At 38.3% G+C, this 72,089-nt stretch overlaps 4 protein-coding genes, 1 long non-coding RNA gene and 2 other non-coding genes across 19 annotated transcripts; 3 read left to right on the top strand and 4 right to left on the bottom strand.

The window, feature by feature from the left end:
* The first annotated feature begins 14,169 nt into the window (after positions 1 to 14,169).
* LOC141587845 (putative F-box protein At5g47300) lies at positions 14,170 to 15,114 on the top strand. The gene has a single exon (XM_074409313.1). The coding sequence runs from the start codon at positions 14,170 to 14,172 to the stop codon at positions 15,112 to 15,114; it is 945 nt and encodes a 314-aa protein (XP_074265414.1).
* Positions 15,115 to 16,474: 1,360 nt separating this feature from the next.
* LOC141587846 (F-box/kelch-repeat protein At3g23880-like) lies at positions 16,475 to 17,710 on the top strand. Its single transcript, XM_074409314.1, has one exon. The coding sequence runs from the start codon at positions 16,475 to 16,477 to the stop codon at positions 17,708 to 17,710; it is 1,236 nt and encodes a 411-aa protein (XP_074265415.1).
* Positions 17,711 to 36,425: 18,715 nt separating this feature from the next.
* On the bottom strand, positions 36,426 to 36,532 carry LOC141589455 (small nucleolar RNA R71). The gene has a single exon (XR_012520392.1). It is a non-coding gene; the product is annotated as a small nucleolar RNA R71 (small nucleolar RNA).
* Positions 36,533 to 37,690: 1,158 nt separating this feature from the next.
* LOC141658667 (uncharacterized) lies at positions 37,691 to 39,031 on the bottom strand. The gene is made up of 3 exons (XR_012549341.1): positions 38,531 to 39,031; positions 38,379 to 38,448; positions 37,691 to 37,845 (listed from the first exon to the last, which is right to left on the bottom strand). It is a non-coding gene; the product is annotated as an uncharacterized LOC141658667 (long non-coding RNA).
* A 4,850-nt stretch (positions 39,032 to 43,881) lies between these two features.
* On the bottom strand, positions 43,882 to 43,988 carry LOC141588981 (small nucleolar RNA R71). Its single transcript, XR_012519944.1, has one exon. It is a non-coding gene; the product is annotated as a small nucleolar RNA R71 (small nucleolar RNA).
* Positions 43,989 to 56,091: 12,103 nt separating this feature from the next.
* On the top strand, positions 56,092 to 68,446 carry LOC141586550 (uncharacterized). Of its 13 annotated transcripts, none has more exons than XR_012519569.1 (11): positions 56,092 to 56,420; positions 56,656 to 56,741; positions 57,205 to 57,271; positions 57,458 to 57,505; positions 58,461 to 58,712; positions 59,942 to 60,522; positions 61,242 to 62,976; positions 64,432 to 64,625; positions 64,779 to 64,941; positions 66,248 to 66,626; positions 67,998 to 68,446. XR_012519569.1 is itself a non-coding variant. In XM_074407819.1 (10 exons), the coding sequence occupies exons 8-10, from the start codon at positions 62,849 to 62,851 to the stop codon at positions 64,883 to 64,885; spliced, it is 429 nt and encodes a 142-aa protein (XP_074263920.1). In that variant the 5' UTR covers positions 56,092 to 56,420; positions 56,656 to 56,741; positions 57,205 to 57,271; positions 57,458 to 57,505; positions 58,461 to 58,712; positions 59,942 to 60,296; positions 60,425 to 60,522; positions 61,242 to 62,848; the 3' UTR covers positions 64,886 to 65,981. The 13 variants fall into 13 exon arrangements, 10 of the variants coding, with proteins under 10 accessions (XP_074263920.1, XP_074263921.1, XP_074263917.1 ...); XR_012519570.1 differs by having other exon boundaries at positions 66,565 to 66,626; XR_012519571.1 differs by lacking the exon at positions 66,248 to 66,626.
* Positions 57,813 to 58,868, bottom strand: LOC141587847 (putative xyloglucan endotransglucosylase/hydrolase protein 23). Its single transcript, XM_074409315.1, has 3 exons — positions 58,553 to 58,868; positions 58,160 to 58,260; positions 57,813 to 58,010 (listed from the first exon to the last, which is right to left on the bottom strand). The coding sequence occupies exons 1-3, from the start codon at positions 58,866 to 58,868 to the stop codon at positions 57,813 to 57,815; spliced, it is 615 nt and encodes a 204-aa protein (XP_074265416.1).
* Positions 68,447 to 72,089: the final 3,643 nt, after the last annotated feature.

Genomic DNA, 72,089 nt, shown 5'->3' on the forward strand with positions numbered 1-72,089 from the left:
TTCTGTCAATAGCAAACTATTGTTGTACTGAATTTGCAGTAACAATGAAATAAAGAGATAAGAAAATATAACCGATTTGCAGCGACGAGGTAAGAATGCATCTGCCTTGAAAACTATTTCGGCACGACCGTGGTGGCGATCAGCAAATACCGATAGTTCCCCAAGGTTTGACACTGCAGCACCCAGACTCGCCCACTCGAGGCCATGAGTTTGGGAACGCGAGCAAAAACTTTACCCAGAATTACAGAAGAGAGAAAAAGATGAGAAGATTTCTGATTGTTGTTGTGTGTTTACTGTGACGATAGGGCTCTTATTTATAGCAAAAATAAGAGCAGTTAAGGAGCCTAAACAGCTTCCTAAAACCGAGCAGTCAAGGACTGAAAGTGGGGAGAGAAAATCGCACCCACTAACAGTCACAAAGACTGATTAAAACCGCACATGCCAATTGAACTTAGACAGTTCAGAAACACACAAAACCAAAAAGAAAGGACAAAAGGGGGCCTTTGGTCCGCACCACATGTGCTCTACCCAAACCCGAGCCCGAGCTCGAGCTCGAGCCGGTGCGTGCGCGTGTGTGTTTTTGGACCCAAATCCACAGGCCCAAGTCACACAACAAAAGCCTCCTTGGTCCACTCACTTAACCATACAAGAGAGGGAGGATAAATAAAGGTAAGAAACTTGTTGTTTCCCACCGATGTGGGACAACAAAACAAGTTGCCTTCTTCTTCTCAAGGCATTAATTCCAACAATCCCCCACTAATGGCTAAGAGAAAATAAACAGAAGGAAAGAAAACTGGGTAAAGGAAGGATTGGATACTTAGGTATCAATATCTTTCGATTTGAATTGACACTTTAGTGAAATGAGGAAACAACTTACTTACAGCGAGAGAATATCTTGCGATTTGAATTCCTAACTGAGCTTCGGTTGATACCCCCCACAACACATATCATACCTTCAAAAATTAATCGTTCCGCGATTTCAAAGTGCAACGCGCCCTTTAAAGCCTTGCGTTTACCTTGGTTCTAATAGGTGTATTCACAAGACTTCTCATAGTCTTATGATTATTACACCTACGTAGGTGGCTCAAGTGCTTCTTAATAGCACTTCTTACACGAGCCATTAAGGACATACGTCCAACCTGGTGTATAATTCATCAAGCGCGTCTCAAAAGTACTACCGTTTAAGGCTATGAATCATACAACGCCATAGGAATGGAAGCTTGTGACCTAGTCACTCTTGACTTAAGGACTTAAGCCCCATTCCCCTCGACGTTTCGATGACTAATCTCCTAGTCAACCCTTTAGTAAAGGGGTCACCCAAATTGCTTTCGGACTTCACATAGTCCAAAGCGATTACTCCATTATCAAGGAGTTGTTTAACTGCAGCGTGCCTGATTCGAATGTGTCGTTTCTTCGCATTATAGACACTATTCTTAGCAACACCAATAGCTGCTTGTGAGTCATAATGTAGGGAGACCGGTGTTTGTCGACCTCCCCACACTGGTACATCTGCCAATAGGTTTTTGAACCAATCAGCCTCTTGTCCTGCCAACTCAAGAGCTATGAACTCCGACTCCATGGTAGAGCGTGCAATACAAGTCTGTTTACTAGACTTCCACGATATAGCACCTCCACCCATGGTGAAGACATAACCATTAGTAGAACAGATCTCATCGTTACCTGAAACCCAATTTGCATCACAGTATCCTTCTAACACAGCAGGAAATCTAATATAATGCAAACAAAGGTCAACTGTTCCTTTTAGGTATTTTAGTAAACGACGAAAAGCATTCCAATGTTCACTACTAGGGTTATGTGTATAACGACTCAGTCTACTAACTGCATATGCAATATCGGGTCGAGTACAGTTCATAAGAAACATCACACTACCAAGGATTTTAGCATACTCTTCTTGGGATACACTCTTACCCAAGTTTTTACATAAATGTATGCCGGCATCGTATGGTGTCCTAGCAGGCACATCGTCAAAGCAGTTAAACTTTTTCAACACTTTTTCCACATAATGAGATTGACTTAAAGAAATTCCTTTAGAGTTTCGAATAATCTTGACTCCTAGGATTACATCAGCTTCTCCTAAGTCTTTCATCTCAAATTGTCATGACAAAAATTCTTTGGTTTTAATTATTACCTCCAAATTATTACCAAGTATTAACATGTCATCAACATAAAGGCATATAAGCACACAATCAGATTCTATTACTTTTGAATAAACACATGAATCAGAATTGTTAACCATATAGCCATTACTTACCAAAGTGTTGTTAAATTTCTCATACCACTGTTTAGGTGCTTGTTTTAGACCATATAGTGATTTATTCAGTTTACACACCTTATTCTCTTGACCCTTTACCACAAACCCTTCAGGTTGCGACATATAAATCTCTTCCCTTAGCTCACCATTCAAAAAGGCAGTTTTGACATCCATCTGATGTATAAAAGGTTATGAATAGCAGCTACGACGACAAGAGTTCTAATAGTCGAAATTTTGGTCACAGGTGAATAAGTATCAAAATAATCAATATCTTTCTTTTGTGTAAAACCTCTAACCACAAGTCTAGCTTTGAACCTTTCTATTGTACCGCCAAGTCTCATTTTCTTTTTAAAGATCCATTTACTCGTAATGGGTTTACTACCTTTAGGTAAATCAGTCAACTCCCAAGTCTGATTAGACACAATAGAATCAAGTTCACTTTTAATAGCATCTTTCCAAAAGTTAGCATCAATGGATTTCATTGCCTCACTATATGTTTTTGGGTCATCTTTTATTAAAAAAAGCTGAAACAAATTCATCACTAGCACAAACAGTGTATCCATGTTCAGACAGCAAAGTTGAAACAAAATCAGCTCCAAAGTTCTTTGGACATCTAGGTCTCTTAGTCCTTCTAGGTTCAGCAATATGATCAATAGAAGTGCTACTACTAGCATGTGAAGAGATATCATTAGATGTGACAGGTAAACTAGGAGGTGAATCAACATTCTTCTATAATGGAAAAACATGCTCAAAAAACACAACATCCCTAGCCTCAGATATAGAACGATCACTCAAAGACATAAATCTACAAGCATAGCTATTTTGAGCATAACCTATAAAAACACAATCATAGGTCTTTGGTTCAACGGTAGGTCTCCTAAAGTTAGGTAAACCGACTTTAGCCAAACACCCCCATACCCTAAGGTAACTCAGGTTAGGAGGATAGCCCTTCCAAATCTCGTAGGGTGTCTTGTCAATTTTCTTATGAGGTACACGATTAAGAATGTGACAAGCAGAAAGTATAGCTTCCCCCCACATGTCGTCAGACAGGCCAGAACTTAAAAGCATAGCATTCATCATCTCTTTTAAGGTTCTATTTTTACGTTCAGCTACACCGTTAGACTGAGGTAAGTAAAGTGGACTAGTCTCATGTATTAGACCGTTAGAAGCACAAAAGTTGGCTAGATAACTAGACTTATACTCACCACCTCTGTCAGACCTTACCCTTTTAATTTTTCTGTCGAGTTGATTTTCGACTTCATTTTTAAAGTTTATAAACGATTGTTCTGCTTCATCTTTAGACTTAAGCAAATAAACACGGGTGTACCTTGAACAGTCGTCTATAAAAGTAACATAATAATTTTTTCCACCTCTACTTGCAACATTTTTGAAGTCAGCTAGGTCGGTGTGAATTAACTCAAGAAGACTCGTATTCCTAGTTGTGACAGGTTTACTAGGTTTCTTTGTAAATTTAGCCTCAACACAGCTAGCACATTTAGACAATTCATGACTCGATAAACTTGGAATTAAACTCATAGTTCTAAGTTTTTTAATATAGTCAACATTCACATGACCTAATCTACCATGCCAAACATCAATAGACTCATCGATATAAGCAGAAGTAGATGCAATATTATTAAAAACTGAATCAGTGTTCAATACAAAAAGACCCCCAGAAAGATAACCCTTGCCCACAAATTCCCCATTACGCGGCATTACAACCTTGTCAGCCTCAAAAACAAGTTTCAAACCAGCTTTGTTCAATAAGGCACCAGACACGAGGTTTCGACGCAATGAGGGTACAAATAAAACATTGGTGAGAGCAAGTGTTTTCTCCGAGGTGAGTTTGAGAAAGATCTTGCCTTTGCCTGTGATCATTGCAGATGAAGAATTACCCATGTAGACGCATTCCCCATCAGCTACCTCCTCGAACTCAGCAAATAATCCCTTATCAGCACAGAGATGTATGGAAGCGCCAGATCAAGACCCATTCAAAGAACATTACCCACCAGATTAGCTTCCACAACCACAGCAGCAATGACGTCATCATCCACAACAACATTGGCTTCAGCAGTTTTCTTTTCGAGGCATCGGTAGGCTTTGTGACCAGTTTTCCCACGACATAGCAAACAATGGGACCCTTTGGTTTCTGAATCTTAGCAACAGGTTTGGTATGCTTCCCTGGACCATTCTTCTTAGCAGGACCCTGGTTCTTACCCTGACCAACCTTGGCCTTACCCTTACCCTTGAACTTCTCAGCATTGGACGGACCACCAGACTCAACCAGATTAACTTTAACAGCAGCAGTAGAGGCATTCACAGAAAGATTAACAGGTTGGTCTTTAAGGCGATTTGCCTCTTCGGTCCTCATGTGTCCTACTAGTTCTTAGAGAGACAGGTCTTTTTTCTTATGCTTATGGTGGTTCTCTAGTAGTACATTAGCCACGAAAGTGTCATCTAATTTCATACCCTCATTAACGACATCAGCACATAAATTCTCATAGACATGCACTTGTTCCATAATAGGTTTCCCTTCAGCCATCTGAAATTCCAGCCACTTTCCCACAACATATTTCTTTTTCCCCACATCATCAGCCCCATACTTAGCCTCTAAGGATTCCCATATCAGTTTGGAAGACTTATGAACTATAAACAGGTCAAACAGGGTGTCAGTCATGTTGTTTAGGAGTTGGCATCTAACAGTCTTATTGTCCTTATCAAATTTTTTGATATCCTCTTCGTTTAACTTAACAACTGACTTAGTAGGGGGTGTTCTCTACAGTCTCAGTAGCACCCGCCTCTTTAACAGGAGCAGACGGATCACTAAACAACACATAATCAATTTCTAGTTGTTCGAAAAACATCAGCAGTTTCTGTGACCAACGCTTATAGTTATGACCGTCTAGTTTTTCCAGTTTAGTCAAATCAGGAAGAGTTTTGGACAGAACAAACGACATTGTTACAGCAAGACAAATAGTTTTCAAATTGTTGTACTGAATTTGCAGTAACAATGAAAGAAAGAGATAAGAAAATAGAACTGATTTGCAGCGACGAGGTAAGAAGGCCTCTACCTTGAAAACTATTTCAGCACTACCGTGGTGGCGATCAGCAAATACCGGTAGTTCCCCAAGGTTTGACACTGCAGCACCCAGACTCGCCACTCGAGGCCAGTAGCTTTGGAACGAGAGCAAAAACTTTACCCAGAATTACAGAAGAGAGAAAAAGATGAGAAGATTTCTTATTGTTGTTGTGTGTTTACTGTGACGATAGGGCTCTTATTTATAGCAAAAATAAGAGCAGTTAAGGAGCCTAAACAACTTCCTAAAACCGAGCCCGCACATGCTGTAACACCCCCATACTCCAAGTGCCTTACCAGGACCACTCAGGTATGAAGACATTACCATCTCGGTTGCCCGAGGTATGATAATCAAACAACAATGAAGAAACAACGTTTATTATAAATACTTAGCGAATAGATACAATCCTCAAAACCAAACCAAAAGTACGATACATGTTCTCAAATGACTGTTCTAACTGAAATGTAAATGACTACTAAGCTACAGCGGAAGACTCCTATCATCATGTCGTGGCATCCCAGCTATCCCAGTACTCATCTCAATACCTGCTCAATATCTGCTCACCATCCCCGAATGGATCACCGCAGTTTACAAAACAACACCGGGGTCAGTACTAATCACACAATCCAATATATATATAAGCAATAAGATAAACAGACAGCTTAACTGTCACATACACACAATCATGCCAAACCAACCGCTCAGATCATCGATCGTCCACTGACCAGCCCGCCGCTGGGGGACCGGCAGCCTGCACCCACCAAATCCCCGCTCCACATAGTGAGCGATAACCCCGTCCATTAATGTGCACATCCTTCGTGGCGGGTTCCATGTAAGGCGAAACTAGGGCGTGAAGCCACTCCCGCAAGTGACCCCACTCAGCCGAGGCCACGCCTCGCGAACCATCAACAACGATCACAACCACAAACACAATACAATTATATATCAAACAACCAAACACAATACATCAACCAATCATCCCATTATGGGATTAATACTGAGTAGGAAATCCTACCTGGTATGCACACAATCAGACGGTCTCTACAGCTGAGTCAAAAAGCCTCTTCTATGAACCCTCCTCCTATCATACAACACATAGAGACTACCAATCACATACTACACATAAAACCCCCAATCTCTAAATTAGGGTTTAACCAAATAGAAGGAAATACCATAAAAAGGGTACATAGATCTTACCCTCGACGCAAGGAACTCAACGGTATGAACAACGACAAGAACTGACCGTCTGAACTCCGGAAATTGCTAAGAATGCGATTAGGAAGATGAACTTGTTTGCTTTCTCTCTTAAACAGGAATTTAGGTTTTGTAAAAGTGATTTAGAATAATGTCGACGGAGCTTAAATACCTTAATCGCATAATTAACAAAACCCGAGAAAATTCCCCGATAAACCGGCTACTCGATCGAGTACCCAAGGATACTCGATCGAGTACCCCCCTACTCGATCGAGTGCCCCAGCTACTCGATCGAGTACCCAACAGGTCAGAAACTATTTTATTTCGCAACTTACCCTTACTCGACAGAGTAAGAGCTACCCGATAGAGTACCCCAAGACTTATAAATACGGAGTATTACAGTCTTCCCTCCTTAAAAGGAACTTCGTCCCCGAAGTTCAAACCACCACTAAACAAAGGTACTCCCACAACATTCCCGACTCAACAATCAAACAAAATTCAACATAAAACATGATACTAACCCAACTCATCCCGACAAACATACCGACACAACATATAAACGGGGTATAAAACTCTTAAAAACTGCTCGCGATCATCTCCTACCCCCTTAAAAGAAACAAGGTTACGTCCCCGTAACCATACATACCTGATCAAAAAGGAAAGGGTAACTCTCTTTCATGATATCCTCTGCCTCCCATGTGGCCTCCTCAGTCTCGTGATTAGACCAAAGGATCTTGAGCAGAACTGTCTCACCACTCCTAGTCTTTCTAACTTTTCGGTCTAGAATCTGCTTAGGTACCTCAAGATATGATAAGGACTCATCTAGCTCTAAGCTCTCTGCCTCTAACACATGTGACGGATCACTCACATACTTCCGCAGCTGCGATACATGAAACACATTATGCACTCTCTCTAACGCGGCAGGTAAAGCTAGACGATAAGCAACCTCTCCAACTCGCTCTAAGATCTCATAAGGACCGATGAACTTTTGACTCAGCTTGCCCTTCTTCCCAAATCTCATAACCCCACGCATACGAGACACTTTCAAAAGAACCTTGTCCCCAACCTGAAACTCGATATCCCGGCGATGTAGATCTGCATAACTCTTTTGCCTATCCTGAGCCGCTCTCATCCGTTCCCTGATCATCTTAATCTGTTCAACCATCTCATGCACCATCTCTGGTCCTAAAACCACTGCCTCAGCACTATCGTCCCAACAGATTGGACTCCTACATCTCCTCCCATACAAAGCCTCAAACGGTGCCATACCAATACTTGTGTGATAGCTGTTGTTGTACGAAAACTCTATCAAATCCAACCTCTGTTCCCAGCTACCACCAAAATCCATCACACAAGCTCGCAACATATCCTCAAGAGTCTTGATTGTTCTCTCAGTCTGCCCGTCTGTCGCAGGATGAAAAGCTGTACTCATCTTCAAAGTTGTTCCCAAAGATTCCTGCAACTCTTTCCAAAACCTCGATATAAACCTCGCATCTCTGTCAGACATTATGTCCTTAGGGACTCCATGTAACTTAAGCACGTTCTTTCGATAGGCCATAGCCAATTGTGCCTTAGTCCATGTATCTTTCATTGGAACAAAGTGAGCTGACTTGGTCAAGCGATCCACTATCACCCAAATCATGTTGTTATTCTGTTGACTCTTTGGCAAACCCACAATGAAATCCATGGAAATGGATTCCCACTTCCACTCAGGTACCTCTAAAGACAGAATCTTACCTTGTGGTCGTCATTTTGTTCCCCTTTCACTCTCTCGGCATGTCAAACAACGGGACACAAACTCACTGTCTCTTTCTTCATCCCAGTGCCACCAAAACGTTTTCTTCAAATCTTTATATAGCTTGTCTCCACCTGGATGAACGAACCGTGTACAATGTGCCTCTGTCATGATAGTCTTTTTCAACTCCTCATCATTAGGAACACACCACCTACCATCAAACCTCAAACTACCATCTGTATGAATAGAAAACCGGGACACTGTCCCTTTCTCTACTCCAGCTCTCCACTCCACTATCTTAGGATCCAAAGCCCGCTTACCTCGAATATCATCATAAAACTCAAGATGTCTTTGTCATATCACCCATGGCATCTCCTTTTCGCATCATATGTATCCCAAAGCTCGCTACCTCATCCTCGGCCTCATCAAAGATAGAGCTGTACACAGAGAATGTACACTCTTCCTACTCAAAGCATCGGCTACAACATTGGCCTTCCCTTCATGGTAGATGATTTCCATGTCATAATCGCCAATCAACTCCATCCACCTCCTCTGTCTCATGTCTCATGTTCAACTCCTTTTGAGTGAAGATGTACTTGAGACTCTTGTGATCGAAAAATACCTTAAAGGTCGCTCCATAAAGGTAATGTCTCCAAATCTTGAGAGCAAACACCACTGCACCCAACTCCAGATCATGAGTAGGGTAGTTCTCCTCATAAGGCTTCAATTGCCTAGAAGCATAGGCAATCACTTTACCATTCTGCATCAACACACATCCCAACCCATTCTTCGAGGCATCTGTATAAACCTCAAAGTTCTCGCTCCCTTCAGACAATGCTAAGACAGGAGCTGTGGTCAAACGCTACTTTAATGTTTGGAACGCTGTCTCACAACCCTCATCCCAACGGAACCTGTTCTCTTTCCTCGTCAACGCTGTCATAGGTCTAGCTATCTTGGAGAAATCTTTCACGAACCGTCTGTAATATCCAGCTAAACCTAAGAAACTCCTAACCTCAGCAACATTCTTTGGTGCTTCCCACTTTGTCACTGCCTCAATTTTCGCCGGATCCACAGCTACCCCATCTTTAGAGATTACATGCCCCAGAAAAGCAACTTTCTCTAACCAGAACTCACACTTGGACAGCTTAGCATACAACTCATGATCCCTCAAAGTTTGCAACACTATCCTCAGATGCTCCTCATGCTCCTCCTTAGTCTTAGAGTAGACTAAGATATCATCGATAAACACCACCACAAACTGGTCCAAGAACTTTCTAAAGATTCTATTCATCAAATCCATAAACACTGCCGGTGCATTAGACAACCTAAACGGCATCACCACGTACTCATAATGGCCATACCTCGACGTGAAAGCTGTCTTTGGTATGTCCACCTCTCTAATCTTCACCTGATGGTACCCCGACCTCAAATCAATCTTAGAAAAGACTGATGCACCACTCAACTGATCAAACAGGTCATCTATCCTTGGCAAAGGATACTTATTCTTTATCGTCACTCGGTTCAGCTCCCTGTAATCTATGCATAACCTCAAAGTTCCATCCTTCTTCTTCACAAAAAGAACTGGTGCTCCCCACGGCGATACACTTGGTCTAATGTATCCCTTCTCTATCAAATCATCCAACTGTTTCCTAAGCTCCTCCATCTCCTTAGGACCCATACGATACGGTGCCTTAGAGATTGGCCCCGTCCCTGGTTTCAACTCCACGGTGAAATCTATCTCCCTCCTCGGTGGTAACCCCGGAATCTCATCAGGAAAAACGTCAGCAAACTCTCCCACCACTGGTATCTCATCAACTGTCGGACTCTCTATCCAGTCATCTCTCACATGGCATAAGATCAAAGGACACCCCTTCCTCAGGTAAGACTTCAAGGTGACAGCTGCAATCAACTTGACTTTGGGTTTGACTAGAAACCCACGATAAGATACACTAACACCCTTAGGACCTCTCAAAGACACTTTCTTTTGATGACAGTCTATCTTAGCTTTATACTTTCCTAACCAATCCATCCCAACTATCACCTCAAAACCGTCAAAAGGAAACTCTAGCAAGTCTACAGGTAGATCAACTTGCCCCACTATCATAGATACATCTCTAAACAATCTCCCACAAGATACAGACTCACCAGAAGGTATAAAAACTCGCTCACTAACAGACTCATATACCCTCAAACCCAACTGTTTAACATGACTCGAAGACACAAACGACTGAGAAGCCCCCGAATCAAACAAAACAAAGGTAGGAATACCATTAACAAGGAATGTACCGGTGATAACGTGCGCATCTTCCTCAGCTGCTTTCTTCTCCATCGTGAATAGCTTTCCACTGGTTTTCTGTCCACCTCCCTGGACAGTACTGGCTGATGCGGTCGGCTTAGCACCCGACCCTTGATTGTTGTTGTTGTTCGTCGGTGTTTTCTGATAAGAATTTCCGCCGTTGCGGTAGCCTCCACTCTGGTAACTCGACTTCCCGGTTTGGCCATGATCCCGCGGTTTGTTGCTCGCAAAGCTCGCGCAGGTCTCGGAAAGATCCGGTGCACTTGTGCACTCATGTCTTGTGGCCTACACCACCACAACCATAGCAGGTCACTCCCCAACTATTACTCACACTTCCACGGCCACGCCCAAAGGAAGCCCCAAAGATCGAACCCGACCCTTAAGAAAACCCTTTGATCGATTGTGGTTGCCTTTCTTGTAGTTAGATTGGCCACCACCCTCGCTCTCAGACTTCCTCTTCTCACCACCAGACCTCTCCTGAGCCATCTCCACCAACCTCTCAGCTCTCCCGGCCCTCTCATAAGCTTCCTTAACATCGGTAAGGATTCCCACGGGTAACTTATCCATAATCTTGGTAGTCAACCCTCTCTCAAACCTCAATGCCAGGTTCTCCTCACTCAAACCCATATCCTCAGCATACCTGGACTTCTCATTGAACTGTCTGTAGTACTCGGCTACAGACATCTCAGCGGTCATCTTAAAACTATCAAACTCTTCCCTCAACTTACTCCTCACATGCTCCGGTACGAATTCCTTCCTCACAGCCCTACGAAACTCCTCCCAAGGTATAGCAGGTAAGCCTTGGTTTGTATATATCTCCTTGGCACTCACTTTCACTGAATCCCACCACTTGCCAGCTGCCTCCCTCAGATAGAATGCAGCCTGCTCCACTCTCATATCATCAGGACAGTGAACCAAATCTAATATGTTCTCCATCTCTCTTAGCCAACTATCAAGAAGGTTAGGCTCCCCAACCCCCTTGTATTCTTTCGGGTTAAACCTCGCTATGTAGAGGCTGATTTTAGAATGATCAACCTCCTTCTCCTTATCATTGTCCTTATCCTCATTCACTTTCTTTAGGGTCTCTGTAAGAGCATCTTGGTGCTCCAACATCTTAACAATGTCATCCATGGTCATAAGCTCAGCTCTCGCATACAAAGCAGTCTTCTTGGGCGGCATCTTGAAACTATATATATATAAGAAAGGGTAGATATAAACACACGTACTAAACCTCGAAACACGAAAACACGCTGCCCAGACCCTACTCGATCGAGTGCCCAAACCTACTCGATCGAGTAACGGGCTACTCGATCGAGTGCCCATCCATACTCGATCGAGTACCCAAACATCAGACCCAAACAGACCTTCTGATCTCTAACATACTCGACCGAGTAGCTAGGCTACTCGATCGAGTGACACCCTACTCGATCGAGTACCCCTAGTTACTCGATCGAGTACCCGAAAACGTGATTCTGAACCCAAAATCATCCAAAACCTACCCGCATGCTACGAGATATGCTAACATGCTAAACTTTATAAACCACATTACATCATAATAAATATGTTACGCATCTTTTCTACTATCTACGAGATCAATTCATCATGTTATTAAATGCCACGTTGTAAAACATTCAACATGCTATCATTTCATCAACAAGTTTCTATATGCCATCACTTCTCTTTCACATTCTCAACTTTCAACTTCGAAATTCCAACAATCACACACACTTCATCACATTCTTACACAAGTTAACCAAACACACATATGACTCGACAAACACTTTCCCATGTGACCGGTTCAAAGTTGTAGGGCGACCCCCGCGACTTTAGGACGTCTCCCAAGCCTTTGCACTAGCTCCTACAACTTTTACCCCGGGTTCATTTTAATTGACTCCCTATGTTCATTAGGTTCATTAGTTACAGGTTTCAGGATCGTCGCTCTGATACCATTTGTAACACCCTCATACTCCAAGTGCCTTACCAGGACCACTCAGGTATGAAGACATTACCATCTCGGTTGCCCGAGGTATGATAATCAAACAACAATGAAGAAACAACGTTTATTATAAATACTTAGCGAATAGATACAATCCTCAAAACCAAACCAAAAGTACGATACATGTTCTCAAATGACTGTTCTAACTGAAATGTAAATGACTACTAAGCTACAGCGGAAGACTCCTATCATCATGTCGTGGCATCCCGCCTATCCCAAAGACTCATCTCAATACCGCTCAATATCCGCTCACCATCCCCGAATGGATCACCGCAGGTTTACAAAACAACACCGGGTCGACTAATCACACAATCCAATATATATATAAGCAATAAGATAAAATGATGCGACTTAATCATCACATACACACAATCATGCCAAACCAACCGTCAGATCACCGATCGTCCACTGACCTGCCCAAAGTGGGGACCGCACTGCACCCACCAAATCCCCGCTCCACATAGTGAGCGATAACCCTGTCCATTAATGTGCACATCCCTTCGGTGGCGGGTTCCACGTATAGGCGAAACTAGGGCGTGAAGCCACTCCCGCAAGTGACCCCACTCGCCGAGGCCACGCCTCGCGAACCATCAACAACGATCACAACCACAAACACAATACAATTATATATCAAACAACCAAACACAATACATCAACCAATCATCCCATTATGGGATTAATACTGAGTAGGAAATCCTACCTGGTATGCACACAATCGACGGTCTCTCTGGTGAGTCAAAAAGCCTCTTCTATGAACCCTCCTCCTATCATACAACACATAGAGACTACCAATCACATACTACACATAAAACCCCCAATCTCTAAATTAGGTTTAACCAAATAGAAGGAAATACCATAAAAGGGTACATAGATCTTACCCTCGACGCAAGGAACTCAACGGTATAAACAACGACAAGAACCGACCGTCTCGAACTCGGAAATTGCTAAGAATGCGATTAGGAAGATGAACTTGTTTGCTTTCTCTCTTAAACAGGAATTTAGGTTTTGTAAAAGTGATTTAGAATAATGTCGACGAAGCTTAAATACCTTAATCGCATAATTAACAAAACCCGAGAAAATTCCCGATAAACCAGGCTACTCGATCGAGTACCCAAGGATACTCGATCGAGTACCCCCTACTCGATCGAGTGCCCCAGCTACTCGATCGAGTACCCAACAGGTCAGAAACTATTTTATTTCGCAACTTACCCTTACTCGACAGAGTAAGGGCTACTCGATAGAGTACCCCAAGACTTATAAATACGGAGTATTACACATGCCAATTGAACTTACACAGTTCAGAAACACACAAAACCAAAAAGAAAGAACAAAAGGGGGCCTTTGGCCTGCACCGAAAGTGCTCTACCCGAGCCCGCACTCGGGTTGAAAAGGCGCGCGCGCATGTGTTTTTGGACCCAAACCCACAGGCCCAAGTCACACAACAAAAGCCTCCTTGGTCCACTCACTTAACCATACAAGAGAGGGAGGATAAATAAAGGTAAGAAACTTGTTGTTTCCCACCGATGTGGGACACCAAAACAAGTTGCCTTTCAAGTTGCCTTCTTCTTCTCAAGGCATTAATTCCAACAACTATTACTAATGCTCGAGGGGTCGGGTCGGTATGGGAAGAAAGGATGTTCGTTGGCAGTTCGTCACGCTGACGCTCTTCGAAAAACCCATCACATTTTGAAGAGTACAGAAAGGTATTATCTACTAGGGAGCTGTAATGAGTTGTTGTTAACTTTAGACCATATTGATACTCGTTATCGACAAAATTTGATGCTATGGAACCCTTGTATTAGAAAGTGGTTGCGAATTCCTCCTTCTCCAATGTCCTTTCGTGCAGTTGTCTATTTATTTGGTTTTGCGTCTTGTAGTAAGGATTATAAAGTCATTGAGACATCGTTTGGACAAGATGGTGGAAGTATGAGCATTGCGGTTTATACTCTCAGTGATCAACAATGGTCTCTCAGAAATAATGGCCTCAATATGTCTTTTTCGTACTATAAGCGTTTGTTTTGGCAAAACTGTAGTCCCAAAACGGGTTTTATCTTTCAAGGAGCAGCACATTGGATCAGTGATTACCCGAATGGGGATGGTAACCCTGCTGGTAGTTCAACTCATTTAGTGTCTCTTGACTTTGACTTGGAAAAATTCACTTACTTGGAACTGCCATTTGCTTCGGACGATATTGGAGCTGTAAGGTTTCCTTTTCGTCTTAGGGAGTCACTAGCGGTTTTCTGTATTTCTTCTGTAAAATCCAGCATATGGGAGCTGAAAGAGGTGTGGACCCAACGGTTTTCAGGTCTTTCTAGTGGTGACGGTTTTAGTTTATTCAGCTCTAGTCCTCGTTTGCCGTTATTCTTCTATGAGAGTGATGATGGTGGTTGTTTTGTTTATGGGAAGAAGTCATATAACATTGTTAGCTGTCAAGTGCATGAGCTTGGAAAATCTGTAAGTCGCTATGTGGATATGCAAATGTATAGAGAGGGCTTGGTGTTGTGCAAAGGATACGGAGCTAAAGATCTAGAGTCATGCTCTTGAACAAGAGAATACTACCAATGTGGATATGTAAGTTGTTGGTCTTCTTAATTAATGCTGGAAACATTCAATGTGGATATGTAAGTTGTTGCTCTTCTTCTGCCTGCCTTGTGCCTAGTTAGTAAGCCTCAACAACCAATTGCGCCTAAAAATGATATTCTCGATCTTGTTTAATATTTAGTGTTCTCAATCTTGTTGATACGGACCTGAATTGTTCTTAAATGTGGGATATTGTTACTAAAGAAAAGGTGATTGTTATTAAGATCCGTGGTTATGCAGTTTGTGATAGACTGATATTTAGTAGTCTTATGCCTTTTCGTTTGTTCCGATACGCTGTATAACCTTCTTCCTACTGTTGATCACACTTGTAAATGATTTCTGAGGTTATGAACTATGATTGACCAGGAAACTGTAAAATGCGCTAGTGAATGATCAAACTGTTACGAATGTTTTATTTTCAATAACGAATCCAGTTATTCGAATTTGAATCAAATTATTACTTGTCGTCTTTAATTTTCCGGATCAATTATTATTCCAGTCTTGCTGAGCAACTTCGTGCCTTAAATACCTTCCAAGTTAGAGTTAACAAACTATAATACCACCTGATAAAACGACACAAACCCGACACAAAATTGACGGGTTTGGGTTGAGATTTAATGACCTATTCCTATTGATGTAACTAGGTTAACATGAACACGACACAAAATTTAATTTCGTTAAGTTGAACCTTTATTATAAAATACTTATATAATTGAGTCAACATGAACACAATAGAGAATTTTACAAGTAACCCAATTGCCACCTCTGCATATTATAACTTTCTACCAATCTAATGGATCATACAACCAGTTGTACCCAGTTGTATGCTCTAGAACCCGAGCTATATAATAAATTTTTCGAGTTTTGTTTTAAAGAAATCGAGCTATACTAAAAAATTTATGAACTCACTCACTAAAACATAAAAAAAATTAACTTTAAGAAAGCTCAAAAAAATTACACATAAGCTCGATAAGATATAACTTGGTTGTATAATTCTATTATACCACTGGAGGTATGATGTTATTTGTGAACATAGATCCATAATAATAAGTTTTAATTATTTGGATTTTGGACTAAAGATATTAAGATAATCACATTCGAGATGGGCTTGTTTTGTTGGCAAACAATATCTCATCGTCCAATCTCAAATTCAACTGCCCATTTCCGGACCAAACCTATATTTGATCACCTCAAACTTAAAGCTAGTCGGATATGATTCATCGGATCAACCATAGAACCCTCGTTTCACACATCATCAATTTCTTTCGGCAGTCACAAGAAAAAAAAAACAAATTCTTCCGAAGAAAATTAAAAGCACGGGCAGATGAAGCTTAGAAAGAAGGCCAAATCATCATCATCAAATTCATTCTGTTTCTCCGAATCCATGTACATACCACTCGAATTACTGACGCAAATTCTCGCATATTTGCCCGTGAAAAGCCTAGTAAGATTCAGGAGCGTATGCAAATCTTGGTGCTCGATTATTGATCACCCTGATTTCGTTCACATGCAACTTCTACTTTGCAGAAGTAACAACAACAACAAATATGATTCGGGTAAATTATTATCCCTCGAGTGTTCGGGATACCCTGATTATGATGGATGTTGGATGGCACTTCGTAAGGTTCACACTCTTCGAAAAGTTTGTCATGTATTTAAGCGTTCTGAAGGATACGATATCAAGGGAATATGTAAGTCGTTGGTTTTAATCTGTTCTCAACAATTCAGGCCAAATGGACTGAGAATTTGTAACCCAAGTATTAGAAAATCATTGCTACTTCCGCCTTGCCCTCTTCTTCCTTCACAAGTGTACATGACTGCGTTTGTATTTGGATTTGTGCCTCGCTCTAAAGATTTTAAAGTCATAGCAATTTTATATAAATATTTTTGTTGTGCGAGGCGTCCAGAACTGCCTGTTGCAGTTTATACACTTAGTGATCAACAATGGACTGTGAGGAAGAATGGGTTGAATATGGATGTTCTAACTTTTAGTGGTATGTTTAAGTCCCATTATTTTTTACCAAATCCATATTATTATGACGGAGCAGTTTACTGGCTTGGAAATGATCCAAGTGTGGATAGTAGTGATGACTTGTGTAGTGAACCAACTCATCTTGTTTCCCTTGATTTGGACACGGAAAATTTCGAGTTTTTGGAACTACCAATAATTGCAATAGATGAAACACAAACAACAAGCCTTGTGTTTCTTTTAGGGGAGTCGCTGGCGGTTTTCAGTATTTCTTCTGTACGTTCTGCAATCTGGGTACTGAAGCGAGAGAACAACAAGAGGGAGTGGAGTCAATGGTTTTCAGGACCTTCAAGTGTTGATGGTTGCAATTTATTCGGCCAAAAAGGTTCAAGAGAAATAGCAAGGCTATTGTATTACGAGGGTGATGGCGGTTATTTTGTTTATGGAAACGAGTCCTATAATATTGCCACTTGCAAAGTAGGAAAGCGTAGAAAATTTTTGAGTCATGGTGCAGAATTGGAAACGTATTCAGAGAGTTTGGTATTATGCAAAGGATATGGAGCTGAGGATATGGCATCTTCTCCATTTTGATTCAATAAATAACCGATCAAAGAGCAAAAGTGTAAACTATTTAATATGACGACGAAGATTATTTTGGGAAAATCTTTATTGACTTGAAAACTAGGTTAATTAAAGGTGATGAACTGGTGATGTTAAGATTAATATTTGGATTAAGCTCCTAGTTTGTTAATTAGCAAATTATTATTAACATTTGTTAACTTGACTCCTTCGTCTCAATCAATAGTGACATAGATTAATAGTTTAATAAACAACTAGGTCAAGGTAACACGTTCATGTCAGCCCGCGACCAAGCAAAGGACAACTCGGCTCCAATTTCATCGGGCACTAAAGAATCAATGACAACGTCATGTGCCATGAGGTTAAAACGTCATCGGGCCTTAGAAATTACACCTTAGATGTGTTGGATAGTAAAAGTGGAGGGAAATGGAGGGGAGGGAGAGAAGGGAAGGGGAGGTGGAATGGGTTGTGGGTGTTTGGATACAATTTCTTTCCAAATTTTGTCTATTGTTGAGAGATTTTGATTAGGCTTGAAGGAGGGAAATTTGATCTCCATTTCCCTCCACACCCATTTGCTAGTCAAACAAAGTATTTTAAATCCGTTACTCTCCCTTCCTTTCTTTTCACTCTAATTCCTTCAATCTAAACACACTTTTAGGGGTTTTCTCGAAAAAACCCGAGGCTAGATTTGTTACTTATATACATGTTCATGGATTGACAAGAGCTTACATCTAGGCCGGACCAATAGTAATATACTCCGTAGTATATACAGAGTAGATTTTATAAGATGAAGATTCGTTTATTTAAAAACTAGGAATCTTCCATTTTACAATTAAAAACATTTAAGAAGTAATGGAATTCAAAGACATGTCAATAAGTCATAGAATCAACTCTTATCTGAGCACACAATATAATGCTTGCTACAACAATTAACTAATCATTTTTACAACTTCTTCAACTTTACTGCAATACGAAGTACAATTACAATTACAACTAGATAATATACTTTTGAAAAGTTAAGCAAACAATTTTATTGATCACTTAAATATTTAATAGCCCATATATGGATCGCCAACATTGAGGCGCGTAATTCCTTTGGATCTTCGACAATCTTCAACTTCTTCGCCATCTTTTGTTTTTCATGTTCTTCAACTCCATGGCACCTCTTAGGGGGCGTTTGGTTCAATAACATGGAATGGAATGGATTGGAATATTGTTCGAAGCCAACGCAGCAACTAGGAGATCTCACCAACGGCTCCTTCATATCCAAGCATGGCAATAATCTTGTTTGCCTTATTTACTATTCTAGCTGTTGGAAAAGATTGTTTTCCTTATTTTACAATGTATAGTTTATTATAAATAGCAAACGATATCTTGTAATACACACAGTTTGAATATCATTCATCAATAAGAAGTATTTTATTATATCAATCATAGCAAATATCTATTATAATATGGTATCAGTATACTAGGTTATTATTTTTTCTCTGCCTCTCTTCTTTGCAGAATTACAATTACCATGGCCAACGACATTATCATTCCTCCGAATAACACCCCACCACAAACTCCGCAATTTACGTATGTCCAGGTTGAAAATCCTGGTGCTGATATCACACAAACCATCTTTAACGGTAATAACTATGATGCCTGGTCTCGAGCATTCCATCTTGCATTGACAGCCAAAGGCAAGGAGGGGCTTATCGACGGAACAATCACGAAACCACCAGATGGCAATCTCGGGTCATGGCGGTCCCAAAATGCTCTTGTGACGGCTTGGATTTTTAACTCCATTGATCCGTCCTTACGCAACTCAATTTCGCATCGACCCGAAGCGAAACAGGTATGGATCGATATTCGCTCTCGTTTTCATCAAAACAATGATGCGCGTATTTATCGACTACAAGCCGATCTTATGGCTTGCAAACAGGAATCAAACGAATCCTTAATGACTTATTATGGTCGTCTTATTAAACTTTGGGACGATTTATTTGAGGCTGACCCTCTACCACCCTGCCCGTGTAATCCATGTACTTGTACATGGGTTTCCATTGTCGATGACCGTCGGGAAAGACAAAGGGTTCGGGAATTTCTCATGGGCTTAGACGATAAATATGATAATGCTCGTTCCCAACTCCTCGCTATTTCCCCTTTACCTAACCTTAATGTTATATATAATCGATTATTGCAAGAAGAAAGTATGAGGGCTTTTACCACCAAAACTGTAGTTCAACCCGAAACAATGGCCTATGCTGCACGGGTAAACCACAACCAACGAAAACAGGGGGGCGTGAAAACAGAGGCTCTAGACAACCTAATCCGAATGACCCCCGTCCTTGGTGTATTGCTTGTCTTCGTCATGGTCATTTATATACTAGTTGCTTTCGCTACACTGGGAAATGGCCGGATTATTAGGGTGATAGACCAAGGGATCGAATTTATATAAATGAAAAGGATATGAGTCGTACTGTGGTTCCCGATGTTGAGGGTCGTGCTCGCTATGAAAAATTGAAGAACGGAGGTACTGGTTCTCCTCAAAACAGCGGACCTCGGGTAAACATGGTTGCTGGACCATCAAATGATTCTTGTAGTTCAGGGCATTTGGATAACCTTGATCTCAACAACCTGTCTCCAAATGCACTAAAGGACGTCCAGCAGCTTCTTCATGCTCGAAAGTCCCATGATTCCATTGAGCATTTGAACGGTACTTCTCTTTTCAACTTTACTTGGATTATTGATACCGGTGCATCCCACCACATGTCGGGATGTCGTAATTGCTTTATAAATTTACATACTATACCCCCACTATCGGTGGGATTACCTAACGGTGATCTCACAATCGCCTCTCATATGGGTGATGTTCCTTTATCTCCTTCTTTAATTTTACGTAATGTTTACTATGCGGATAAATTGAATTGTAATCTTATTTCCGTCTCACAATTATTAGCCGATGAATCTATTATAATTCAATTTGCCCATACCATGTGTTTAATACAGGACCGTTCCTCGAAGATGACGATTGGGTCGGTGAGCAAGCACATGGATTATACTACCTCACTGGTGTTCGTCACTCAACACCTCGGGTAAATACAATAGGAACATCGTCCCCACATGAGCTTTGGCATAGGAGGTTGGGGCATCCCTCTTCTCCCGTTTTGAATTTTTTACCGTTTTTTAATAAATGTGCTAAAACTACTTTTTCTAGCACCAAGTGTGATATTTGTTTGACGGCTAAACAAACTCGTTCTCCTTTCAATTCCAGTTTAAATAATGCGGACAATATTTTTGATTTAATTCATTGCGACCTATGGGGTCCGTACTCTACTAATGCTTCTTGCAGTTCCCAATATTTTTTAACAATAGTGGACGATTTTTCCCGCTCCACTTGGGTTTTTCTTTTAAAACGTAAAAGTGACACACAACAAACACTTTTGCATTTTTTTCCATGGTAGAACGTCAATTTAACAAGAAAATTAAAATTTTACGCAGTGACAACGGTACGGAATTTACAAGTTTAGCCACTTTCTTTTTTGACAACGGTATCCTTTTCCAAACTTCTCAAGTCGACACACCACAACAAAACGGTCGAGTTGAACGAAAACACCGTCACATACTAAATTTGGCGCGTGCTCTTCTTTTTCAAGCTTTTTTACCTCTCTCATTTTGGGGGGAGTGTGTTTTAACCGCGGTCTATCTCATTAATCGTACTCCAACAACTAAACACAATCGCAAAACTCCTTATGAAATGCTCTATAAGAAACCACCACCTATGACCCACCTACGTGTATTTGGATGCCTATGCTATGCACGTAACATCAATCGGTCCAAAGACAAATTCGCACCCCGTAGCACCAAGTGTATTTTCGTAGGATACCCATTTGGTAAAAAGGGATGGCGGGTATATGACATCAAAACCAAAACATACTTCTCCTCTAGGGACGTTGTGTTTATCGAAAATGAATTTCCGTTCCATGCTTTATCAATACCAAACACAACACCCACAGTGGACCCTACCTTAGAAACTCCTCTTGACTCTATTCCTATCCCCGTAGCTCCCTCAACTCAAACTACTACCCACTCAGCCAACAAAACCCCAACATCACCTACCCATACTCAATCAGACACGGCCCACAACACTAACCAACCCAGCCCAACTACTACCATCAGCCCACCAGACACGCCTCATTCTCCAACAGACATCACCAAAACTATACATCCCAGCCCAGCTAGCACCATCAGCTCACCAGACAATGATCCAGCTAGTACCATCAGCCCACAAGACAACAACCCAGCCCACCCGCATACCATGCCCAGCCAAGACTCCCACGACACACCTCTTCTCGATAACCTCACATCACCTCATCTAGGAAAAGGACACCGTGTAAAACAACCCAACTCACGCCTCTCCGACTACCACCTTCCACCACGTAATCCATCCACTCACATGCTTACCGCCCCATCGTCATCCAGAACAAGGTACCCTCTTTCTCATTATATATCTTATGACAAGTTTTCTACTAAACACAAATGTTTTTTAGCGGCCGTGACTAACAATCACGAGCCTAGCAACTTTCGTGATGCTATGCAGATTCCCCAATGGTGAGATGCTATGAAATTGGAAATTGACGCTCTCGAACGTAATTGTACTTGGACTCTAGAAGATCTTCCACCAACCAAGAAAGCAATTGGATCTAAATGGGTTTATCGCATCAAATACAATGCCGATGGAACTATTGAGCGCTACAAAGCTTGTCTTGTTGTTATGGGTAATCGCCAGGTTGAAGGAATTGATTTCAATGAAACATTCGCCCCCACAGCAAAAATCGTTACCGTTCGCACATTACTTGCCATAGCTGCTGCAAAAGGCTGGGCTCTTCATCAAATGGATGTTCACAACGCCTTTCTTCATGGCGATCTCGACGAGGAAGTATACATGAAACCTCCTCCTGGTTTTTCTGATGATACCAAAGGCAAAGTATGTCGACCTCGTAAATCCCTCTATGGTCTTAAACAAGCACCTCGTTGCTGGTATGCTAAGCTTGCTTCCGCCCTTAAAACTTATGGCTTTACTCAATGCCCATATGACCACTCTCTCTTTTCCTTCACCAAAACCGACCATGAATTGCATGTGCTAATATATGTTGACGACTTAGTAATTTGTGGGAACAACTCTACTCATATCACAAAATTCAAGGCTTATTTAAGTAAGTGTTTTCACATGAAAGATCTGGGTCCTCTTAAATATTTTCTAGGTTTAGAAATTGCTCGAAGTAAAGATGGGTTATTTATCTCCCAACGAAAATATGCATTAGATATTCTTGATGAAACCGGGCTCATTGGGTCCAAACCAGCCGCGGTTCCCATGGAACCCAATCACCGCCTTAGCCTCTCCAACTCTCGCCTCCTCACTGATCCGCAGCCCTATCGTAGGTTAGTGGGCCGTCTTGTCTACCTATGTACTACCCGTCCCGAACTCACCTACGCTGTTCACATATTAGCACAATTTATGCAAAGCCCTCGCATAGACCATTGGAATGCCGCTCTACAAGTAGTACGCTACATAAAGAATAAACCCGGACAGGGGCTACTATACTCAACTGATAATATTTTAACCCTAAATGGATATTGTGATGCGGACTACGCGAGTTGCCCGCTAAGTCGAAGATCATTGTCCGCATACATAATGTTTCTCGGTAATGCACCAATCACTTGGAAAACAAAGAAACAACCAACAGTATCCAAGTCCTCCGCCGAGTCCGAATATCGCGCCATCTCCTATGCAGTTTCAGAATTAAAATGGCTCAAGGGGTTGCTTCTATTTTTGAAAATTGCTCATCCACAACCTATCGACCTACTATGTGACAATCAATCCGCGCTTCATCTTGCTCAAAATCCGGTATTTCACGAACGTACTAAACATATCGAAATTGATTGCCATTTCATTCGAGATAAAATTCGTCGCGGGACCATTAAACCGAGCTACGTCCACACCAAAGCACAACTAGCCGACATTTTTACTAAGGCTCTTGGTCGACTTCCGTTCACTGAATTACTCTCCAAGTTGGGCGTTTCGAGTCTCCACGCGCCACCTTGAGGGGGGATGTTCGAAGCCAACGCAGCAACTAGGAGATCTCACCAACGGCTCCTTCATATCCAAGCATGGCAATAATCTTGTTTGCCTTATTTACTATTCTAGCTGTTGGAAAAGATTGTTTTCCTTATTTTACAATGTATAGTTTATTATAAATAGCAAACGATATCTTGTAATACACACAGTTTGAATATCATTCATCAATAAGATGTATTTTATTATATCAATCATAGCAAATATCTATTATAATAAATATGAATCCATAATGGTATGGGGTTCTAAATCCATTCCCTCATAAACTTGTTTGGTTCATCTTAAAATTGTAAAAGGGTGGAATGGAGTTTGATACCAAGGGTGGAAGTTGGGTATGAGATTCTAGGGGGATGGAATGGAGTTAGAATCCATTGGGTATCTAACTCCATTCCAAAAGACTCCAAGCAAATATTGGAATGGAGTAAATCCATTCCAATCCATACCAAGAGAGCCAACCAAACACCCCCTTAATTCCTGCCATTATTGTGATTCCCTAGCTTATCTTAAATTAGGGATTTTTTTTAAGATGAAATTTGTGGTAATTAAGAGAAATAATGGTGGGTGTTACTCCATGTTGTAGGAATGATTTGGTATGTATATAGTGATAAGGTTATGTGACTATGTCGGTAGTAGGGATGCTAACGAGTCGAGCCGAGTCCGAGCTTGCCTTGCTCGGCTTGTGCTCAAGAACAAAACTCGATCTCGAGTCGATTTCGAGCTTACCCGAGCTTGTAAAAAACGTGCTCGCTATCAAGCTTGCGAGCCAAACTGGAGCTCAAATCGAGCCTATATATAATGGCTAATTTTTTTTGATTTTTTTTCTTGCGATATTTTCAATAACAAGGCTCAAAGGTTAAATGTAAAATATTTGGCAAATCGGTAAGACATTTGATACATGTGATACAAAATATATTCATAATAAAATATTTGTATAAAATATGAGCAATATCTTATATAATCACACAAGTTCGAGCTGATCACGAGCTTTTTGAGCCGAACCAACGTTTGCTCGGCTTGACTCTTTAAGCTCTCGAGCCGAGTCCGAGCTCAAGTCAATCTCGCACGAGCCGAGATTTGACCGAGCTTTGACCGAGCCGATCCCGAGTTGCTCGTGAGCTATCTCGTCTCATTAACACCCCTAGTCGGTAGTCGGTACTTGGAGTTTCTGTAAAAGTTTCCTAAAAACGAAACTTATGGAATACGCGTCTACTTGTTTTGGTGTTTAAACTCTTTTTAATCCCAATTGTGATAGGTAAGGATACTTAATAATTTACGAAATTTGGATACCGTAACTTTGCACCATGGTGGTAAATTGTAGGACCTAGTATAAGATTATTATATCCGTGGTCCGTCTCATGTTTACAACCATCTTAAATATGAAGTATTATGAACATCTATTATATTGGGATGTAAAGAGATAAGAGTTTAAAAAATCCCTCTCTCTAAAAACAAGTCTTCCATTTCTCTCTCAAAAAACCCCCAAAAACAAAAACCAAATTTACTTTAAGCCGCCGCCGCCTCCATTCACACTCTTGCCTCCCACCTGCTGTCACCCTTTCACCGGAGATTGGGTCTTCCTTTGGCCCATCTCCGGCGATCGCTCATCTCATCGCCTTTCGTCCTTCTTTCACTGATCCTGCGTTTGCGTCTCTCGGTTACCTCGGCTAATCATCGGGTTTTTCTTGTTCCGGGGTTGTTCTTGGGTGTGTTTTGGTGTTGTCTGGGGTGGTTGCTCGATGTTCCGTCTATTCCCCAACGATCTCCTTTTCCTTGCTTTCTCCGGGCTTGCATGCGGCTTCGGGGTGTGTTCCCTGACCCCTAGGGTTTTCCCCCGCCACCGGTAAAGTGGTTTCCCTTGATTTTTTGTTTTTTCGGTCTTTGGGTTGAGTCTTCCCCTTCGGGTTAGGTCTTAGTTCACTGTCGTCCCCGCCCTTGCGTCACCTTGTCCTGTCACCATCGTTGTCGGTTCCACCCCAGGGGTGATCCTCCCACTCCGCCACCCCTGGGCTGGCTGTCTTTTTCTGCTTTTCTGTATTGGTCGATGAGATTTTATAGCTCTTCCGTTGCCTCTCTATTGCTCGTAAAGGGTGTGTTTTGGGTCTGTTTTGGTGATCCCCCCACTTTTCGGTCCCTTTTCATTCTCCTTTTGTGTCTGTCTGTGTTTTTTTTTTTTGGGTCTGGTTGGTTGTTTGACGATGGTCCTGGGAGGTGTAGTTTGGTGAAACGGGTCTCGTTAGTGTCTTTTATTCCTTTTGCGTGGTTTAGGTCTTGGTTTCTTTGAGAGGTTGATGGGGTTGCATGTAAGCCTTTTTGGTGCTTTTGTCGGGTTTTTGTCTGGGGTTCTCTGGTCATCGTTTGGTGTTTGTGTTTCTTTGGCGTTGTCGGGTTGCATTTTGTCTGCCCTGGATGTTGTGATGATTTCGCTGTGGTCTTGACTGGTGCGGGTCAGGGTTGGCGTTGGAGTCGTTTTGAGATGAGTTCGGGTTGGACTAAGGTCGGTTGGCCGAGGCGTTGAATTGGATGGCTTCGGTGGTCTTTGTCTCTTTTCTCGTGTTGTTGTTTTTTTATATGCTTTTGTTTATAATAATAAAATCCTGTGGGTTATGGGTGTCCTGTCCCTTAATCTTTGGGGTAGCTCGTAGTGTCCTGGCTCTCTTCTCTAATAGGGTTATGGTTTATTCGCACCCGAATTTGAGCATGGGTGTCTTGTCCCCTTGGGTTCGTGGTCGAGTTGGGAAATGCATGTCGTATTTCTTGGTCTGTTGGTCCTACGATCAAAGGGTTCAATCTCTAAGGTGTAGGAGTTTTATCTCCATCGGTGGCGGACTTCGTCGTCTTGCTTAGCACATTGTCTTTCTACGATCTTTTCGCAAGAACGTAAGTACACCTTGCTATTGTCGCTATGCGGCTCGTATGTATCGGCGGTATTTGGAGGTCTTTCGTGTGTTTGAAGCTCGTTCTATGGCCCGTGGCTCTTTCGCTTGCAATCATCATTAGACCCTTCATGCTCTTCTAGCTGTTGTTATCGTTATTTATGTTTATGTTTTACTTAGGATTGGCTTGGTAGCAATAGATTTGGTGGTCTTATTTCTGGTGCTACCTAGTCGAATAGCTTACATTGTAACATTTGAAATAATGTAAGGTATTCATTGCTTGTTGTCAAAAAAAAATATATGAACATCTATTATATTATAATTAAACCATACTAGTTTTCAACCCGTGCAAAATTGCACGATATATTTTTATAAATATTATTGTAAATAATTAACAGTTAAAAAATATTAACCAATATTTCTCTTATAATGATAATAGGTTAAATCGGTGTTAAAATATGGTATATAGTATATTATATACAATGTATATAAAACAATATGCATGTCATATAGAAAAATTATATATGACTGAATATATTTATGAGATAAAAGCTTGTTTTTTTATTTTTTTAAAAATGAAATTCTAGTATGTTGTTTTTTAATTTCTTACTCCATTTACGGTTAATTTAAACTTAAACTTAGTATTTATTATTTTTGTAACAATATTGATTATAAAAGTTGATGTATTTTTTCGTACTTTATTTTAATTATTATTGTAATTTATTATTGTAATAAAAATTTGGATTGAATTTTTAACCGTTGGTGCAATTTATTGTAATTTTTTAGTAAATTTTTTAGGGCTGAACTATTTAGTTTAAAATTATTTATTATTCGTTATTATTCACTAATATTTACGTGTAAAAATATAAACGTAAACATTTACGTCTAAAACTTAAACACAGAGGTTTTTCAACAATTAATTCCAGTTTTCTTTTCGGTGGATCCCGGCCACATTTCTTTAAAAAAAATAAAAAATAAAAAATAAAATTTGATGACGTGGCTTAAGGAGAAGGCTTGAAATATTTTTGGTTTTATATAGATAAGATATGAATTATATACTAGCTTTTGAACCCGTGCCCGCACGGGCGATTTTTAAAACTGCATTATAAGTAATATCAAACTAGTTATGAACAATTGTGACATAATTACATAGTACTTTCAATAAGTAGATCGATTAAAACTTTACATTGCCCAACCAACCCGTTTTATCAAGGTCTGAACCCGTACAACTTGATCCGCAACTCATAGCTCGAAACAGCTCAAAGTCACAGTGATTTAGTAATATAGATTTAGTAATATAATAAAGTCGACCATCACAATCTGGTATCACTTCGAAGATAAATTTATATGAAAATATAACGACATACATATATATTGTTTCTTAGTTACATTGTACTTTCTTGACCTCATCACATTTATGTGAAGGAGCTCGAAAACTTTACAACAAAATTCATAAATTTTATAACAAATCTAAGTTTTTTTATTTAAAAAGCTTAATACATAAAATCGAGTACAACTGCTTATACAATCCATTTACGGAAAATATGAAAGTAAGTGGAGGAAAGAAAAATGTTGACCAGAATACCCTTATTTGCTTATCAACTCATAATCAATCTATTACCATCTATAACATCTACCCGACCCCACCCTACTCCGATCCAACCCTCACCGATCCTCATTGTACTGCCACCTTCGACCTCCACCATTACTCCATGATGCCACATTTGACCTCCACCTTTCCTGCATGACACTCCTCTTCTGCAGTGGACCTCATAACTTCCCCACCCCATTAAAAAAACCCTCACCCACTCTCAAATTCACCATAAACTCACCCGAAAAATCTTGAAATAGCCTAATTTGTGTAACCCATTTGAAGTTTCAATAAGTGAATTTGTTTTTCTTTTAGAAGACAACAATAAAGTAAAGATCAAAGTATTAGACCACCATATCAAACAAACTCATAGTAGTTTTTTTGCTGTTATCAAAAAGATTACTTATTGACTATCCTGTGTTCTGTGTTTTATTTCTTCTATAGGGATTAGTTTTACTTAGGGACGACAATTGTACATGTGCTTGCTAAATACATATCCATCGAATTAAATGGAAAAGATATATAACAGAAAAACATATAAAAATATAAAAATGGATGAAAAGTTGGTATAAATTGATGGTGAGTCAAGTGAAGCTGCATTACCCATCATTCGTTAAGCACCTAGTTCGATCCCTTAAAAAAAAACTAATTACAGGTTATTACTACTCCATAATAAAATAATCGACATTTCAAACCAAATATTTATTTGAAATACTCACTAACCATGTATCCGAAATTATCTCACTTTATATATTAAAATTCTGTATTTTTGTTGGACTTTAACGGTGCTCCCTCTATTTATTTCATTTTCATACATTTATTAAATATATGCGAGTAGTATTTTAATCAAACGTACTAAAACGATAAAAATAGATGAATAAGTAATTGATAAATAATTCACTTTTCAGATGATCCTTTTATTTTGTTTCATTGGTGATGAATGGATGTGTTGCAAGTTACAATTTGCACATATCAAGATTTACCTTAAGAATGATAAAAAATGGTTTTACAATTATAAACCTATTGGAAGGCCAATTATAAATTGTGGAAAAATGGTAAAAAAAAAAAAGAAAAGAAAAAAAAAAGGATACATACGTATATACTATTAATTAACGGGGTACTAACAAAATTTGTTATAATATACTGATAAAACAGGTACAATCGTTATGGAAATATATACCAAATAAAATAGACATTTTGAGTCACAATTACTATGAAAGGGCTACGAAAATTACATAAAGGGATACGACAAAATAATCTCTCAATAAGTCAATAACTTAGTAAGAAACCGTCTCTTCAAAGTTTTTGAATTGGTTTTATTATGACAGTGAGTGTATGCCAAGGAAACCCATATAACTATATACTCCACGATGAATGAGATTGGCAAGATTGTGAGTTTGAAATGCGTTCTTTTTTTTGGGAAGAGATTGAAACTTATTGTTCTTTAACAATAGAAAATGAGATTATCTTGACTGGAAAAAAGAAGAATGAGAAAGAAGGTTTGAATGCATAAATTTCTTGTAGAAAATGAGATTATCTTATTGGCAAGTTACTCGAATAAAGTTGTTTTAATGCATAAATTTAAAAAATGGCTGTAATAATATGCAACATTTATTTTTTCTTATTAAAGAAGTTATCATAATATTCTATTTCCCTAAAACTACAATAGATCGAGGTCTTATATAGGCCAAAATCTCGGCGTATTAAGTTTGTTTCTAAATTGAAAATTCAAAATCTCAGCATATTAGGTTTGTTTCAATTGTCGTTCTTCCCGAAAATATAATCGAAGAAATGTTAAAATATTGCGCCAAAATTCATTCCTTCTGAACATTTTATATGTATTGCTTTTAAAAAGTTGCTAAATTTAAGTTGACTTATTAAAATATTATACCGAAAAATATTTCCTAAAATTGCGCCCAAATCAACTTAAAATTACAACTTTCCCCCTTTTTTTTAGGTTTATGTTTACGTGATTGCACATTTTTCCCTTTTTTTTTAATTATAGAGTATGACACGTGGCGATTGAATATGTTGTGACACGTGGCGTACAATGGGGTAGCCGGTTGTTACTTTAATATAATATATGATATGATTTTTCTTTTTTTTAATTATAGAGTATGACACGTGGCGATTGAATATGTTGTGACACGTGGCGTACAATGGGGTAGCCGGTTGTTGCTTTAATATAATATATGATATATGATGACTTTACTGTTAATTATAATTAAATATAATTATGCAACTAAGTTCCTAATGTACCATTTCTCTATTAATTAGTTTAAAATTCAATTTTTTTGAGGGGAGACAAAAATACCTTCATAATTTACTATAATAACACGAGTGGCGCCGAATTTAAGTACCACCAAGTGGCGACCTCACGCCATCTCATTTTTTCAACTAATTATGTTTAGACAACTTTTTTTGAAAGAACCCCGTAAGGGCGAAAAAGCTACGGTTACACTCGGTGTATAGAATCTTCTATACACTGCGAGTACCATATTGACATGTGTCAATGGTGGGGTATAACTTTATAAGATAGAATCTTTTTTAAGTATAATTTTGTCATATTTTAGAACCTAAAATATAAACAAATCAAATTTTAAAAGTTTTCCTAAAATATTAATTATTTCATTATACCATAATTTTTTTATATTTGATAAGATATTGTAATCTAATCTTCCATCTTTTACGTGTTTTCCCTTACTGCCAATCCCTACGTACCACCACACCACAACTATGGTTGCTTTCCCGGTCAATTAACTCAGTTGCCGGTGCAGGCAAACCTCTCACGGCGGCGAACGAGTCTGACTCCATCGTGAACTCATCACCCCCATTGGCGCACCAACCTCCTCACCTCAAACCACCTCTTCGTCTTCCCCATGAAATCGATTTAACGTACACCACCACCAAGTTGCTGCGACCACCATGTAAAACTTATACACCATCACTTCACGCCGTCAACTACCTCTTCGTCCTCCTTGTGCGCCCCTCCGGCCGTGCCAACCACTACCCAAACGGTCATCCCTCCAATAACCTAATCAAGTAATTGGTTCGTATGTAACAAAATCAAATCGAGTCATGAACGTTAATAATATCGGTGTGCCTAATTCATAAACTACTTTTTGTATGTAAAAAATTTTACTTTAAGAATTAGACTTTTTGTGATAAATTGTCATTTTAGAAAATTTTAGGGTTTTTTTTAGGGACATGCTAAATCCCGCACACAATTTTGCTTAATCCCGCACAGTTTTCCCCCTTATTCCAAATTTACCCTTCTCATTTCCCCCACCCCAACCAAGAGAGAGACAAAAAAAAAAACTTCCTCATCCCATCGTCTTCTTCCCGACTACCCCATCCCCCCTCCCTACCACCACCACTCCCCCGCCCTCTCCCAGCGGCGACAACACCTTCTCGCGCCCCTCCCGACACCAACCACCATAAGTCATCTCCCTCACCCAGTCGAAGGACGACGCCCTACACCAATAGTTAGATCTGGCGGCTACTGTGCCTGACTCCCGACGCCAACCACCGCATGTCCTCTCCCTCACTTCACTTCTCCGCCGACCACCCTACTCCGGCCAAACTGACCACCAACAACCAAACTCCTCGACAACAAAAAAGCAAAACCCTAATTGAAAAACTTTTTTTCAAAAAAAATACTCAATCGATATAAAGACATGTGTATTGAATAAAATTGTTGATAAGGAGGCTAAATTACTTGTGATGTGCGAAATTAAGATCTATGGTTGTCGATTTATTAACAAATTATTTAGGTTTTGAGAGATAGAGAAAGGAGAAGACGTTTTTCAATTTTGGTAAGATGAAGGGTAGAATTGGAATAATGAGGCAAAGTGTGTAGGATTTAGTAAAATGGTGTGCGAGATTTAGCAAATACGTTTTTTTATCCAAGTAACAGTATAAAAATTTTATGATAAATTGTAGTTTAGAAAATTTTACAAGATATGATGTGATTATGTTAAGATACATAATGTTTAATTATGGAAAATATAATTATTAGTTATAATTCTAAAATTAACAAATTTCCATAATAATAGATTCCTCCATATGTCGAAATTCGATTGGTATTGTACAAAAGATTCTATACACTAAGTGTTACCGTAGCATCTTCCCCGTAAGGGTACTAATGCATTAATAAACGATCAATGAAGTTTTTTGTTGTTTTAGTCATGCTTGGAAATGACTAATTAATGAAGTTTGCATTTAACAGTCCAGCTAGTTTCGTGACCCGTGAAATGCACGGGTTTTATCAAGGCGTTTCCTTAAAACTTTGTTCTGATACGAAAATTTAATGAAGGTGAAGGAAAATGGAGACCAATTTTTTTCAACGATAAATAAAAGATTTTAAGATAAAATGTAAATGGTTGACACATGTTGTGAAATAATCCATGTTGTGGTAAGATTTACAATAGGGAAGAATTTAGTTTGAGAAGTAGGTAGTTAATACAGAGTATAATTCTTCTTAAAACTTATTGATGCATATGTTTTTTCAAAGTTGGTTGCGAAGTCGAAATGTACTTTTTTGTTAGTAAGTCGACGTGTACTTAATGTGATGACATTATAAACAAAGAAGAAAAACATAGTTTTATTTATGTGGAAATTCTTATGTTAATGACAAAGTATGCAAACTTAAATTCATTTGGGTGGACTATCTTGTGAATTTGAGTTGTGTTACAGTTATAATCTACATAACATTCTAAACATAATAATGTAATTTGTTGCCTCAAGTCATATGCATAATCATTTTTCATTGTATTTAATTACTTTGTAGGGTAACAACCGAATATTCTACATCACGTTTCAAACCAAACAATTGTTGTGACTAATCACATACTGCAAATCTGTCGGAATCTTGAAATAGGACAAATTTGTCTTAGCAATGTAAATCAAACTACTTAATGAATGCACAACATCTTCCATATTGGCTTGTTCAATTACATAATCTATACCTACTACATGCATGTCAACAAAAAAATACATGTAAGCAAATGAATCACCTTATAAGCAATGATAAATAGTATTTTAGTCACTTTTTACCCCGCATTTATATCTTATTACGACTCGATTTTGCGTGCTTAATGGTCTAACTAGCTCATTTAATTACTAATTTATAATAATTATTAATCGTATTAGTTATATTTAATAATTAGTCGGATTTACACAATATTAGTATTATTAGTATTATTTTATTATTATATTAATTTATTATTATATTATTTTAATGTGTAGGCGAAACGGGAAAGCAAGGCGGAATAATGGGACGGAAATTAAGATGCAAGTCGGGTTGAAAAGGGAACCCGAGCTCAAGACGGATATCAAACATAGAAGCTTGAAGTCAAGATTGACTTTGTCAACTTGTTGACCCGTCTTCACCATTTTCCTCCATCTGCATCATCAGTCATCATTTTCATGAACAATCGCCATTTTCGAACACCACCCGAGCTCATCACCAACATCTCGACATTCAACACCATTTTCATCCACCTCCATCACCACCGTTAATCCGAACTCCTTCACCATTGTCAGTCACCTCACCTGCAAGGCACAGAGCAGCCGTACACCACCACAAACCCAATTACCACCATTAACCCGCCATAGCTTTCACCTCCCTGCACTTCACCAACAACCATTCATCTCCATCCTCCGTCAATTCACCTTCAAATCACCATTAGAGCCGACAACCCACATCAACAACAACCACGAGCTCGGCATCAGAGCAGCAACAATCCACGAGCAGCCCAGAATTACTCCGTCATCACCGGCATCCACCAATCACAGCCACCGTCAATATTGAACTCGGAATCGAAACCGAGTCAATTGGATACAAATACAACAATTGCATCCCCAGCCGGGTCACCGGCTGCCTCCCAACCGGCTCCCAACATCAAATCGTACTCCCAGACGGTTACCCGTCTGCCGCCCTCACCAACCGGCTGGGAATACAATTGAAAATACTCCAATTTCCAGGAACTTCCCAGCCGGTGTCAAGCCCGGCGGCCGGTGGACCGGCTGAGCCCCCTTGTTGGCGTGATTTCAATTTTCCCTTTTTTTTGCTTTTTCCCTTTTGTTTGACGTTCAATCCCCTTCCCCTTTTCTTATTATTAATATGATTATTATTATTAGGACTATGATTATTATTAATTCTATGAGATTAGTATAAAACCCCACTACACATTACACACCCTTACACTAGATATTACCTCAGAAATTAGATTAAAAATTAGTTCATCTTTCTCTCAAATATTTTAGAACCCTAGAAATTATTTTCCTCTCTTCAATTTTCCTAGACTCAAGTTGTAATCTTTGCTCAAAAATTAATACAATTGTTCTCTTGTTTATCCAAGTTCTTCATTCTTTCAATCCAAGTTTCCACCTTTTGCAATTAAGTTGGTATAATTTCTCTTCCTTATTTCATTTGTTTACATTTTGTTTTTCTCTTAATTCTTGTTTAGTTGTTCATGTTAGAATACTACTTCTTGTTGTTTAATTGATGCTAATCTCTTTCTTGTTCATCTTTTCTTTGTTTTCCATTGTTGTTATTGAGTTTTTAACTTTCTTGTGTCAAAGATTGAATCTTTGAGTTGCTTGTGTTAAAGGTTGTGTCTTTTAGTTTAATTCTCACCCATCTTTAGTTTAATTTGTCTTTCTTCATAATTTGTGTTGGATATTTGCATGATTAGTAATAGAATTTGTTCTTCCACCATGTTTATGCTTGAAGATTCCATCTTTATTGTTTCTCTTGCCTTTAGAAACATGATTAGTGAGTAGTCTTTTACTAGGACTCGGTTTGACACGACATGAGTAATTCCATTAATTGATTCACATAAAGGCTAATTGTTGGGGGAGATTAGTGAGGGTAGTCTAGAGGATTGATATGGTTTATGGACCGATTTTGGGAATTGTCGATTTGTGACCCTTGTCCACCAACGAGAGTTGGTTAGGTTGTGAATTGGATACCCGGAAATTGGTCTTATCACTAACCTAGGTTGAGACCGAAAGGGAGAACCAAGGGAGGGTACCTCTAGACTAGCGTTTGAAATCGACCTCCGAGAGGAGGAGTGGGATGACCCGGAAAACGATGAGGGCTTAATGACCTTAGCCATTACTAAGCCACCTTGGGAAAATGCATGTTCTTAGGGTAGCCGGGTATTAGGTTAGGGATTCCGACCTTCAAACCCGAGAGGGGGGTTGGTGGGTAGTTCTAGTGTCCTATTTCGAACCCGAGAGGGGGGTTTTAGGTGAATTAGAGCCATCTCCTCCTTGCTTGTCTACCCGAGTGATTAGCCTAGGGAATCGTGACGTGGAATTATGAATTGTTGTGGGAGAACCGAGTTCTAGGTCTTTTAATCATTTGAATTACAACTTATCCTTCTTTTGCTCATTTGTCATTTCTCTTGTTAATTTTGCATTTTATTTTATTTAGTTTAGTTGTTTAGTTTAAAACCTCATCCAAATATTGTCGACTTAGCTAAGCTTAAGGATTAGAACGATTAATACTCTTCCTAGCTCCTCGTGGGATCGACCCTCAATAGTGTACAACGACAATCGTGCACTTGCGAGGTATTATTTGATAACCATCAAGTTTTTGGCGCCGTTGCCGGGGAGCAAAGGCTAGATATTAATTGTTTTATTCTAGTTTAGACTAGGTCTTTCTTTGTTACTAATTCCTTTCTTGAGTAGTTGAAGGTGTTTTAGAAGTACCGGGTAATCTTGAGTTCTTTGAGAATCCATTTGGATTTCCCAAAGAACCAACAATGGCCGCGGTTCCTATGAGGGACAATTTAGCTCCAAAGAAGGTGGTGAATCCTAGTATTGTCAAGCCACCTATACAAGCAAATAATTTCGATGTGAAGGCTACTTTATTGCAACTAGTCCAAGGAAACCAATTCGGAGGGGGAGCTACCGAAAACCCCCATGAACACCTTAATGAATTCTTGGATAGTTGTGACATGTTTAAAGCGAATGGAGTATCGGAGGATGCAATCCGCCTTAGACTCTTTCTTTATTCCTTGAGGGGGAGTGCTAAGGAATGGTTGAAGAGTTGTGAGCCCGATTCATTTAGAACTTGGAATGATGTCTCCTAAGGCCTTCTTGAACAAGTACTTTCCACCACAAAGGACCGCAAGAATCAAGAGTGAGCTTCAAGGCTTCACCCAACATGATGATGAGACCCTTTATGAGGCATGGGAAAGGTATAAAGGACTCCAAAGGTTGTGCCCCCATCACGGGATCGGAGATGATGAATTGATAAACAACTTCTATGAGGGATTGAACAATGAGATGAAAATGAATCTAGACTCCGGCTCGGGAAAAGGGGCACTTGACAAGATAGATCACAAGACGGCTAAGGAGCTTATTGAGGAAATGGCTTCCCGAACTTTTCATTGGAATAATGATAGGCACAAGAGGAAGGGAAAGACAACCGTTGAGTCGGCCAACAATTTTGAGGTTAAAGGGTTGATAGAAGAGCTCAAGCAACAAATTGCTTTGTTGAACTCTAGTAACACCTCAAGAAACTCTTCATCAAATTGGTCTCAAGTGTATTGTTGTGAGATTTGTGGAGATCAAGGGCATCCACCAAATGAATGGCCTTTGATGATGGGAGAGGCAAATTGTATGGAGCAAGTGAATGGAGTGTGGGAATCAATCCCGGCTAGACAAGCCTTCAACAACAATCAATACCATCCCGGAATGAGAGCCCACCCAAATTTTTCCAATGGCTCACAAAATGCCCAAAACCCCACTTTCCAACAAAATCCACAATTTACACCAAATTTCCAAGCCCAAAAGCAAAATCCCACCTTTCAACCTAGTAGAAAAACCCCCTACGGTGGCGGTTATAAATGACCTTTTGTGGCGGTTTTTAGAGATTTAGGGTCCGTCGTTTATCGCGGCGTCGTATAAACTTTACGGCGGTTGTAGGCGGTTGTTGAACCACCGCTATAGCTCTCCTATAGTGGCGGTTGTTATAAAGACCGTCGTTATAGACTTATATAAAAAGTCGGTTGTTAGACAAGAACCGCCACTGTAATTCATCTACAATGGCGGTTATTTTCTAAAAACCGCCGCCATATGTATTTCAATAATAATTTTGTACCACAACTCGCCACTACAGGTTCCCTATAACGTCGGTTGTTGTTAAAGAATCGCCACCAAAGGTAGATATGATGTCGTTTGTTAGTAAAAAACCGTCACTTAAGGTGAATTAATAGTGGCGTTTCATATTAAGAACCGCCAACATAGATAGATTTTTTAAAAAAAAAAATATTATTTGCTACCAAAATTTCGATAGCAATCTCCTATAGATTTGAGAAGCCAAATAGCGAAATAAACAAAAAATACATACAAAAGAATGCGAGCCAACGAACTTGCATATCATCCGACCAAACAATAATGTCGATGTTAAAAAATATACATTCAAGTGTATAAATAATCACATACACATCTTTAGTTAATAGACTAATCAACAATTACATATTCCCTATAGAGTTGGTAGCCTACACCTCTTTAAGCTCCTTCGTCTCGTCAATTGACACTCTTAAATCTGCAATGGTACATTTAACAAAACCAATAGTAAGAAAATCATATCAAACATTATTGAACCAACATCTAACTTTACTAAAAAAATCAACCCAAGAGACTATAAACAGGCTATAAACAATGAACTATCAATCCACCTTACGTGGGGAAGAATAAATACCAAAAATATTGACTTGTTATTATGATGAGCTTCCCGTCATTTGAAAATACATGATGAAAACATACAGTAACGCAATCCACCTACACATAAGCTGCAAGCAAACATGCAGCAATTGTATTCTAATAAACAATTCTTTATCATTGGTAATCCAAGCATCCTAAAAAGCATCTCCTGCAAAGTCTAGAGACTTTCAGGCGCTGACGAGGGTTGTAAAATTGTAGGGAAGGGACCATAGAACGACTATACAAAAGAAATCACCTTCCATGCAGCAATTTTGAATTTGCTCAAGGTTTTAGCAGTTAAAACCAAGATGTTTTTCTAAATGGAGTATGTGTGAGATATTAATAGTGGAGCTTTGAGTCTAATAACATTCGTACCTCTGACTGTAAAATTTGAAGTCCCGCTTGACCTGCCATGTATGACGCACACTTAAATATGCAATAGCAGCTGCGAAAGAATCAAGCATGGCGTTAGTGAATGGCGGCCATAAAGTTACAAAGACATGAACGCAGAAGAGAAAAGATGGTACCATATGTGCATGAATACTGAGAATTCCTAGTTCAGGACAGATATCAATGTGTACTCTCTCAATTTCCCCTACACAATAGATATACTCATATTACTTTTACATATAGTGAAACCACCACATACCATTCTTTTAAGGCGATATTAGTTGAACATAGAAAAATGGGTCACTAAACTGGTTATGCTTCTTTTCATAGTGAAGTAAGAGTCACTCAATTAATTTTATCGAAAATTTATGTGTTAAATACACGAGGGTAAGGTTGTGTAAATTTGAACCCCCTTACCTCACCATTTGAGGAGACCTTGAAGCAGTTGGTCATGTTGTTTTTGATGTAGTAGCTGACCAAACTAAAGCATATAAACACGAGTTCTAAATTTATACAAGCAAATAGCACATCATCTCACTGTAAATCAGTAGGCAACTCCATTATAAATCTAACGGTGCACTAAGGATATAGTTCAGCACTTCAATGAGCAAAAGCTAATATTGCTACATTCACATCATAACCATTGATGATGACTTTGAGTAGATCAGCAATGATACAAATTATAGGCAGAGAGGAGGCTATTCCACTCAACTTGAAGCACTAAGGTATTATCATCAGAAATACACTTGTAATATCGGACAAGTTACAACAAATCGTTATCACGACCTATGGTTAGTGGCACAATGAGTAGCAGTGAAAAAAAAATTAGTTAAAATTTGAGACCTATTTTAGAAGTACACTTGGAATACCGGACAGGCTACAACAAATGTAGCAGCACACATGTATATATAAAAGTAACCTTAATTTTAAAATTATCTAACTTTAATTGAACATTAAAAAATGAATCTAGAATATAATTGAACAGTTGAAGCAAGTGAAATAATCATAATTGTAAGGAAGTAGCAAGTGAAACACTATACTTGGCGGTGTTGAAGTAGCAGTACAGTCACGCGAGGCTGGAACCACAATAAACACAGCAACGGCACTAATTATCATAATTGTAAGGAAGTTTATTATAAAGCATCAACAGTCAGAACGGGAATAGCACGCGATACACCTGCAACTTACAGCATAAAAATAAAGAGAGAAAGGAAAGTCATGGAAAAGTCATAATAACTAACACCTTGATATCAAGTGTAATGATCGAGCACAAATTTAAAGAGCAAGTAAGAATGTTTTTAATCAACAAATAAACACTTAAATCACAAATATACAACCAAAGATTAATCCATGTTCACTTCAACTAATCCAACTCAAACAATAATCAACACATAAGATAATACCACACAGTAATTGCTCTTAGAGACATTTCAACAAACAAGTGGTCCGCAGTCACAAATTAACATATACACCACGACCCATATGAAACCCGATAATGAAATGGAGATTACCTCTAATTGGGATAGATTGGGTGATGAAATTAGCTTGTGGAGATGGAAATCGGGGTGGAACTTGGGTGATGATAAATCAATTGAATAATAGGGTCAGAGATTTACCTTGAAAGTATTAGATCTCCGAGTAAGATGAATGTCAGTTGTCGACGCTGATGGAAAAATGAATGTTGTGGTGGTCGTCGCCTGTGAGGAACCGTGGTAAGATGAATGTCACATCGGTTGTAAATTAAACCGCCACAAAAGCCTTATAATGGCGGTTATTAAAAAAAACCGCCACAAATAGTTTCTTTATTACGTCGGTTCTTAATTAAAACCGCCACCAATAGTTTCTTAACTACTTTTTGTGTCGTTTTTATTAGAACCGCCACTATAATAGCGTCGCGATAGGGGTTTTTTCCACTTCAACAAAATTCCCAACCATTTCAACTAAATTCTCAACCCTTTCAACAATCCACCCAACCTAAATCAAACATGGAGCTCATGATAGAGCAATTGATGAATTCTCAAACCCAATTCATTGCTCACTCTAACCAAAATCAAGAGGAGGCCACGTCTTCTATCAACCAACTAAGGACTCAAATGCAAGCCTCCCAAAGAGTGACGGATAATCAAATCTCTCAATTGGCTTCTCAAATAAGTCAATTTCAAGCCTCAAATGGAAAGTTTCCGGGTAAAACCGAGGAGAACCCAAAGATCATTAATGCTATACATTTGAGGAGTGGTAGGGAGTTGGAAGATCGAGTGTTCATAAAGAGGAAAAAGAGTCGCAAACCGGAAGTTGTGGTTGAACCACCAAAAGTGGTTGAAGATGATCTTGTAGAGGTTGTTGTAGAGACTCCCATGGTAGTTGATGAACCCACCAAGGTTGTTGAGGAACCCAAGCAACATGTTGTGAGACCATATGTGCCACCAATCCCTTTCCCTCAAAGGTTGGCAAGAGCAAAGCTTGAGCAAAAGTATGGGAAATTCATGCACATGATGAAAGGTGTGAACATCACCATGCCTTTTATTGATGCCATCAAGGAGATACCCGCATATGGAAAATTCTTGAAGGAGTTGATTTCCAACAAAATATCATTGGGTCCAAGTACCATGGTCAATTTATCACAAGAATGTAGTGCTATCCTATTGCACAAGATGCCACCAAAGCTTGAAGATCCGGGTAGTTTTTTCATACCATGCACAATTGGGACCGTTCATATTGAGAGAGCCTTGTGTGACTTGGGGGCAAGCATTAGCCTCATGCCTCTCAATATCTTCAAGAAATTGAAGGGTTTTGAACTTTCATCTACAAGAGTATCTTTGCAACTTGCGGATAGATCGGTGAGGTATCCAATTGGCCTTGTGGAAGATGTACCACTCAAAGTGGGAAAGCTTGTGATACCTTACGACTTCTATGTGATGGATATTCCCGAGGATTCCAAAATTCCAATCATCCTAGGACGCCCTTGCCTTGCTACGGGGGGTGTCTTGATTGATGTGAAAAATGGCAAACTATCTCTTCAAGTTGGTGATGACAAGATAGAATTCTTGTTGGAAAATTCCATGAAATCTCCTTTGATAACTTCGTTATTTACGCTCTTTCTATGCCTAAGAACCTTTGCTTATAGCTCACTTGAATGTATTTTATGTGCATTTCAGTGTCTTAATTCCCTATAATGCTCAAATCCCGTCCTTTTGAAAGTTTGTTTCGGTTTTGGTTGTGTTTATCCATTTTTTGTAGGAAAGATGATGATTTAGCAATACTACACCCACTAAGGGAGGCCCATATGCGATACACATGACCACAAGCCCAACCCAAGACGGAATAAAAGGCTTAAGAGAACAAAAGGCTGAGTCTAGCGCGTATCCAGAAGCAAGATGCGCATCTCTTACAGGAAGGCACGAACCGTGCGCATCCAACAGTGCCTTCCTCATCTTCAAGATGCGCATCTCTTACAGGAAAGCACAAACCGTGCGCATCCAACAGTGCGTATCTCATCTTGGCAGTGCGCATCTCCATATTCGTGTAATACTCTTATTAGCTTAAACGACATTGTTTTAAGTCATTTTTACTTGATTTGTAACCTAGTATATAAGCAAAAACTTGAGTTTTCTCAGGGGAGGATCTTCATATAACAACTCTTAGTGGGAGAAATAGAAAAACCCTTGTAATTTGTGACAATCCTTCAAACAATTTACAAGATTCAAGCTTTCTTCCACCAAGTTCCTCATTGTTTTCTCAATTGTTCTTGTTGTGGGTATATTTCAATTTCTCTTTCTTTCCTTTAATTTCATTTGTTTACATTTTCATTCCTTCTTGTTTGAATTAGATTGTTGTGCTTGAATATTCCTTTTGTTGCTAGATTACCATTTTCTCTCTCATGTTCTTCTTTTTCTTGATTCACCATTGTTGCTCTTCATTCAAAGATTGAATCTTTGAATCCTTGTGATAAAGTTTGAGTCTTTTTGCATTAATAACCTTCCTTTTTAGTTTAATTTGTCTTTCTTCATATGTTTGTTAGCAATTGCATGTTTAATTGTAGAAATCAATTAATCATCATGGTTATTGTCAAAGTTGCCCACTTTATTAGTTGTCTTGCTAAAACAACCATGATTAGTGAGTAGTACCCTTGCTAGGGTGCGATTGGGCACTTACATGAGTGATTAACATGATTGATTCCATTTAAATTAGTCATTAAGGGGAAATTGGTGGGGTTTACCTTAGGAATTATTTTGTTAATGTTGTAATTTGGGAATTTGGTTGATTGATGACCCTTGTCCACCAATGGGAATTGGTTAGGTCCTAGGTTGACCACCCATTTACATCCTTGGCCTATTTGGGTTGAACCCGGGAGGGATAGCCTAAAGAGGGTGCCTTTAGGAGCCGGAATATCCTTCATCTTTGGGAAAAGAGTCGGGGAAACCGGGAATAGATCGTGAACATAAAGTCCTTAATCTTTATTCGGGTACTTAGGGAATAGCGCGTTCTCTTTTGTGTCTAAGTATAGAATTAAGGAATCCGAGTCATGAGCCCGGGAGGGAGTTGAGTCGGTAAGTCTTGTGTCCTATTGTGAGCCCGGGAGGGAGTCAATAGGCGAATTAGAGGCGTTTTCCCCCGCCTTATACCCCCATGGTGACTAATTGCCGGAATTAGCATGATAATTATGAATGTTTGTAGCTTAATCGTGCCCTAGGCCCTTTATACCTTGAGCAAATCCTTATTCCAATTAGCTTCTTCTTTTAATTTAGTTGTTGCTTAATTATTTTCATTTGCATGTCATTTAGTGTAGTTCACTTAGTCAATTTATCAATCAAACCTACTTTTCCTTGACTTAGCTAAACTTAAGAATAATAACAATTGGTAGTCACCCATGCTCCTTGTGGATTCGACCCTCAATTAGTGCAACGAACTCGTTCACTTGCGAGGTTAAGATTTGAAACCATCAAGTTTTTGGCGCCGTTGTCGGGGAGCATTGGCTTGATATTAATTGTTTTATTCTAGTTTAGACTAAGTTATTGTCACTTTTGCACACCTTGGTGTGCCGTCTATCTTGTTAATCTATTCACTTGAGTGTGTAGTGGTTTTTAAGAATCCTTTTGAAAATCCAGAAAGTACAACAATGGGTGAACCGGTTCCGATTAGGGACTACATGGCCCCAAAGCATATTGTGAATTCTAGTGTTCAAAGGCCTAGGATTCAAGCCAACAATTTTGAAATTAAGAATGCTTTGCTTAACCTTGTGCAAGATAACCAATTTTGGGGAGGTCCCTTGGAGAATCCTAATGACCATCTTAATGATTTTCTTGACAATTGTGACATGTATAAGATGAATGGGGTATCCGATGATGCGGTCCGTCTAAGGTTGTTCCCTATATCACTAAGGGGAGCGACTAAGGATTGGCTAAAGAATTGTGATCCCGACTCTTTCAAGACTTGGGATGAGCTCTCCTCGGCCTTCTTGAAAAAATACTTTCCTCCTTCAAGAACGGCTAAGGTAAAGAGTGAGTTGCAAGGGTTCACTCAAGAGGAAGATGAGACTTTGTACGAGGCTTGGGAGAGGTACAAGAGACTCCAACGGTTATGCCCTCACCATGGCATATCCGAGCCCGAGTTGATCAATAATTTCTACAAGGGTTTGGCACAAGACCTAAGGCTATTTCTTGATTCGGGTTCGGGTAAAGGAGCCTTAGATATCTTGGGTCACAAGGAGGCAAAGGAGTTGATTGAAGAGATGGCCTCAAGGACAATGGATTGGAATGATGAAATACAAACAAGAAAGGGTAAGGGTAAAGACTCTAATACGGTGCTCAATGTGGAAGTGAAGAGTATGCTTGAGGACCTCACTCAACAAGTAGCATTATTGAACTCCAACAATCCCTCTAACTCCAACATGAGGCAAGTGTTATCTTGTGAACTTTGTGGTGATGAAGGACATACCCCAATTAATTGTCCTTTGATCCAAAATTTTCAAGTCCAACAAAATCAAAAACCATCTTGGGAACAAGCCTTTGAGCAATTGGTGATTGCCAACCAAAAATCCGGTTCCAAACTTGACAACCACATCGCTTCTCAAAGTTGTATTAATGATGAGATTAGAGCTTCTCAAAAGGCCACGGAAACTCATGTTGCTCAAATTTCAAAACAATTGAGTCAAATGGCTCAAAATCCGGGCAAGTTTCCGGGTAACACGGTGAAGCCCAAGCAAATGAATGCGGTATTCTTGAGAAGTGGAAGGCGATTGGAGGAAGTTGTGAAGACTCCAAGGTGGAAAAGGAAGAGGGTTTCTAGTGGATCAATGAAAGAGCAACCGATTGAAGTTGAAGTTGAAGTGGAGAAATCAAAAGAAGTTGAAATGGTTGACCCACCAAAAGAAGATGAACCGGTTCCATCAAAAGTCAAAGAACCTACTCCACTTCTAAGGGAGTATGTTGAACCAATTCCCTTTCCACAAAGGCTTGCAAGGCCAAGACTTGAGAAGAAATACGAGAAGTTCATTGAAATTTTGAAAGGTATGAATGTTACCATACCATTTCTTGACATGATCATCGAAATCCCTAACTATGGAAAGTTTCTAAAGGAACTTGTGACTATGAAGAGAAAGAGTGAAGGGGTACAATCCGTTAACCTCTCTAGGGAGTGTAGTGCAATCCTCACTCACAAACTTCCTTGCAAACTTGAAGACCCGGGAAGCTTTTCTATTCCTTGTTCTATCCAAGGGGTGAAGATAAAGAGAGCTTTGTGTGACTTGGGAGCTAGTGTTAGCTTAATGCCTCTTTCCTTATTTAAGAAGCTACACTTGGAAGATTTGAAACCTTCAAAGATCTCCCTACAACTAGCCGATCGTTCGGTTAAGTATCCCTTGGGTGTGATTGAAGATGTTCCTTTGACGGTTGGAAAACTTGTGATCCCATGCGACTTCTTTGTCATGGACATGCCCGAAGATAGCCATGTGCCAATCATTTTGGGTAGGCCTTGCTTGGCCACTGGAGGTGCTATGATAGATGTTAAGAGTGGAAAACTCTCACTTCAAGTGGGTAATGAGAAGATTGAGTTTGAACTCAACAATTCCATGAAATCTCCTCCTATGGGCAACTCTTGTTGTAGGGTGGATATGGTGCAAGATAACTTGGATGAACCTAATTTAGAGCCTTCATTTTTTGACCCATTGGAAGCTTGCTCAACAAATGAGAAGGGAAATGAAGGTGATCTTATGTTGAGAGTTGATGTGAAAGAAGATTTGGGAGAATATGATTCAAGAAAAGATGAATTTGAAGACCAAATTGATGATGAGATTGAATTGTATTTGAGCTCTACGGATTATTTTGGTCTAGGCTCTCTTGAAGGTACACCTTGGTTGGATAACACTTCAAGTGATTGGGAAGCTCAAATTGATGCATTGGAGGCGGCTCTCAATGGAAATGGTTCGGTTCAAGAGGAGAGTCAAGAAAATGGGGATAAAAATGACAACATCATGAACCTCAATGTTGAGAAGTTGACTCCTCCACCTCTTATTCCTTACCATTCTCCTTCCTTTGATGACAATGAGGAAATTTCCTCATTCTATGAAGTTTATGAGATGCCTCTCCCCCTACCTCCTAGCTACCACTTCAACATGAAGAGCCCACAAGATGGTACAAAGAAGGGTAAGAGGAACCATGACAAGAAGCGTGGGAGAAGAAGTTGGTTGTGGTATGCCATATCTTGGTGCTACTTGTGCTTGTTTGAGGGTTTTGCTAAAGCTTTTGACCGCTTACTCCGTGCCTTGAGTGACATGGATCATGATACTTCGAGATTCAATCAAGACAATTTTGGATGAGAGGTTTGGTGGAGTCCCTCAAGAACCACCAAATTGTATATATTCTCTTCCCTTACTTACTTATACTTTACTTGCATTTTAATTCCCCCCCTACATTTGTTCCATTGAGGACAATGTCACGTTTTAAGTGTGGGGAGGGGATTCATTACGTAAAAATCTTGAAAATTTGAAAAATCTTAAAAATACCAAAAACATGTTATTTATTTTCAAATATTACAAAAATCCAAAAACATGTTCTTTATTTTTGAAAAAAATTCAAAACCAACAAAAATATGTTATTTATTTTTCCTATTCTCTCCCTATACTTTGTTCCATTGAGGACAATGTAAATTTCAAGTGTGGGGAGGGAAATATCCACTTTGTGCATATTGTTTATATTTGTATATATTTGCTTGTTAATTTGAGAAAAATACAAAAATGCCTAAAAATTGAAAATTTTCAAAAATTTCAAAAATATTGCATTGTTTATATTATATATATTACATTTGTCCTAACCATTTTGATAGGCAACACATGAATCATCGGAGAAGACGCTTGGTAAAATTCTTCCAATCCTTTCTCCTTTATCCTTCCTTTTCTTTTTGTATATATAAGCATGGAGAAGGACGGGATATGTGATGTGGGTGTTCCCTTTGGGAACCGTTTTGGATATGGTTGTGTTGTTGGTGTATTGTTAGGACTAGAAATTGTGTGCATTTAGACTAGAAGTGTATATATATGTGTTCACTCTTGCATTCACGTAGTTTGTTCATATGTTTAGTTGCATTTCATACACGTTGCATCTCGTATGTAAATATTTGCATAAAGGGTCTAAATGTGGAGGGCATATGTTGCCAATGATGATAATTTGTTTTGCCCGTGTCATTTCCCTCTTAATAGCTCGTGCCTTTTGATGACACTTGTTAGGGTTTTTTCTTGCAAAAACCCGGAAGTCTAGCTTAACAGTCAAGTTGCGACCACCTTGTGAGACCGTATTAGGCCCGAGACTTGACCTAGGTCCGATATAGCTACTATAATGTGAGGATAGAGCCTCCATATGGCCGGTCCATCAAACCGGTCCCGTTTAGGTCATGAGAGTAGTTCTACTTACGTGATATGTCATGTCAAAACGCATAAGTATGGAGCTCGTTCCTTGATTCCGTAGAAGTGTCGATGTGCATATTGAGACATATTTGTTCAAATAGAGTAACCTCACAATAGCCAAATAAGCTTTTGTTAGCCCTTGAGTCAATTGTTTCCTTTTGTTAACCCATTTTGAGCCTAAGCCTTATCATTTCTATTGCCAACAAAATAACTACATCCCATAAACAACTTACCTTGGTTGAGTAGTTCGTCATTGTGGTTCTTTTGTGGAGTATATTTGGGTTGAAATTTTGACTCACCTTGAGGTGTATGATCGAAATGCCACATGAGTGAAATGCAACTTTGGCTACTTTTGTTTAAATAAGAGGTGAACACGTCGTGAAAAATACAAGAAAGAAAATCAAAAGGAAAAGAAAGAAAAAATGAAGAAGAAAAACAAATAGAAAAAGAGAAAAATGAAAAGAAAAAAAAAAAGAAAAGAATGTATATTTTTGTGCCAAATAAAGGGTTGGTAATTTGCAAATCGAGTCTTGCTTTGTAAAGAATTGAATGATTTTTGGGGATGACAATCTTGCCATATTTTGTGGAAGAATTCATTTGCATTGTTTGAGTTTAGTGAATTGGTTAGATGTGGCGACTACTCGATCTTTAGCCCCACATTTCCTAAAAACGGTGCTTGCACCAACCCTTTTTCACCGAACCCAAGCCCCATTACAACCCGGTTGTCTCTCTTGTATGTGCATCATTTGACATTTCTCTTGCGGATATTGGATGGAGTACCATATTAGATTGCGGGCATGCTTCGCAAGTCGAGTTAGGAGAGTGATTTTGGTTACTTTTTGTCACAAAAAAACACCCGGTTCTTCAATGAGTGACTAGTGAAACCCGTGAGAGTCGGACTTTGGTCTCCTTTTGGTCAAGGGTTTGATATGGAGTCGAATCTTGCGTCTGTCGTGTCATTCTTGGGAGTATAGCGAAGTACTTCCCCTTTTCCGCCAAGAATTTGTTTCTTAGGCACTCCGTGTTGTCAGTGTAGGCTACTTGAGCTAGAATTAGGGGATAGACACCTTGGTATGACCCGGAGACGACACCCTCCACTAATGACTCTCTTTGTTCGGTTTTGAAACAAAACGACCGTTTAGATGAGGAAAGCGGTTGACTTTTTGATTGATGCATTCTAATACTTGCTTATGTGCTTACATGATGGATGCATTGCATTTTTCTTGCAAGACCCTACTTGCCTTGCGAATTTTGCTTTTTCCTCATAAGTGAAATTACGTGAGTTGAAAGGGCGTAGAGTGCGCTAATACTCATTCGGTTTATTAATTTGAATAATGGTGAGTGTTTCTTATATTGTGCATACGACTCACTCAATGAGAGCCTTCCTTTTGTCTAGTTTTGAGCATCTTTTGTTTACTCGAGGACGAGTAAAGGCTTAGTGTGGGGAGATTTGATAACTTCGTTATTTACGCTCTTTCTATGCCTAAGAACCTTTGCTTATAGCTCACTTGAATGTATTTTATGTGCATTTCAGTGTCTTAATTCCCTATAATGCTCAAATCCCGTCCTTTTGAAAGTTTGTTTTGGTTTTGGTTGTGTTTATCCATTTTTTGTAGGAAAGATGATGATTTAGCAATACTACACCCACTAAGGGAGGCCCATATGCGATACACATGACCACAAGCCCAACCCAAGACGGAATAAAAGGCTTAAGAGAACAAAAGGCTGAGTCTAGCGCGTATCCAGAAGCAAGATGCGCATCTCTTACAGGAAGGCACAAACTGTGCGCATCCAACAGTGCGTATCTCATCTTGGCAGTGCGTATCTCCATATTCGTGTAATACTCTTATTAGCTTAAACGACATTGTTTTAAGTCATTTTTACTTGATTTGTAACCTAGTATATAAGCAAAAACTTGAGTTTTCTCAGGGGAGGATCTTCATATAACAACTCTTAGTGGGAGAAATAGAAAAACCCTTGTAATTTGTGACAATCCTTCAAACAATTTACAAGATTCAAGCTTTCTTCCACCAAGTTCCTCATTGTTTTCTCAATTGTTCTTGTTGTGGGTATATTTCAATTTCTCTTTCTTTCCTTTAATTTCATTTGTTTACATTTTCATTCCTTCTTGTTTGAATTAGATTGTTGTGCTTGAATATTCCTTTTGTTGCTAGATTACCATTTTCTCTCTCATGTTCTTCTTTTTCTTGATTCACCATTGTTGCTCTTCATTCAAAGATTGAATCTTTGAATCCTTGTGATAAAGTTTGAGTCTTTTTGCATTAATAACCTTCCTTTTTAGTTTAATTTGTCTTTCTTCATATGTTTGTTAGCAATTGCATGTTTAATTGTAGAAATCAATTAATCATCATGGTTATTGTCAAAGTTGCCCACTTTATTAGTTGTCTTGCTAAAACAACCATGATTAGTGAGTAGTACCCTTGCTAGGGTGCGATTGGGCACTTACATGAGTGATTAACATGATTGATTCCATTTAAATTAGTCATTAAGGGGAAATTGGTGGGGTTTACCTTAGGAATTATTTTGTTAATGTTGTAATTTGGGAATTTGGTTGATTGATGACCCTTGTCCACCAATGGGAATTGGTTAGGTCCTAGGTTGACCACCCATTTACATCCTTGGCCTATTTGGGTTGAACCCGGGAGGGATAGCCTAAAGAGGGTGCCTTTGGGAGCCGGAATATCCTTCATCTTTGGGAAAAGAGTCGGGGAAACCGGGAATAGATCGTGAGCATAAAGTCCTTAATCTTTATTCGGGTACTTAGGGAATAGCGCGTTCTCTTTTGTGTCTAAGTATAGAATTAAGGAATCCGAGTCATGAGCTCGGGAGGGAGTTGAGTCGGTAAGTCTTGTGTCCTATTGTGAGCCCGGGAGGGAGTCAATAGGCGAATTAGAGGCGTTTTCCCCCGCCTTATACCCCCATGGTGACTAATTGCCGGAATTAGCATGATAATTATGAATGTTTGTAGCTTAATCGTGCCCTAGGCCCTTTATACCTTGAGCAAATCCTTATTCCAATTAGCTTCTTCTTTTAATTTAGTTGTTGCTTAATTATTTTCATTTGCATGTCATTTAGTGTAGTTCACTTAGTCAATTTATCAATCAAACCTACTTTTCCTTGACTTAGCTAAACTTAAGAATAATAACAATTGGTAGTCACCCATGCTCCTTGTGGATTCGACCCTCAATTAGTGCAACGAACTCGTTCACTTGCGAGGTTAAGATTTGAAACCATCATCCTTCTATGAGTGACTCTTGTTGTAGAGTGGATGTGTTGGAGGATTGCTTGAATGAGCATAATCTTGAGCCTTCACATTTGGATCCATTGGAAGTTTGTCCAACAAACAAGGAGGGAAATGAAGGTGATCTTGTGTTGAGAGTTGATGTTAAAGGACATTTGGGTGAAGATGACTCAAGAGAAGATGAATTTGAAGACCAGATTAATGATGAGATTGAGTCATTCTTGAACTCTCCGGATTCATTTGTTCTAAGCTCTTTTGAAGGTGCACCTTGGTCGGATAATTCTTCAAGTGATTGGGAAGCTCAAATTGATGCCTTGGAGGCGGCTCTCAATGGAAATGGTTCGGTTATAAAGGAGAGTCAAGAAAATTGGGATATGAATGATAGCATTATGAACCTCAATGTTGAGAAGTTGACTCCTCCACCTCTTATTCCTTACCATTCTCCTTCCTTTGATGACAATGAGGAAATTTCCTCATTCTATGATATTTATGAGATGTCGATCCCTTCACATCCTAACTACTTGTTCAAGAAGAAGGGTCCAAACCATCAAAAGGACCCAAGAAATGGTGCAAAGAAGAGTAAGAGGAAGAATGACAAGAAGTGTTGGAAAATAAGTTGGTTGAGCCTTGCTATAGCTTGGTGCTATTTGTGCTTGTTTGAGGCTTTTGCTAAAGTTTTTGACCGGTTACTACGTGCCTTGTGTGACATGGATTGCTTCAACAAACAAAAATTTGGATGAGAGGTTTGGTGGAGTCCCTTAAGAACTATCACATAGTATAAATTCTCTTCCTTTGCTTTATTTATTTATGTTTTGCTTGCATTTGCATTTAGTTTACTTAGCCGAATAGGAGTTAATCTAAATTAGCTCTCTTTGCATTCATGTAGTGTAGTTTGCATTGTCCTTTAAATTTAGCATATTGAATAATTCATGCATTACATTCATTAACCAAAAACCACTAAAAATTTGAAAAATTAAAAAAATTCCTCAAAAACATGTATTTTATTTCGAAATTTCCTCCACACATTTATTTCCATTTGAAATACGTAAATAAATAAGTGTGGGGAGGAAATTCCATCATTTAAAAATACCAAAAACATGTTGTTTATTTTCAAATATTCAAAAAAAAAAAATCAAAAACATGTTCTTACATTTTGAAAATTCAAAAATCAACAAAAATATGTTATTTATTCTTCCTATTCTCTCCCTATACTTTGTTCCATTGAGGACAATGTAAATTTCAAGTGTGGGGAGGGAAATATCCACTTTGTGCATATTATTTATATTTGTATATATTTGCTTGTTAATTTGAGAAAAATACAAAAATGCCTAAAAATTGAAAAAATTTCAAAAATTTCAAAAATATTGCATTGTTTATATTATATATATCGCATTTGTCCTAACCACTTTGATAGGCAACACATGAATCATCAGATAAGACGCTTGGTAAAATTCTTCCAAATCTTTCTCCTTTCTCCTTTATCCTTCCTTTTCTTTTTGTATATATAAGCATGGAGGAGGGCGGGATATGTGATGTGGGTGTTCCTTTTGGGAACCGCTTTGGATATACTTGTGTTGTTGGTGTGTTGTTAGGACTAAATATTGGTTGCATTTAGAATAGAATTGTATATATGTGTTCACTCTTGCATTCACGTAAATTGTTCATATGTGTAGTTTGCATTCATACACGTTGCATTTCGTATGTAAATATTTACATAGGGAGTCTAAATGTGGAGGGCATATGTTGCCAATGATGATAATTTGTTTTACCCGTGTCATTTCCCTCTTGATAGCTCGTGCCCTTTGATGACACATGTTAGGGTTTTTGCTTGCAAAAACCCGGAAGTCTAGCTTAACAACCAAGTAACGACCACCTTGTGAGACCGTATTAGGCCCGAGACTTGACCTAGGACCGACATAGCTACTAAAATGTGAGGATAGAGCCTCCATATGGCCGGTCCATCAAACCGGTCCCGTTTAGGTCATGAGAGTAGTTCTCCTTACGTGGTATGTCATGTCAAAACGCATAAGTATGGAGCTCGTTCCTTGATTCCGTAGAAGTGTCGATGTGCATGTTGAGACAATTTTGTTCAAATAAAGTAGCCTCTCATAGCCAAATGAGCTTATTTTTCACCCATTTGATCATCTTTCCCTTTTGTTTACCCAATTTGTGCCTAAGCCTTGTCATTTCAATTGCCAATAAAATAACTACATTCCATAAACATCTCACCTTTGTTGAGTAGTTCGTCCTTGTAGTAGTTTTGAGGAGTATAATTGGGTAAGGAAAGTGATTTTTGTTGAGGTGAACGGTCATAAATATCACAAAAGTGAAATGAAGCTTGATGGTTGACCAATTTTTGCATATTTAAGAGGTTTACAAGAAAAAGAAGAAAAGAAAAAAAAATGAAGAAGAAAATCAAATAGAAAAAGAGAAAAATGAAATGAAAAACAAAATGAAAAAGAAAAGAATGTATATTTTTATCCCAAATAAAGGGTTGAAATTTGCAATTGATCTTATTTCAAAAAGAAATGAATGATTTTTTTTTTTGAAGTGGCAATCCATGCCAAGCTTTGTGGAAGAATTCTTTTGCATTGGTTGAGTTTAGTGAGTGGTTAGATGTGGCGACTACTCGATCCGATAGCCTCACATGTCATAAAACGGTGTTTGCACCGATCCCTTTTCACCTAACCTAAGCCCCATTACAACCCGGTTGTCTCTCTTGTATGTGCATCATTTGGCATTTCTCTTGTGGATATTGGATTTAGTACCATATTAGATTGCGGGCATGCTTCGCAAGTCGAGTTAGGAGAGTGATTTTGGTTACTTTTTGTCACAAAAATCACCCCCTTCTTTCATTTGAGTGACTAGTGAAACCCGTGAGAGTCGGGATTTGGTCTCCTTTTGGTCAAAGGTTTGATATGGAGTCGAATCTTGCGTGTGTCGTGTCATTCTTGGGAGTATAGCGAAGTATTTCCCCTTTCCCGCCTAGAATTTTTTTCTTAGGCACCCCGTGTTGTCAATATAGGTTGCTTGAGCTTGAATTAGGGAGTCGGCACCTTGGTAAGACCCGGAGACGACATCCTCCACTAATGACTCTCTTTGTTCGGTTTTTGAAAGCAAAACGGCCGCTTAGATGAGGATAGCGGTTTGACTTTTTGTAGATGCATCCATTGCTTATTTGTGTGATTAATGTTGGATATGTCGCAATTTTCCGCAAGCCCCCACTTGCCTTGCATCGGAATGCATACCTCATTGTGTTTCGGTGTGAGTTGAAGGGACGGAGAAGGCCCGTTAATTGTCTTTCATCGGATATTATTAGTTTAGCTTGTCTTTTATATTAAGGGTCTCGGTCTAGTTTAGATGAGCTTACTCGAGGACGAGTAAGATTTAAGTGTGGGGAGGTTTGATAAATAGTATTTTAGTCACTTTTTACCCCGCATTTATATCTTATTACGACTTGATTTTGCGTGCTTAATGGTCTAACTAGCTCATTTAATTACTAATTTATAATAATTATTAATCGTATTAGTTATATTTAATAATTAGTCGGATTTACACAATATTAGTATTATTAGTATTATTTTATTATTATATTAATTTATTATTATATTATTTTAATGTATAGGCGAAACGGGAAAGCAAGGCGGAATAATGGGACGGAAATTAAGATGCAAGTCAGGTTGAAAAGGGAACCCAAGCTCAAGACGGATATCAAACATAGAAGCTTGAAGTCAAGATTGACTTTGTCAACTTGTTGACCCGTCTTCACCATTTTCCTCCATCTGCATCATCAGTAGGGATGGCAATGGGTAGGGTCTGGGTAGGGTCCGCCTAGACCCGGACCCGACCCGAGATTTTTCCTTTGGACCCGTACCCGACCCAGACCCGCAAGGGTCTAAAATTTGAGGACCCATACCCGGACCCTATGGGTAAGGGTAGGGTCTGGTCTACCCGTGGTCCGAGTTTTGACCACTTTAGTAACAAGATTAATGACTATGGGGTCTATAATATTAAAAAAAAAAAAATTCATACTACTTTAACATTATGAGTTTATTAATCTGCCGTTAATGGTGGTTGTCGGTCGCCGGCTATTAGAGAGGTGGTTGTCACTCGCGTATTAGTGGTGTGGTGGTGGTTTTCTTGTGTCAGTGGTGGAGTGGTGGTATTGTCAGAAGAGTTTGATTGGTTTTATCACTTTATGGGATGAGGAGGAGAAATAGACTTTAGTTGGTTTCTACAGTCTGCTAGGATGAATTCAGAAAAGTTGTAATTTTGATTTTTTTTTTCTTTAATAAAGGGTCTAAGGGTCGGGTATGGGTCTCATAACTTAGACCCGGACCCGGACCCGGAATATTTTCTTAACACCCATACCCGACCCATACCCACTGGGTCTGAAAAAATGAGACCCATACCCGACCCGTTAGGGTCCGACCCTCAGGGTCGGGTCGGGTCCCCGACCCACTGCCATCCCTAATCATCAGTCATCATTTTCATGAACAATCGCCATTTTCGAACACCACCCGAGCTCATCACCAACATCTCGACATTCAACACCATTTTCATCCACCTCCATCACCACCGTTAATCCGAACTCCTTCACCATTGTCGGTCACCTCACCGCAAGGCACAGAGCACCGTACACCACCACAAACCCAATTACCACCATTAACCCGCCATAGCTTTCACCTCCCTGCACTTCACCAACAACCATTCATCTCCATCCTCCGTCAATTCACCTTCAAATCACCATTAGAGCCGACAACCCACATCAACAACAACCACGAGCTCGGATCGAGCAAAGAACAATCCACGAGCAGCCCAGAATTACTCCGTCATCACCGGCATCCACCAATCACAGCCACCGTCAATATTGAACTCGGAATCGAAACCGAGTCAATTGGATACAAATACAACAATTGCATCCCAGTAGGGTCACCGGCCGCTCTCCCAACCGGCTCCCAACATCAAATCGTACTCCCAGGACGGTTACCCGTCTGCCGCCCTCACCAACTGGCTGGGAATACAATTGAAAATACTCCAATTTCGAGAACTTCCCGGGTGTCAAGCCCGGCGGCCGGTGGACCGGCTGAGCCCCCTTGTTGGCGTGATTTCAATTTTCCCTTTTTTTTGCTTTTTCCCTTTTGTTTGACGTTCAATCCCCTTCCCCTTTTCTTATTATTAATATGATTATTATTATTAGGACTATGATTATTATTAATTCTATGAGATTAGTATAAAACCCCACTACACATTACACACCCTTACACTAGATATTACCTCAGAAATTAGATTAAAAATTAGTTCATCTTTCTCTCAAATATTTTAGAACCCTAGAAATTATTTTCCTCTCTTCAATTTTCCTAGACTCAAGTTGTAATCTTTGCTCAAAAATTAATACAATTGTTCTCTTGTTTATCCAAGTTCTTCATTTTTTCCATACTTTTTTAAAAACCCAAAGATGGGTTACTGTTCCCAGCACAGTAACATTGTGCTTTTCTTCCATACTCTTTTCCATACTCTTTTAAAACCCAAAGATGGGTTACTGTTCCCAGCACAGTAACATTGTGCTTTTCTGACCATTTTACCCCTTCTTTGTGTTTTTCTGACCATTTTGCCCCTCCTTTTATTCTTATTCTTCTCCGTTCCACTTCATTCTCTCTGTCGAGCCATGCATTTTCTCTTCTCCCTATTTCTCATATGCTGCTTCTTCTTCAGCCATACTTTTTCTTCTCATCTTCTTATATATGGCGAGTTCCCTTCAACTTTCCCTTCTTTTTTGCTTTTTGGGACATCACCGGAGTTTCTGTTGATGGGGTGGTTGTTGTTTGCAATTAGGTACTTTGATATCATCGCCACTGCCAAAGCGCAGGTACTGATTTCGTTGGATTAGTTAATTAGGGTTTTGATTTCACCGACAAGCGGTGTTAGCGACTGATTACTTCCATTTTTCTATTTGCATGTCTTTTCTCTCTCTCATTTTATTTATTTAATTTTCATCAATTTACGATTTCCGTACTGCGATTTTGGTTATGTGATTACAATAGTTGTTCTTCAATTTTGACTACTGTACTGCTTACCTTTGTGATTTTGTTATGTAATAACAGTAGTTGTTCTTGAAGACGACGGATACCGTCGAGTAGCAACACTACCACTTTCCCCTCTTTCGTCTACTTTGGTAGATTAATCACAGGTGAATTGCCCTTGATTCCTCTGTTTTTTCTTCCTATTTTTCAGTAATTTATGAACCTTTGCTTGTGGGGGTGCCCAAATTATGAGTAGTTGATTAGATTGTTACTCATGATTGGAATATGCTTTTACATGTGTGGTGGATGTTGTTGTAATTGGTCTTTTGATCACCTGTGTGTAGCGGCCTACCTTGATATGAACAGCAGAAGAGACTCACCTATGATTGAGTTTCGAGTTCTTTCTTTATTTTATCGCGGTTGTAGCTGTTGCATGATCAACAATTCAATGTTATTGGACAAATTGGGGTTGGTTTGTTGAATAAGTGAACAATGCTTGTGTTTTCTTTGTTAGTATGATCTCTACCCAAGAGACCATAGATCATTGTGTGAGCTTACTATAAATGTGTGGTTAGTGTAATGATAATGTGTTGATTAAACTCTAAATTCTGATTACTATATTTTGTGCAGTTATCCGTGAGGGGTTTGTTTACTTTCTAAGTACTATACTTGGTCGGCTAGACTACTACTGATATGGGTCAGTGTGATTTTCTGGACTATCACTCTAATTCCATTGCTGAAGTATGTGTGTACTGTATTAAGTGCAAATGATTCAGCTAAATAATTAGATTTCATTTTTTTAATATGTTGATTCATGTAAATAACAAATAAGCTTAAGCATATCTTACAAAGCGCAATGTTGCATTCTGTTGTTCATGTGCAGATATATCCACCAACCAGTGACCTTCCTTCACTTTCCCGTCTCATGAAGGTAAAATATATTATGCTTTTGTTTATGTCAGCTTGTTTCAGCATTCAATTGTTTATGGCATGCTGATTCTTACAACAAGGGTTCTCAAATTGCTGCTGGACTTTTCTGACTGTAAATGCAGAGTGCTATCGGGGTGGGTATGACTTGAAGGGATCATTCTGATGTGTCAAAATATTTGTTTTTTTTTTGCCTAGAGTTTACTATAATTTGTTCAAATTTAGGAACGACAAATGCAGTCAAGTTCGTAATTATTGGGAGCACAATAATTAGTGCTCCTGTAATAGGATAACGAATGGCAGTGATGAACTTACACAACTGCAAAGGGGCTCCAGAAGATGGTGTAGTTATGGAAACCATCAGTAGGATCAAACCAGACCTTGAATTGCTCCTCGCGCTGGCCAATTCCATTTGTGAAGATATTTGTGTGAATTGTGTATGGGTTTCCTGTGCTATTACCCAGGAACTCGAAGTCTATCTCGTCATGCCTTGTCTCGTTAATGAACAACTTTAAAAATACATAAGAAAAACACCTGTTAGCCTTGCATATCATATTATCATTATTATGACATTTTGATACTTTTCCGGAACATCAAGACATTGTAAAACGAAAGGAGTCTAAATTAACAGTTTTGATAGCTGCTAACAGGAACTTACATAGAATGTGGTGACTGTTCCGGCTGAGTTACCAGGAACCAACTTGATTAGCATGCTAATTGATCCAAACATGTAGCTGTTGTTTGATAACAATCCAGATCCTGTTATAATACGAAGAAGCGATGTCACTATCTATCTTGACTCAAGTTACTATTTAAATGCTCTGTTAGCTTATACAAATGTTATCATTTCGAGGAAAAATTACTAGAACCTGTTGATCGTTAAATCATATCGTAAACAACAATGTCAAAGAAGGTTTTAAGAAAATGCATAAAGTGTTTTTTTTTCTTTTTTTTTTCAGGTATAGTCGATCAAAAGGCCAGTTTTAATGCGGACAAGGTTCGTGGTAGCTGACTATAAAATATAAATGCAGAATACGTTACATGCACTTACCTCCATATTCAGTCAATCCGAGGTTGATACTGTCTGGTCCAGTCATGTTAGCTTTATCAGCTCCCCAGTTGATGTAGGTGTCCTCCGACAAAGTGGCATGAACCGTGCACGTCTGAAATACAGTGGCTGCAGCAAAGATAGTTAGAAGCACAACTCCAAGGTTACCCATCTTAACTCCAATTTCTGATTCTTCTTTCTCTCTTTTTTTTTTTGTTTTTTGTTTTTGGTTGATGGGTGCTTCTTGCAATGGTGTCTGATGGCTTTTATAGTTTATGAACGGCTGTCGTTGGTACGCCTTACTGCTGTTCAAGTACATTGTTTTTGTCTGTTAGATTCTTTGAAATTGTCTTTTAGTCATGGTGTTGAGGTCTTTCTGTATGATTGATCTATATTTTACTATTATTCTGAGACCAATAATTTCGTAAAGGTCATGATATGTGCTCCTCCATAATTACTAATTCGTATCTCTTTACATTGTATAGACATGACAATCAGTACCTGGTAAATAGAGTTCATCCCTGCCCTCATTCAATGAAAAATTGGATTTAGATAAATCGACTCGAGACAAATATTTTAGTAGTTGTCGGAATTATTATTTAGGAGGTGTCCGTTTAATTATTAAAGAACACGGGTCGAAGCTTAAAAATTAGGAATAATTTAGTAGTTGTCGGAATTATTATTTAGGAGGTAAATGACCAAAAATTGGTCGCTAAATGAATTTAGTGACCAATTTGCGACTAATTTTAGTTGGATGCGATAAGTTCAGTCGCTAATTTGAGTTTGGACATTTCTCGCATCAAAGCTTGGGTTTCCATGACTGTCCAATGTTCAGGTCCTTATTAATGATCTGATTAATGGGGAACATCAACATACCAGTTGATAGGTGGTTTGTAGATACTAATGGTACATATCGTATATGCTCTAATAAAGAATTGTTCATTACTAGAGAAAATTAATTCAATGGATCCTCATGCCACTCTTGAGATAGTTGAAATCAGTTTCGTTCATATTAGGCTGGCCGCAGGTGTGATTCAATGATCCACATTCGAAAGGGTGGAAGTGGGTCTAATTTTATTTCTATGTCAAATCTCATGAATGAGAACATAGACAAATGTTCGTATCTATTTAGTCTAATTTTTTCCTATTAACTCATTTTTATTTATTGTTGTTAATCAATATTGGTTTTTTGAGAATCGCAAATTCTATGTAAGTTGCCCTCATATAAGAGTTTCCATAGAATGGTTTTTCTGTAATGATTGTTCAATACTGATTACCATTTGAACTACTATGCCTTTGAATTCCGTGTTTGTAAATCAGTTTTGCATAAGTATCAAACTGTTGCATAAGAGACCATTTGTTCAAGAAGATGCCGTGTGAATAATTTTGCAGGAAAAACGAAAAGATGTGAGGAGATGTAATAAGGGAGAAGTAGAAGCAGGAACGACTAGCGTAAGAGTGGCGATTCAAAGAGCCGTAGCTTGGAATTCAGGCAACCAGTCATTAAGCTTCAGTGATTTTGATTCCGACTCCTTTGTGTATGATAACCCCCGCCTTTTATCAGTAAATTAATTCTCTCTCTTTCTTTTGTCTCGTTCAATTTGAATGTTCTCTCACTGTCTCGCATTTTTGCTTACGACTAATTTTAATCTTGAGTTCTTAAACGACAAAGTTGGTACAGGTTTCAGGCTCGTCTTCGGCTAATTTCTTTTATGGCTTCGAAGATCTGATATGCCTATTCTTATGAGTTACTAGCCCTTAATCTCATTTAATCCAACTATTCTATGATAACCTGCATCCTTGAGAAGGGATGGATAACTCACAGTGAAATATGGATGTTCGATAATATTAATTTTGTTTCATTTTTTGGCTTAGATCTCTTAAATTGGCAGCAAAAAATGACACTGGGATTTTTCAGGGAGTTTATGATGGATCCTGAATGTGGGTGTTATCAAAATCAAAATCAAGTAAAGGTTAGTTCTTTAATCTTAATATTTGTAATTATAGATTAGATCATCATTTCTAATTTGTTCATTGTTGTTATTACTATGACTATAATGACGAGGTTAAGCCTGCGTATATCCGAAACCACTTACCTCGCAATTTCCGGGAGGTATACCCTAATTTCGGGAAATTAACTCTCAAACCTATATTTTAGCGGCAAATTCATTATAGAACAATTAGTCTTTCTTAAAGACGGATTTTGATTTTAAAAACTCAAAATTTTATTTCTAAAAACTAGCTGAATTACAAATAGGTTTTGTTAAAACCGTCTTAAGTTAAAATCTCTTACAACCCGTCTTTCATTTTTAACATTGTTTAAATCGATTGTGAGAATCTCTTAACTTGAGACGATCTTAAACAAGAGCGTGGGGTGAATTACATATACAATCGATTATAGTCGTCAATTGGTCATACTTGGCAAAAGAAGTTGTTTTGAACCAGCCACCAGAATTTCTGCAGTCAACCAAAATATGAAGCTGACTGATATTCAATTTTTTAAAGAGAGCTTTGATTCCTCCTTGATACACACAACACACCATGCCAATAAATTGTCATTGCTAAATACAGAAAGATAAAGTTTGTTTGCTACTTCTAACCATGGCAGAAAAACCTTAAAAATCTAAAGTTATGGCACAAAAATTAATGATGGGTTTCTTGAGTATGACACAAATCATTACTTTTTCATTAGCCGCAAGAGAACTAGAAGCAACAACAGCAATTATTCAGTGGAAAAACTCACTGCCTGAACTTGATCCTCTTACATCATGGAGTCTTTCCAAGGCTGATAACTTTGTAACTGGAATGGCATTGTCTGTGATGGTCACAGTTCCGTCGTCGCGATCAACCTTACTTATCATGGTATCAAAGGAACATTGACCAAGTTCAATTTCAGTGCATTTTCCAATCTCACAAGCTTCATTCTTAGTACAAACTATCTTACACGTGAAATCCCTCTTAGCATTGGTAATCTCTCTAAGCTTACTGTCTTAGATAACATTAAAACATCATCCACATGTGGAAAATCACCGTTGGCATATCAATCGGGATAGGTAATCCTGATCTGTTTGACTCCATGAACCTTCATCGTGTATACTTTAGAATATTTTTTTTTTCACCTTTGGAGTTATTTCTTCACAATTAATCTTAGAGTAATATTAGTGGATTATGGTGATGGAAACCGATTTTAGGCTTTTAGAATGTTGGGTTTTTCCTATTGTTTTATTAAAAGGGGTGGGCTTATTGATGCAAGTCCTGTGACGCTAACTAGAGAGAACATTACTTCTGGGCTATATCAGTTGAAATTTGACCAAATATTAAATTTAGTCTTATGCGAAATACAATTGATCCGAGGTAGAATGGCTTTTTACCTTGCTCCAATGGTTTGCTTATTTACTCCATTACCGCCTTTCTTGATAGTGAACAAAAAGGTAACTATCTATCCTGCCTCCTCATATGTTGTCTTTGATAATATATAACTAAATGCAAATTTCATTTCTTTTTTCCAAATGTGAAGGTGAATTCGAGTTGATGTCATTCACTAATGCCTTGTTTGAATACCGAAAAAGGAGGGAAAGGGAGGAAAGGGAAGGGAGAAAGGAGGAGGTAATTTTCCCTCCAAATTTTTCATTCATTGGAGGAGAAATTATTTGGCTTGGGGGAGGGAAATGGAGGGATTCATTTTCCCTCCCTTCCAAATCCCTCCACCTCCTTTATGCTAACCAAACAATGGATTTCTCATCTCTCCAAATCTCTCTCCTCCCTTTCCCTCCAAATCCCCTCATCCAAACACATCCTTAAGGGAGGAGGGGAGGGGAGGGAGAATGGAGAGTGGTTGTTTGGATACAATTTCTCTCAAATCTTTCTTATTGTGGAGAGATTTTGGTTTGCCTTGGAGGAGGGATGTTAAATCGCCTAAAATAGGACCAAACCATCTCATTCATAACAATGCAGGGGCAGAAGCAAATAACCCCAAAATCCTCAAAACTGAAGGCTTATGCAAATCCTCGAAGAGTCTGGAAACAATACATCTTATTAAATTTTTTTCGCAAATGTTACATCAATTTTTTTAATCCTTGTGTATAACTTGCTTTTGTATTATGTTTCACTCCCCATTTTTTTTTTCACTTTTTCTTTTCTATATTTTCGCATTTTGAGGTGTGCGTTCCCATGGACGGTTCTAAAGGATGATTCATGTCAGCCTATCCCAAATCATTTTGGGATTAAGGCTCTGTTGTTGTTGTTGTTGTTGTTGTTGTTGAATCTGTTAAACAAGCAGCATCTCGATTTATTTTGTTAATGGAAAAGCTCTTTGGAACTGATCTGCCTACACTGAACTGCAACATATATTTGTCAAAAGAGAAGTTGTGCATGTTAGCAAGCCTGAAACAATCATCTTCAAGCTTCTGCAGCATCTCTGGCTTCAGGTAAATACACAATTCATTTTTGATCAAAAGCATATGTTTTCTTATCATCGTGTTAGTTGTTGACTTGTTTCCCATTCTAATCGTTACAAATTAATATCTATACAAACAGTGTTTTTAGTTCTTAGTTTTTATGTTGCTTTTGTTTACCTAGGGTTTAAGCATTGTGGTTTACGATTTACCAAAAAGATCAATATATGCCGAAAAATATTCTTGTTACTTTGTTAGACTGAATGCTTACAAAGTGGCGTCAGTACAATTTGTGTTGAGTAAGGTTTATCTAATGTGGTTATCAGTGTGACACTTTTTTCGGATATATAACTTTATTTTTACCATCCACCCGATGTTGAAACTTTCTATCAAAGATTGTACTCATTTTATTTGTGGAGCCTTCGATTTTTGCCATCCCTCAAAGTCCTTAACTTTAGACTATCTTTGTTATGTAAAATCACTTTAAAGTGTGTCATGATTTTTGAAAATTTACAAATCAAGATTAAATGTAGTATGATGTACCTGAATAGATTCAGAGATTAAGTCAAGCCGAGTTTTAACAGCATGGCTAAGCGTGGAATTTGCGCACTGTAAAAAATAACAAACCTTGTCGGGTTGATTTGTTCTAGGAATGACCCAGAGCCAATAAGTACAAGAATGAACCGGGAAAGATGTATAAAATTACACCGCTTCATCTTTTTTACTCCTGAGTTATACATTTTCTGCTCAACCTGTTGACGTATCATCATTTCTTCTTCATACTTTGCCTTTCTAGATCCCTACTGTTTATTACTGCTTTTCCTTTTTTACTTTGCTGCGTCTACTGTGTGCCTTCCTGTCTGCAAAAAGGCTCTGTTACATTTGTCATTATAGTCTTTCGAGCTTTAGTACGAGCTTAGTATTAAAGCCAGTACACTTCCCCATGGTTATTCGTATCATTTATTGTCCTAAATTAATCCATGTTTACTTTTGGACTATAATATAGCTATAGCCTTGTTCTCGGTGTTAGCGCAGAAACACTATACACGGGCACTTTAAGGGTAAAGGAGTGATTGATTGTTCGTATTGTTACTAATGCTCTATGTGATTCTTCATTTTAGATATCACATCCAACACCTGATCTTACGGGTTATATCACTGGGGGGCAAATCTATATTGACAGAGAGCTGCACAATCGTTAGACAAGTATTCTTTTCAGAATCCTTGTGTATTTTGGCTGGCAGAAATGATCATCTGTAAAATGATTCAGTTAAACAATTAGATATCATTTTTTGTTTATTACGACGATTCACGTAAATAATAGATAAGCTTAAGCATGTCTTTATAAAGTGTAAAATGTTGAATTATGTTGTTCATGTACAGATATATCCGCCTTCCGTCTCATGAAAGTAAAATATATTAAGCTTTTGTTTATGTCAACTTATTACAACATTCAATTGTTTATGGTATGCTGATTCTTACAACAAGGGTTTTCAAATTGCTGCTGAACTTTTCTCACTGTAAATGGAGAGGGTATGACTTGAAGGGATCATTCTCATGTGTCGAACCAGCTGTATGTAAACTATGCTATTGGAAAGGATGTCAAGGCCAGAAGCTGTGGTGGGAGAAGAAGCGATTTCTCCCACCAACCATAATGCCGCCCAAGTCTCACAGCTACTTTTGTAAGTAAATATCTAAAGTATAATATATTCGGCATTCTAATCTCATTTGCATTGTTATGCACGAAAGTGTAGTTCTACTTAGCTGAACTACTATTCACAGTATTAAGTATCGGCTGATATTTAGGTTACTAATGTTGTTCTTGAAATTTGCAGCAAATAATCTTATCCTTGCTGGAGTTGAGTCTGTGACGTTCTATGATGAAGGAGTTGTAGAATCGTCGGATATGCCATCAACTTCATATTTTCAGAGGAAGATGTAGGAAAGAATCGTGCTCGAGTGTCCCTTCAGAAGTTTCAAGAACTGAATAGTTCCGTGGTTAGTGCTCTCTTTTTCCATTACACTCCCCGCCGTCAACCTTCCCTGTGTTTAGTGCTTCCCTATCGCGGGATTAATTGCCACAGTACGAGTACCTGTTCCATACAGTGGTGGGCCAATCGATGCTTTAATTTCAACAAAATTGCTAAAGCATGCAACATGGATGAGTAAGACGATTAATGGTGTGGTTATGTAGCTCCAAGATCGCTGCATCATTTGGCCGAGAAGGTGAGGGATGCAGGGGATAAGTGTATGATTGATTGCTTCCGGGCTGAACCACAGTGGTAAGAGGTGATGGTGGTGGTTCAATGGCAAGTCATTAGCTTCTATGTATAATGTACGGGCTGCCATTTATTTGATTTTGACACCTTAGACTTCCAAACCCTACTCATTTTTACCGAATAACATTTTTTCATTTTTCCATTACACTCCCCACTATCAATCTCTGCCTTTCAATCCGCGCCTTCCGTTTCATGCTTTTCCTCCTTTCATTCTCTGCCTCCCATTCTCCCTTTCTTGTTCTCCTTTCATTGCCTTCACCCATATGCGACTTCCTTCAAACTCTCATACATTTGCTCATCTTTCAACTACCCTGGTGATTTCTTTCTCTATCTTAGAAGTTGGTTATTTCTCATCAATTTAGGTTTTTTGTGTCTTTTTCATCTTGATATTTTTGCTTTATACTCGCTACACTCTTTCCCCTTATATTTCTCGCACTAATCAGACCTCATTTTTTCCTTTGTTCTACGTATTAAGCTTCGCTGCTCCACTCATTTTTCCAACCTCAAATTCTTTTTTTTCCCCTACACATTGTTTTTTTTTAATTCACCCTCTTAATTATTCATCTTTAATTTTAATGTGCTCTAATATTTGAGGTCTTTAATGGGTTCACCTTCCTTTAATTTCCCCTAATACAACTGATGTATTAGCGACGGAAGTGATCGAGGTGGTGGCATATAGAACAATAATGAGACACAAATTTGAGAGGAGTTGAGCATTTTGGTGAGAGCTTTTATAAATACTAAACCCAAATTCTGACCCTTTTTCATGTTCCCACTTTCTTTATTTCCCTTACCTTTGCTTTATGTTTTTTACTGAAGTGGATGCTCTCTAATATGGGTAGCTTATATTGTCACAAGTGCAAAGTTGGATATACTTGAAGTTGATGCGTGGTATTGCCGTTGTTTAGGTGCTGTTTACATATTTGCCGAATATATTATACTTTAGATATTTGTATCCCGCATTTTCTATACTTTAGATATTTGCTTACAATGACCATTGTATATTTTATGCTATCAATCAACAGGTTGACATCCTGCCTACGCCTAAAGTTTGTGCCATAATAAGACTCCAGTGCAAACTCAGAGACATTTAGTGTCTTCTATTCTTTTGTTTTGGCAGAAATAACATGTATAATGAAGAGAACTTTTCCTTTTCCTTCACTAAGCGTGCTGGTGTTCCTGCTGAAACATAAGAATCGAACTAAACCTACCGGCATACCCTTGAGAAGTGACAAGGCACTTATTTGGCACCCTTTGGGCCAGGTTAAAGGTTTTACTGCAAAACTATGCTATGTTACTCTTCTTATGTCTGATTGATGTTTCTTTTCTTGTGATTTTAAAGGAAACCCACTAAGACATCATAAATGTTGTGGTGAAGCACTTATTTAGGAAGTTTTGAGGCAGGTAACTCTTCTAATGGCTACTTTACATGCAATGCTAGGCAACATCAGTAAGCCCCATTTTAGGCTAGGAAGTCAACCATTCCTTGCTACTTTCCATGCATTGTTAGAAAACATCAGTTAGGTATCTCACAAGTAATACTTCCTCTTAATTTTTCTTAAATGACACGGTGCCATATCACTTCAAATTCGATGCTCATATGCCTGTATTTGCACTACAAGAAAGAATTTATCTCATCCTCTTTTGGCTACCAGTATCAAAATATACTATCAAATAATGCAAAGTTACATACCTAGGTTCTAAAGTCATCCATCCTTGCTACCTAAAAATGCCGATGTTTCTAAATGAAACAAAAGCAACTTACACACCTAGGTTTAAAATGGGAACTACCGTATCTCTCGGTTCCAGCTGTCAATTGAAGATGAAGATGACGGCAACGCTCTTTCTATATCTCTCTCCATCTCATATGCAAAATGTTGACCCCTTAGGTAATTTGAGTATATAGTTATCAACTCAAATTTTGACCGTTCACTTTCTGGGAAGCTAAATAAAGCGCGTCCCCCGTAGCACAAATGCCACAATGCACTTGATGTCATCACACTTTCAAGCTTAAATAGAAACTCCACCACTTCTTGTTTTAATGCTTCCAGATACCCTTTTCTAGAATAAAACTCAGTGCGAGTTACATTTTGAAGCACATCATAGCTTGGGTTAAGTAGTTCATTTGGTGTATTTCCACAAAGAATTTCAACAAGCATAACACAGTTTGAGTTTTGGTTAAGTTTCTCCCATATAATGCTTTCTGTCAAGACTATTCTTAGTCGAACAAATAGCTCTTGAATTTCTTTTACAATATTATCAATTGCATGTTGCATTGCCTTTATTTTCTGAATATTGTTTGACATAATAACTAGAATAGAAATGTGAGGATATGAGAAATGACGGGCATGTATTAGAGCTTTTTTCTATTTATATTCTTCTTTCTCATTGTATAGGTTAGTTGATTGACATCTAAATTATTTGATCTTGCGGTCAAAAAAAAAAAAAAAAATTTATTTGATCTTGATGATAGAGCTAGATTCTGTGTAAGAGATAAGCATAGAGATGAGGTTAGATAAGGTAAGGATAATAATAGATAAGGTTTTCTTACACAAGTAGATATTAATTTTAATTTTAATGTTTACAAGGCAAATATTTATTTTAAATTTTAAAGAAACATTGTATTGTTTATTGATTATTTTCTTAAACATGGTGGTACTTATTTTCCCTGAGCAATGTTCTAAGACAGTAAATAAATGATGAGTTTATATTAGTTTATTTATTTACTTTATCAGTTTACGGAATCTGATTTTTAACCAAAATGCATTTATGCAGAAACTACCTTCACTACTGAATCTACCAATGCCACTTCATCTCAAAAGAATACCGACAAGCAGAAAGACCAGGATAATTCAACCAACGCATAGCATATCTCAGACAAAATCGAAGGTTCCAAATCAACATCCCAAGACAAGCACCCCAAAAACTCGGTCATTTCCGTTGCAGGAAGCCAGTAAACTTCGCGGCATGATGTTAGCAACAGAGCCAGTATGCAATAATACCTATATAAAATAGTATCTATGTAACATATCTATGTAATATATGACAAGTACAATATTTTAGGAACACCCATGCTTACGAAGCTAGGTGTTATGTTCAAAAGTAACTACCTATTGCTTTTGTTTGTGTAGAATGCAACATGTAATAGGCACATGTAATCTTTTGCTTGTGTATGTGCAATACGCACAACTTCTATTATAAACGACAATGCTTTGCATAATTACCATTTCTACAAAAAAGGCTTTACAAATGTTCAAACAAAACCGTTCCACCAAATTGGGGCACCGCGCCCGATAGGGCGCGGGGCAACAACTAGTCAATCCAAGTTTCCACCTTTTGCAATTAAGTTGGTATAATTTCTCTTCCTTATTTCATTTGTTTACATTTTGTTTTTCTCTTAATTCTTGTTTAGTTGTTCATGTTAGAATACTACTTCTTGTTGTTTAATTGATGCTAATCTCTTTCTTGTTCATCTTTTCTTTGTTTTCCATTGTTGTTATTGAGTCTTTAACTTTCTTGTGTCAAAGATTGAATCTTTGAGTTGCTTGTGTTAAAGGTTGTGTCTTTTAGTTTCATTCTCACCCATCTTTAGTTTAATTTGTCTTTCTTCATAATTTGTGTTGGATATTTGCATGATTAGTAATAGAATTTGTTCTTCCACCATGTTTATGCTTGAAGATTCCATCTTTATTGTTTCTCTTGCCTTTAGAAACCTGATTAGTGAGTAGTCTTTTACTAGGACTCGGTTTGACCCGACATGAGTAATTCCATTAATTGATTCACATAAAGGCTAATTGTTGGGGGAGATTAGTGAGGGTAGTCTAGAGGATTGATATGGTTTATGGACCGATTTTGGGAATTGTCGATTTGTGACCCTTGTCCACCAACGAGAGTTGGTTAGGTTGTGAATTGGATACCCGGAAATTGGTCTTATCACTAACCTAGGTTGAGACCGAAAGGGAGAACCAAGGGAGGGTACCTCTAGACTAGCGTTTGAAATCGACCTCCGAGAGGAGGAGTGGGATGACCCGGAAAACGATGAGGGCTTAATGACGTTAGCCATTACTAAGCCACCTTGGTAAAATTCATGTTCTTAGGGTAGCCGGGTATTAGGTTAGGGATTCCGACCTTCGAACCCGAGAGGAGGGTTGGTGGGTAGTTCTAGTGTCCTATTTCGAACCCGAGAGGGGGGTTTTAGGCGAATTAGAGCCATCTCCTCCTTGCTTGTCTACCCGAGTGATTAGCCTAGGGAATCGTGACGTGGAATTATGAATTGTTGTGGGAGAACCGAGTTCTAGGTCTTTTAATCATTTGAAGTACAACTTATCCTTCTTTTGCTCATTTGTCATTTCTCTTGTTAATTTTGCATTTTATTTTATTTAGTTTAGTTGTTTAGTTTAAAACCTCATCCAAATATTGTCGACTTAGCTAAGCTTAAGGATTAGAACGATTAATACTCTTCCTAGCTTCTCGTGGGATCGACCCTCAATAGTGTACAACGACAATCGTGCACTTGCGAGGTATTATTTGATAACCATCAAGCAGATTACAAATACTAATCACGTGATTTAGAGATTAGCAATGAAGGAACCAGAGTTGGCTATTTGACTTCATAACTATGAAGTTGAACTTTTTTATTTTACTCAGAACTTAAATATTATTTTTTAAAATTTGTAGCTTTATACTGTGAAAACAATGAACCATTAGGAGAAATTAACATCAAACAAACTAAAAAGTTTAAACTTTAGTAGCAATGTAGCGCCTTTGAGATCCAAAATTTATATGAAATTAAACCATTGATTTTCAAAGCACAATAAAACGGAGGCAGGTGAAATGTTTGTCTTCAATGTACATTTCCCATGACCCATGGAGAATTAAGGATGAGTGATATAAAATGTGTTTGACTTTAAAGAGTTAGAATATTGATTTTGTATTTGCTTGGTTCTCTTATTTCTTTATGGGGAGGTATTTATACAATTAAATTCAGTGAGCAACTGAAAAGTCGCCATTAATACACTTAATTATGCAAATTCATTCTATCATAATTTTACTAATAAACTTAATTATGATAATTCATTGTGTCATAATTTATATATACCAACTCATAGTCTCTTATTATTCCTAATAAAATGTAAAGAAAAATAACATAAAATGTGGCACTTAAAATTTCTTAGCATGAAACACGTCAAATAATAAACTATTCATCTTGCCTTTTTATTATATTGTATAGATACTAATATTTAAGTCATTTATCATACTAAAGTTCGAAAAAACAATTAATTTGGAATAAATTTTAAAGGATAATTAAACAATAAAAGTGGAATGGAGAAGGTCTCATTTAAATATAAGTATTTTAGTTTTACTTACTAAATATATTGCTAAACAATGCAATTTTTTTTTTACAAAACCTTATCCTTTAGATGAAATAATTTCATGAACTAAATACCGGTATTACTACCCTTCTAAAATTCTATCATTAGTGTTTAATTTATTTAAGTATTTACAAAATTTGTTTGTAAATTATTTAAATTAAATAAATATTTTATTTTCTATATATTTTATATTTTCCAAACCTTATCCTTTACGTGAAATAATTTCATGAACTAAATACATGATATTACTACCCTTTTAAAATTCTATTATTAGTGTTTAATTTCACTTAAATATTTACAGAATTTGTTTGTAAATTACTTAAATTAAATAAATATTTCATTTTCCATATATTTTATATTTTCCTAAGAAAATATTTTATATGATCTTTAATACTCATTTGTTGATTAATGAGTTCTGTAAAACATCTTCTATATACAACAAAGTTATAGTAACAACAATAATAAATTAGTGTCTTTCAAAAAAAAAGTAGTGAATTAGTGACAATACCATTTTTTTGTTTTCAACTTCATTTATTTTTCTTCGTTCTTAATTTCTTACGTATTCAGTTTTTTTTTTTTTTAATTTCGAAAATATATAATACTACTCCGTATGAAATATCTTGAAATTATTAACTTATAGTTAATGCGTATTTTTTATTGTATTTTTTTTAGTTAATTAAGTTTAAAGCTAATGGAATATGGATGAATTTTTAAAAGAAATAAGTGAATTAAATTAATGCAATCTAATAATAAATTGATAATCCATGTCATATTAGTTTACCAAGTCACATTGTTTATTGTGTACGTGGCTTTTTTTTCATCTCATGTGGCATTGTCTACGTGACATTTTTAGGCTAGCCTTTTAATAATATTTTATAGACTTGACATTTTTTGTTGTTTTAATCATGCTTAGGAATGACTAATGAAGTTTAAGGGTATAATTAGGATTATGTGAAACAAAATGATACAATTTAGAAAGTGAAAACTTGAGGAGTATAAGAGAGAAAAACCCTAAATTTTTAATGAATTGAGATTTTTGTTCTATGTTTGTGAATTGTATTTGTACCCATATCCGGTTCGATTTTATTTATAATGGAACACAAAGTAGTGGCAGATAACTCGTTCTGTTTTTTAATAGTATGGACAAGAAGTGATAATCGGGTAAGTCGAGCTGGGTTTGGGTCGGGTTATATCAGGTACGGGCTAACCTACCTTTTCGGGTTGAGACGGGTTCAGGCCGAGTCGTTATCGGGTCGGGTTATTTTAGGTCAAATGATATATCAGGTCATGTCGGGGTTTGGATGGGTAATTATCGGGTCTAATTATTTTATCGCGTTACTTCAATTTTTAAGCTTTAAAACTAATTTTCGACCATTATTTGGTTTACTTATTTCACTAGTGTAGATCCCGCGCAAATGCGCGGTAAATATAGGTCTTTTAATTTTTAGTGTATTAGTTATAGATTTTAGATTTATATCTCGCGAATTTTTATAAA

The sequence above is a fragment of the Silene latifolia genome, chromosome 6 (genome assembly GCF_048544455.1).
Source record: "Silene latifolia isolate original U9 population chromosome 6, ASM4854445v1, whole genome shotgun sequence".
NCBI classification, from domain to species: Eukaryota; Viridiplantae; Streptophyta; class Magnoliopsida; order Caryophyllales; family Caryophyllaceae; genus Silene; species Silene latifolia.

Bases quoted from the DNA above. Each gene is read 5' to 3' on its own strand.
- LOC141587845 (XM_074409313.1), top strand. From the start codon at position 14,170: ATGCTCGAGGGGTCGGGTCGGTATGGGAAGAAAGGATGTTCGTTGGCA.
- LOC141587846 (XM_074409314.1), top strand. From the start codon at position 16,475: ATGAAGCTTAGAAAGAAGGCCAAATCATCATCATCAAATTCATTCTGT.
- LOC141587847 (XM_074409315.1), bottom strand. From the start codon at position 58,868: ATGTACTTGAACAGCAGTAAGGCGTACCAACGACAGCCGTTCATAAAC. The intron at 58,261-58,552 runs GTAAGTGCATGT...GTATTATAACAG, and splicing joins CGGATTGACTGAATATGGAG to GATCTGGATTGTTATCAAAC. The intron at 58,011-58,159 runs GTAAGTTCCTGT...GTATTTTTAAAG, and splicing joins GAACAGTCACCACATTCTAT to TTGTTCATTAACGAGACAAG.
- LOC141586550 (XM_074407818.1), top strand. From the start codon at position 62,849: ATGGAAAAGCTCTTTGGAACTGATCTGCCTACACTGAACTGCAACATA. The intron at 62,977-64,431 runs GTAAATACACAA...TCTTACAACAAG, and splicing joins TGCAGCATCTCTGGCTTCAG to GGTTTTCAAATTGCTGCTGA. The intron at 64,626-64,778 runs GTAAGTAAATAT...TGAAATTTGCAG, and splicing joins CAAGTCTCACAGCTACTTTT to CAAATAATCTTATCCTTGCT.